Below are 72089 nucleotides of genomic sequence, written 5' to 3' on the forward strand. Positions count from 1 at the left end.
TATGCCTTATACACCCCTAAATGCAACTCTGCCTCCCTGATATTCCTTTTAACCACCTATATGCAACTCTGCCTCCAGAAAGCCCTTATACCCCCCATATGCCACTCTCCCCTCCCCCGACCAGTGCTCCTCTAGACTTGTCCCCAGTGCTTCAGATTCCTTGGCGTCTAGTGGGGGCAGCCAGTGGAATTCTACACGATGCGCGCAGACAACCTCCGCTGCTGCTGCTGCCGGTACTTCCTCCAGGGCTTCTATGACTGAAGCACTGCGGGGGATCTGGATCTTAGTCTTGCAGTCAGACCTCTATTTGAGGTCTGATTAGAAGACGACCTCAAATATAAGAAGATGGTTATTTTTCAGAGCATTTGCTGAAAAAACTTTGTCTTATAATCGAGCAAATACGGTATATATTTTTTTTATAGTAAATTAGATATCAACATAAGGGTATCTACAGAAAGCCCTTCTTGTCCTGAAAAAAACAAACCATTATATAATGTATGTGGGTACACTCTATGAGAGAGAAGAAAATTTCAGCTAAACACAAGCACTGCATAAATGCCATTGTCACGAAGGGTACAAATTAAAAAAAACATCTCTATCCTTAAGGGGTTAACCTTGCTCTGTGTCAGCCATTTCAAACGCATCCTCTTTTGTACTTGCAGCTTTTTACAACATGTATCTATTGTAGTTGCAAGACATTAAGTGCCTTTTTAAAGCACGGACACTTACTAAGCCTTACAGACTTAATTTTCGTCACAAGAAGCGGACTACAACAAAATGGCGCTTTTGACGGAGACGCGGGTACAACTGCATTTTTATCTCTAATGTTTAGCACGCACAGCAAAGCGGAAGTTGTACCTTTATGTATGATACAAGTTTGCAACCTGAAAGGAAAGCATGGCGGACGTAGTGAATTTGTCAGAAATATCAAACAAAAGCGAAAAAGAAACACCAGATACTCCTGCGGAGCATCGGGTGAAGAAGGAAGATGGGGGTGATGAAGATGTAAGTCATAGAGGATCAGGGAAATGCGTGCATATTTGCAGGCTTGTAAACTGTAGAGATGTGGAGCGAATAGCATATAGAACACCCACTCGATTGACTGAGAAAAGGGAAGGTAGATCGTGTTAGGGGCTAAATTTAGGGTGTTTAGAACGCTTCAGCTGGACTGGTTTCTTTGTATGATTCTGATTGGTCGTTAAAACAAATTGTTGCACTTTGTGGAGATGTATATGTGTTATGGTTGCTCTTAAATATTTATAGCTAGTGCCTGGGGTTTTTTTGTGTATACTTTAACATTCATCTCTGTAGTTATTTTCTCTCCAGGAACGTAAAATTGCCAGTTTGGCTTTTTAAATGATGGCATAACAATATCACTTATTGACTCCCTGCCCTGAAGTATGTTATTTTATAGATTGTCATTAGCACTGAGCCATTCCTACCATAGGCTATATAATGAATCAGCGTGCTTTTGGCTAATATGCCTGAAAACATTATATTATGCAAACGATAGAACTGTTTTTAAAAAGGAAAATAGCACAACATTGTTTGAAAACTTTTTTTTTATATCTGATACTAGTAAAATAATTCCTTAACAATAACACTTATTGATTGCTACCGGATTCATTGCATTAGTAGATAAACTAAAACTTTGCCTAAGTTAGCAAGTTACATAAATTAAGCTTGGAGTTTGCGTTCAACAAAGAGTTAAAACGAGGAAAAATAACAGGTTTTAGTAAAACTAAGCCATTATTTTAAACTACATATAACTTCTACTTTTTGCTTGTATATCATTGACTTTGTCAGAATAGGGATTTATACTGCAAAGTTCAATATATAGATTTATTGTACAGGTATATAATGTATCTGGGGGGGGCAGATTCAATTTAAGTACTTTTAATGTTGTGTTGAAATTATTTTGCTGAATTTAAAATTTAAAGAATTGTGCATAGTAAATTTAGTTAAAACGCTACACTACAGTGAATTTCATAATAAGTGGATTTGTTCTTGGAAATATTTAAATCACACCACTGAGCATACTTGTTGACAAAGCATTTGTTTTTTGAACTTAATGCAATTCTGTATAAACTTTTAAGCGTAATGCATTTCATACCCTCCAAAATGTATTTTCCACTTATTCGGTGGCTGTTCTGATAACGTTGCTTAAACATGGACAAAGACATAGGTCCTATGTAATCTCTTGAACAAAATGTTAGCTTCCATTCCATATTTGTATCGATTAATTTCCAGATGAAGGGAGCAGAAAGCCCATGTGCTCTAGGTGTCTCCGAAAGAGAGGAGAATTCTGATCTTGCCCTCAGCGCTAAGAAAGTAAAACTAGAAGTTAAGGAGCGCAGAGAAAAGAAGCAGAAGGTTGATGAGGATGAGATACAGAAGATGCAGTGAGTGGCTTGAAAGGAGCTTTGATAAGTAGTGTGTGGTTCCTTGGAATTGTGATGTACTAAACTTTTATGGTTTATTCACTCAAGGATTCTGGTTTCCTCCTTCTCAGAAGAACAGCTAAATCGCTATGAGATGTACAGGCGATCAGCATTTCCGAAGGCTGCTATTAAACGGGTATGTCAGACTTTAAATTGAACTGGTGTTCTAATTCTATAGGATTAATTACCATTGATTTGATGTTGCATTCCATAATTACTATTTTATGTACCTATTACAGCTGATTCAGTCCATAACAGGGTGCTCAGTATCCCAGAATGTTGTCATAGCGATGTCAGGTATTGCCAAAGTCTTTGTGGGTGAAGTTGTAGAGGAAGGTGAGTCTGGTGTATAAAATGTGGACCGTAAACTCTCAAACCACTTAATCTTATGTTTATACCAGTCTTTCATCCTCTCGTTTGCAGCTTTAGATGTTTGTGAAAAGTGGGGGGAAAACCCACCTCTACAGCCTCGGCATATGCGAGAAGCGCTCAGAAGGTTGAAATCTCGTGGACAGCTTCCAGATTCCAAACACAAAAAGATTTTGTTTAGCTGACGATGCATGTAAACGATTGTTTCTGGAATTGGGTTAAATGAGATACTCCTGCTACTGTAATGAAGCACAATGAGGCTTTTGTTACTACGTACACCGTATATTTGTAAACAGACTTTTTTGAATTGTATTTGCCCTGCAAGATAGGGTTTCCAGAAGTAGGCTGTAAAGCTCTCATATGTGGTATTCATTATAAGGTAGCCATAATTCCATGAATATATGTTCAAATTTTAATAGTCTTTATTTATTGTGTAAAGAGGGGAGGGGATTTGTTTATTTTAAAGAACCATTCCTTTATATTTAACCTTAATAAACAAAGAATAAGCAATTATAGATTTACTTCTTTATTGAACCTGAAACTCTGCATATATTTCCTTTCATTCTATTGCACGATACTGTTAAAAAACAAAGTAATGTATAACTTTGTCACACAAGGCTTGAAAGACTCACAGCAGGTGGTACTGGTTTTTGTGCCTATCCATTTCAAGGATCCCATTTTATCCATACAAAAAAATAAAACCCCCAGTACTTGTTGCCATTTTTGTGTACATCATTTACCGCCTCAATTGAATGATCCATAAATCTATACTTTGATACTTCTGTTAAGTACTTTGTGCACTAGTGAATCTCTGCCCTCCACTAATAAGGTTTCTTCATGGCTGGAAAAAATCTGGCATACGTTATGTATGTTGCTGATTTAACAGCTGCCATTAGCCATTTCTTAACATACAAATACAACTAGTGGGAACTCTGGGTTAATTGGTAGTAGTAACAGTTGAAGTATTTTACATGCTCCTCCGTAAGCATTAAAGATGGAAGTTAGGGTTATATTTCCAGAGTTCCTGAAGAAGACGATGCACTTGTTCCTCTTGCTGCTTTAACTTGGCTTGTGTGGCTAATAATTTTTTCTGTAATTCCTGTGCATGAGAGACCATAATACACCTCTTATGAATATACATCACTGGGAAGTATGTTTCTCATGGCAAAATATTTGATTAAAATAAAGGAAATTTTTTTTCCTGGTGGCCCATCATTTAAAGTGCATATCAAGGCTGTAAGACATATTTGGTTAGTGATTGCAACCAAGGTTCTCTTGAAAACATTTTCTATTGCTTATGGTTTCTAGACAGTAATGTTTCTCATTGCTAAACTTGGTGTTCTTATGCATGTTCTTTAACACCACATGCCTTTAGCTGATCAAAAAAGAGAACTTTACATGTACGTCGAAGTTCCATCTAAAAACTGTCTGCAGACCGTGGAGGGACTATTAGATAACCCAGGGTGTTCAACCTTAGCGACCCATATTTTGTTTGGTGGCAGAGGACCCAATCAAGATCTCAACAGACCTTGCAAGTCTCTGCTGCATGAAGGGGACCCCCTATTAAGTCACTGACAGGCAATGCCCAAACATCAGGTCTCCCTTACTTGATTTAGTGTATTGAATTGTACAATGAAAATGTTTTCTAACCTAGCTGATATTTTTTCACCATGTTATCTTGACTTCTCACCTCTTTACTTTCAGATGCAAGAGATGGATCTTCTTTATGTAGCTCCTTATCACCATCCCCTACAACAAGCATAGTTAAAAGCCAGGGTTACAAACAGATAACCTAAAGAGTTCTGAATGCAGTAGTTATAGGTTAGGAGACTTATAGGTTAGGAGAGGAGCAAATTTGCGCGATTATAAGAAGACCCCCCAAAATTTGAATATTAATTTAGGGGGGGGGGGAGAAAGCCTGAATATAAAAATACCCTATAAAGTTTTACTAGTAAATAATTCACATGTAAACTATTCATATTTAATAAAAACTATGATTGAGAAAAATGCCCTTTTTGTTTATTTCCTTTTATTTGCCAACCTTCCCTCTATATGCCACTCTGCCTCCATGATATTCCTTTTAACCCCCCTATATGCCACTCTGACTCTAGAAATCCCTTATTACCCCCCTTCCAAATATGCCACTCTTACCCTCCCCCGACTTACCCCTGCTTCCCTAGATTTCTCCCTGTGCTTCAGGATTCCTCGGTGTGTAGTGGTGGCAGCTAGTGAAGATCTGCGAGATGCACGCAGACAACCTCCGCTGCCGGCACTTCTGCCAGGGCTTCTATGAATGAGCACCGGAAGGTCATGTCACGGCGGTGCTCCGTCATAGAAGCCCCGGCAGAAGTGCCGGCAGCAGCGGAGGTTGTCTGTGCGCATCGCACAAACCTCCACCGGCTGCCGGAGAGGAGGCTCCAGGTCCCCTGCAGCGCTGCAGGAAATCTGGATCTAAGTCCTGTAGTCAGACCTCTATTTGAGATCTGATTACAAGACGACCTCGAATATAAGACGATGGTTATTTTTTTTTTCCCCAGAGTATTTGCTCTGAAAAATACCTTGTCTTATTATCGAACAAATACGGTGTGTGTATATCTATATCCTTAGCAAGTCTACAAATTAGGTAAATACCACCTCAGATGAACACATGATAATGACTTATTGAAGAAAAATAAAGCCCATATTAGAAAAACTAAGTACACCTTATGATTCAATAGCTTGTAGAACCACCTTTATCAGTCTCTTACCTCCTTGTGGGGGGGGGGGGGTTTGGCCCACCCCACTCTTCTTTACAGCATTGCTTTAGTTAATTGAAAACCAAACACAGCATAACAGCACAGACATCACACTGTACATTACCACTTACAAACCTAAGCCGTGCTGCCATGTTCTTTCTAGAGACACGGTTTTCTCCTGGAAACCCCTCCAAACAAAGCATACTTGTTCAGACTTTTTCTAATTGTACTGTCATGAACTTTAATGTTTACCATGAAATGCTTCTGGACAACTAATGAGGGAAGACAGTAGAGCGTGAACTTTGTCCACTGTGTTGGGGGGGGGGAGCAGAGAGAGGCAGTGGGGTTGATCGCGAAAGGAGGGGGGACGTTTTTCTGGAAGTAGTCTGCAAGATCTTGGGCACTAAATGCAGATGAGGGAGGTGGTGTGGGTGGGGTGAGGAGAAGGTGCAGAAAAGTCAGAGGAAAGCGATGATATGAGCGAGATTTCCTCCAGACACGCGCAGCAGTACGGGGACATTTTTGTAAATAGTGCGCCTGCCTTAAGTGCCAGGGCTGAAGCGGACGACGTGGAGCGTTGCAAAGTTGAGGGGGAGCAAGTGTGTCATGTGCAGTTGAAAGAGTGTTATAGTGTGCTCTGGCAAGGTCAGGGCAGGTTATAGTAGAAGTCTGGGAAATGCAAAGTTGAATTAGATTAGAAAAATGGAGAGGATCAGCATAGTGCAGATTTCTACAGGTGCAGAGGCGAGAAGGAAGGGAAGTAGGTTTAGGTGTTAGTGTCAGATTGACGGCATATGACAGCAAATCCAGATGCACAGCATCAGTTGCCGCCCACATCGCAAGGGAGGAGGCTCCCTTGATTGTCTTTAATCCAGTTGATCTCCCCAACCGAGCCTGCTCCTCTAGAGACGTACATTATTGTCCGTCTTTGGAGGGGTGGTGGCCCCCCTGATGAGCGGCACCCGGGGCGGACCGCTCCACCCCCCGCTAGGTACGCTATTGCCTTGGACCGACCAGCCCACCGGGAAATCTCCCGGTGGGCCAGTCCGGCCCTGGATGGGTGGTTCCAAATTTGGCGGGGGACAACAGGGGTTGCTCCCCCTTGGCCCCCTGTAGCGACGCCACTGTGAAGGAGCAAGATAGACAGTGTGAGCATATTGTACCAGTGTGATTAGTGAGGGTTACCTGTTAGTGTTTGCAGTTCCTACCTCCAGTTTCTAACTCCAGGTGTTAACTCCTGCTTGCTACTTAGGAACAGGGCCACTTGAAAAAAGGGCCCACAGAGCCAAGGCTCAGAGAGTCAGGCTGTGGATGTTTATAGCTAAGTAGCCCTGCAAGTCTGCAGCTCTATGAAAGCACTCTCATTTTGAAGAATTTTTTTTTTTTTTAATATCTTTTAAATAAATAATTATTTATTAACCCCTCTCTGCCTCCATTGAACACATTTCCACTTGAAGGAACTGGATCAGGGAAGAGAAGAATACAGCTACCCCAAGGGTCTCATTTCCACACGAAACATATGAGCAGTGGAATGCTCAACAAAGAGTGAGTTGCCATTGCCTACATTTAACTGAAATATTTTTTGTCAACTATATAACACTATACTGTGTTTTTTTCTCTCTGTTTTCTATATATACACATTCATATGGAGTTGTACATTTGGAATCTGTAAGGTTCCATTTTTTTATCCTAAATTGATTGAATTTAATTGTTAAATGATAACACCTTCCTTGATAGAGAAGTAAACACATTTCCACAGGGGATACTGTTTTGCCAATTCTGAGACAGAAATATTGGTGGCCAAATATGAGGGGAAAAAAACTGTGGCAAAAGAAATTGGGTGTTTTGGTAAATAGGCACAATCATGTATAGTGCCTTACGCTGAAAAAACTATTTCCAATGCTCCTTAAAAAATTATTGATAAAAAGGTTTTGTACCGTGTTAGCCATACATTAATGCCTGAGGAAGGGACCTAACAACTTGGTCCCGAAGGCTCGCAATTAAACTCTCAGTTAGCCAATAAATGGTATCATTTTAACTATACTTTTCTCCTAAGAAATGATTGTACGTTGATCAAATCACCCCTTTGCCACTTTAAAATGGTTATAAATATATATTGATTTATGTCAATGTTGGCACTAGAGTGACTAGTTTCTGTTCCAGGGAGATTAGAACAATTGGCTGTTTTACACAAAATTATAGAGTCTTTCTCCTACAGCCACTACCTACTCACGGTTGAAGAAACTGGTATAAAATGTTACCGCTTTGAATGCACATTTTGATTACAGAGAGCAAACGCGGCCAACAGAGAAAAGCGAACATGCTAATCTGAAATCCGGTTCATATTACACAGAAAATGGATGCAGAGGAATAAAACTACAATGTGGAACCCCTAACACTAGCAGAATGTGAATCTCTACAGAAAACAAACACCAGCTACAACTGAGGTCAGTAAACCAGATACCAAGACTGATGTTAAACCAGGGCTCGACAAATCCCAGGCGCCAGGTCGCCATGGCGACTCAGAATTTTGTCCTGGCGCCTAGGAGTTTGTCAGCCTCTTACATCCACAAAAAAATGCCCCCGTGTCACCACGCGGGGGCGCTGCTGTTGCTGTCTGCCTAGGAGTCTGGGCAGACAGCACAGCCACTCCGAGCCCGCCCCCGAGCCTGTGATCACTCCCACGGAGTGATCCTGTAGGCTGAAACCGCGATTGCAGAGAAACCTGCAATAGCGTTTTCAGCTGCCACAGGCAGCTTCAGGAAATGGGGTTCAGTGTTGATTGGGTCCCCACACAAGTGTGGGGACCTGACACAACATCCCCCTGCTGCCTGATCGCTCCATGAGAGCGACAGGGCAGCGTTAACCCCTTCAATGCCGCGATCGCGGCATTTAGGGGTTAATTCCCGTTTTTCAAGGGGCTCTGCTGCTGGTGGTCTGCCTGGAAGTCCAGGCAGACCAGCAACAGCAAAAACGAGCCCCCACAAGCCCTTTTGATCACTCCTGTAGGCATGGAAGCCTACAGCAGTCATCAGAGACTCCCCCCTGCAATGGCTGGTCTATAGACCAGCAATTGCTTCCCAGCTGCCAGAGGCAGCTTCAGTGACAGGGGAGAGGGTTCTTTGGTCTCCACATGAGTGTGGAGACGAGCCCCAACACCCCCCTGCTGCCTGATCGCTCCATGAGAGCGACAGGGCAGCGTTAACCCCTTCAATGCCGCGATCGCGGCATTTAGGGGTTAATTCCCGTTTTTCAAGGGGCTCTGCTGCTGGTGGTCTGCCTGGAAGTCCAGGCAGACCAGCAACAGCAAAAACGAGCCCCCACAAGCCCTTTGATCACTCCTGTAGGCATGGAAGCCTACAGCAGTCATCAGAGACTCCCCCCTGCAATGGCTGGTCTATAGACCAGCAATTGCTTCCCAGCTGCCAGAGGCAGCTTCAGTGACAGGGGGAGAGGGTTCTTTGGTCTTCACATGAGTGTGGAGACCAGCCCCAACCCTCCCCTGCTGCCTGATCGCTCCATGAGAGCGACAGTGCAGCGTTAACCCCTTCAATTCCACAATTGTTTATAACACATTCGTGGCATTGCAGGGGTTAACATTTGTCCCCCACAAGCTTGTGGGGACTAAATATCAATCAATGCTGTGCTCCAATGGAACATCAGCATTGAAAGTGTTAAAAAAAATATATATATCAAAAAAAATTATTTAAAAAAAAAAAAAAAACCAAAAAAACAGCACTGACCTGAAAGTCCAGGGTGCTTCCAGGTCAAATGCTGTGAGTTTAGTAAGTGGGCTGATGATGATCAGATCACTCCTAACCAACTGTTAGTTTAAAAAAAAATCCTGGCTCCTAACTTTTTTAGCTGGCGCCTAGATTCACAACAAATTTCTCAAGCCCTGTGTTAAACAACAATGATGAGTGTATTCACTTATCAGGTGATGACACTGAATTTATCACAGATTTAACTCCATCAGTGCCCCAGCCTCTGCTGCAGCGGTATGAGTCTTTCCCATCATCTATGGCATATCGGTAGATCTGTAGTGGGGTTAACTCGCTGCTTTCTAATTAGACCTTCTGGTTGGTGGGACTGATTTGTTTTCTACTTTTGCTTTCACCATGTATTAACCTGGTATTAAGCCTTCACTGGAACTATGTGAATATGCAGCCTGGTAAGATATACTTTATCAGACTATTCTAGGCAACCATCGTCACGGTAACCTCCTTAAGCTGAGGACACATGAGGGTAGGTTTGAGTTTGGGAGGGGGCACTTATGGATTCCTGGGGAGACTCCAGTCCAGTCCCCAGTTTTGTTTAAGTCATTAATGCCCGCTGACATTTGGAACCGAGGTGCTATGGACGTCTGTTACTCTACTCATTGCTCTTTTGGGGTTATACTGGGCTTGGGGTGGGTCACAATCGGAGGTGGTTACAGAGAGGGAGCTCATTTAGGAAACTGTTTTATTACCCATCCTTAGAACCGGGGTTTACCCAGTCGTGGCTTTGGAACTCTGGCTGGCTACTCTGTGGACTATTCACTACTCTGTCGCTCAGGGTTCCAATGACAGATCAAGTCGCTTTTTGGAACATAACATCCTTGGCCCAGAGTTCTCCATTGGTACCCCGGGATTGACGCCGCTCCCTCAAGATCATGAAAGCAATGTAACTATGTAAGGTATGGTGTAAAGTTTTATAAACTCTGGAAAAGCAGTACATTCCAAACAGTGCCCTTCAGGACATATTTGCAAAAGTACAGCTACTTAGATCACCCTGGCTGCCCTGACTCAGTTGGCACAAGTGGTAAAATAATGTGGAACTTTTTTTTTCCTTTTTGAATAAAGGCTACCACCTTCCCTGGGTAGGTAAATATTATGCCAGCCCAGAGTTATTAAAATGTTTTACATTTATTTGACACCCCAGCCTGTGGCACAGTCAGAAATAAAAAGGTTTCCCCAAACAATTAAATACGCTAAACAAAAACACAAAGCCTAACAAAGGAATTCTGGCCCTTAGGTACACAGACAGGAAGTATGTTCTCTCCACCATACATAATGTGCACGTGGTGTCTATAAATGTGAAAGGAGAGGGTGATGCACAGTGCATCATTAACTACAATGAATCATTAACTACAATGAAAACACAGGGAACATCTTTTCGATCAGTTTCTACAGCAGTACCTGGTGTTGCACATATATATCAACCTGGGTGAGGTAGATATGCAAGAACAAAATGTCATACATCTTACTGGCAGCATTTTCCTTGGACAATCCTCCCCATAAAAAATATGCAGTGCCTGCTACAAAAGCTATTATGAAGGCCTCTAGGTACCACTGCCCTATCCAAATACTCTGCATTCATAATTGCTTATTGTCATACCATACTTATGATAAGATAAGGTTTTTTCCAGAGCAAATGCTCTGAAAAATACCCCTCGTCTTATAATCAGACCTCAACTAGGTCTGACTTTTAGACTAAGATCCAGATCCCCTGCGATGCAGGGGACCTGGATCCTCCTGTCCCCCCCCCCACTTACTGGTACTTCTGAGTCCCCGTGCTTAGTCCAGGCAGCGTGTAGAGCTCTATGCGATTCACGTAGACAACTTCCGCTGCAGCCGGGAGGAGGTGCGGTTAGCGGCAGGGGTTGTCTGCGTCCATCGCGCAGACCAGCCGGGGAAGGTCTGCGCGATGGACGCAAACAAGCCCCGCCGGCTAACCGCACCTTCTCCCGGCTGCAGCGGAAGTTGTCTACGCGAATCGCGTAGAGCTCTACACGCTGCCTGGACTAAGCACGGGGACTCAGAAGTACCAGTAAGTGGGGGGGGGGACAGGAGGATCCAGGTCCCCTGCATCGCAGGGGATCTGGATCTTAGTCTAAAAGTCAGACCTAGTTGAGGTCTGATTATAAGACGAGGGGTATTTTTCAGAGCATTTGCTCTGGAAAAAACCTTATCTTATAATCGAGCAAATACGGTATATATCCGACAAGAACTTTGACCCAATTTGTAAACTTATTTCCAACGTTGGTTATGGAAAGTCGCAAAACTCACCTTATTTTGAATCCAACGATTTTGCTTACTAATGTTCCAAATATTGGACAGGACTATATTATTCAAGGCTTTCAAAACCAACAGTAAATCCAACAGAAATATTACAAGGCAAACCCTTGGCAGTAGTTGTGGTTTGGTATAGTGTAGGAGTCACCAAAATCCTGTGTGTGTCAGAGGTCTTACAGGTTGAACTGCATGCTGCATGCAATGTTTAGATAAAAACAAAATTAAGTAAATATCTTAACTAAACATATAATTTTGCTCCTTTTATAAATCAAAAGTAAGACCACACCTTGAATATGCTGTGCAATTTTGGGCACCAATTCTAAGAAGGATGTTATAGCACTGGAAAAGGTGCAGATGTAGGCTACAAAATTAATAAAAGAAATGGAACACTTTAGTTATGAAGAAAGGTTAATTCATTTAAATCTGTTTAGTTTAGAAAAACAGCGCCTCAGAGGGGATAAGATAGCATTATGTAAATATATTCGGGGCCAATAGAAGCCATTGTGTGGAAATAGGACACGTGGTTACGCATTTAGACTGGAAGAAAGGAGATTTAGTCTAAGGCAAAGGAAAGGGTACAATAAGGATGTGGAATTCTCTGCCTGCAGAGGTAGTTTTAATCAGAGTCTGTACAGACATTTAAACAACAATTGGATGAATACTTGCAAAAACACAGGGCCGGCCTTTGGGGTGTGCGACCTGTGCGACCACACAGGGCGCCACACTCCAGGGGGCGCCGCCGCGGAGTCCTCCTCCGCCGCCGCTGCCACGGGGTCCTCCTCCGCTGCCGCCGCCGCGGGGTCCGCTGCCGCCCCTTCTGTACCTAAATCCCGGGCAGGGACGCCCCTTACTCTCCGTGACTCCGTCGCGGTGCCGGGATCTCATGTTGAGCGCCGGACTATTCCGACACTCAACATGAAATGCCGGCAGGACTCCTCAAGGTAAGTTAGGATAAAGAGGGGGGGGGATATTTTGAAGGAAGGGGCAGAGGGGGGGGGGGAGTAGTTTGAAGGGGCAGAGGGGGGGGTAGTTTGAAGGGGCAGAGGGGGGGTAGTTTCAAGGGGCAGAGGGGGGGTAGTTTCAAGGGGCAGAGGGGGTAGTTTGAAGGGGCAGAGGGGGTAGTTTGAAGGGACAGGGGGGTAGTTTGAAGGGGCAGGGGGGGTAGTTTGAAGGGGCAGGGGGGGTAGTTTGAAGGGGCAGGGGGGGTAGTTTGAAGGGCTAGAGGGGGTAGTTTGAAGGGGCAGAGGGGGGTAGTTTGAAGGGGCAGAGGGGGGTTAGTGAGGGGGGGCGCCAGAGGAGTAGTTCGCACAGGGCGCTGGAACACCTAAGGCCGGCTCTGCAAAAACATAATATTCAGGGATATAGTTTTTAAATTATGGGGAAACAGCTTCTTGATCCAAGGAGAGATCGGACTACCATTCTGGGGTCAAGAAGGAAATTTTTTTCCCTAGTTTGTGCAAAATTGGAAAGAGCCAGAACTGAGTTTTTTTTTGCCTTCTTTTGGATCAACAGCAAGAAATAAACAGATATGGGAAAGACTGAACCTGATGGACACATGTCTTGTTTCAGCCTAACTATGTAATTATGTAAGTTGGTTTATCATGTTTCCATATTAATCTTTTTTTCCCCAGAAGATTCTTAGTAAATCTTGATAGTAAAATTAATACTTTAACCAGTAGTTAATGCGACTTACAAATAGTCTCTCTCTCCACATATTTATACAGGAAAAAAAAAATATATATTGTAATTGTATAATTGTAAGAGCTCTATTTGAAGTACTAGGTTCATACCTGTTATGCAAAAGATACCATCCTCATTCCGTTGCACCCTTAGATTCTCTATTGCAAGGGTGACTGGCTCAGGGATAAATGCAGAGGGGTATAGCCGTGGACCATCATCCTGTTAAAAATAACATGTTATCTTAAACTGTTGCAATGTTTTACACTAAATAATTGAGTGTACATATGAAAATAATTAATATGTGCATTAGCCCCACTGTATGCCTATACAATATGGAAAATGCCTTAATTTCCATTTCCCACATTCTTCTCCACAAGGAGATTTCAGCTTCTATGGAGGTATTGGTTTTACAATTATATCAATTAACCTTGGTTGTCTACTTTTTTGTGAGTTCATTAGCATTTCTTGGGAGCTTTAGTCCCAATAGAGTCCAAGCACACAAGATCTGAAAAACAACAGCATTCAAAAAGTACACTATGCAATATGTGACCGTTAAATATTAAAGAGTTTGGAAACATAACCATGTGCATGTATTTAACTTGCTCATATCTGCACCTTAACGACCGATGACGGGGAAAAAACGGTCTGAGAACGACCTCAGATTGTGTTGCTGTAATGCCTCAACATAGAGGCATTCTGCAACACAGAAAAAAACACCGGGGAGCAGTTAGATTTTATAACGTTTTTATTAGTTTAAAAAAAGTTATTTTTAAATATGGCGCCGCCATGCCGCTGGTAAAAGCGTTTAGGAAGCGATCGCCAATCACTTCCTTCACTCAGTTGGTGTTACTGAAATGCCTCGATATTGAAGAAAAAAAAAAAAAAACACAACCTTTCTCCTGGAAATAGCCTCAGAAGCGATTACAAATCGCTTTCATCACTCAGGGGGTGTTGCTGGATTCCATTAGCATTCAGTGATTGACACCCCAAGCCTAAAGATCAGGAGAGTGATCTTGATTTGCCCAGTCACAGGCAATGTTTTTAAACATTTGCCTTTGACTGGTAAAGATCTGTCTCCCTTCATCACTTGCTTTTAGTGAGGGAGAGAGACAGATCGTGTTCTAAAGCAGGTATTCTACTTTTAACAAAAATTGTAAACTATAAAATGTTTCACCACAAAGGCTCTTATAAGAGCCGCTCTTTTTATTTTAACCCCTTCATTACGGTTGATCACTGCATAGGCAGTGATATTTCACAACAGCACTTTTTTTTATGGTACCATTAACCCCTCCTTTGCTGTAGATCAGTCCTTAGGGATTGATCCCATAGCAGCAGCACCTTTGTGCTTACTTTTTTTTTTTTTTTTTTTTAACCAGCCAAACAATCTGACAAACCCATGCATGTGGGGTATCGCTGTACTCAGGAGATGTTCCTGAACACAATTTGGGGGGGGGGTTGGGTGTTTGACAGCGACACATAGCAGGACCTGTATATTTTAGGGCTATAATAACTAATCGATAAAATCGATAATAATCAATAATGAAAATTGTTGCCAACAAATTTCATTATGCTCTGAAAAATACCCCTCGTTTCATAATCCGGTTCAGTCAATATCACGTACAGCAGTTACTACTTTCCAGTCTCTCCCTGCAGCCACACTGATGATTAGACACGCCCCTTTCCTTATAGTGTCCGCACTGCTCAGCAACTCTTCTAACAATAAGTATAAAATTAATATTTGGGCTGCTGAAAGTTAGGGGAGGTGGGGGTTAATTTAGGGGCAGTTATGTTTTTTTTTTTTGTTTGTTTTTTTTCCTGTTTTATGTTTATTTTATACTGGTTTCAATAGACCTATATGGGTTTTACTAAATTAAAATTAACACTGCTTATTGAAAACATGCATTTCATTTAATATCTTTCTTTTTTACATGGACTGGGAGTGTAATCTCTAGAAGAGCTGTGGACTCTTTCTCTCCGACGCTTCTTGCTGCAATCTTCATGAGATGGTTTGGACTTGCTTGCTGCTGATGATGGTCGTGTAGCTTCAGGAAACGACACATTTCGCACATTTTCTTCTAGCAAGCCAACTGCCATTCTCAGAGATGAACTTATTTTGTTGTTAATATCGGCCATTTCGCTTTGGAAGTCTAACATACTTTTTGTAAAGAAATACATGGTGTGGGCACATGAATTTACAGCTTCAGCTAACTGGATTGTTGTTTGATTTAGTGTGTGGAGTTCATAATATATTGCTGAAAGACTTCTCTCCCACACTGAAGTTAAATGTTGCTGCTCTGAATGAAATGAGTCGCTTTGTAGGCCTCTGTTATGAAAAGGTTGGTTGATGTCATCACCATGCTCTTCATAACTCTTTGCTTGATCATTAGATTCAAACATAGGCTTTTTTTTCTCCCAGCCTAGGAAGGTCCTAACATACACTGAACATCTTTCCATTCTCATAACCAATTGTACTAGTTTCTGAATGGTGTTCCTCAAAATGTTCAGTTTCCATTTTGTTCAGTGGCATTTCCGGTGTATTACTATATACAAGGAGACAGTTGTGAGTCTAAATGTTGTGCTTGGGTCATGTACAGGAATCATCTGTGTCCAAAAATCTTGGTTGGCTCCTCACTCAAACTCAAATAAATGAGGATCCAAACATACATTTGGGCAGAGTAGGCTATTACACCGTTGCAGAATGCCTTCTGCAGTGAAGACAAGGGTAAACCACTGCCAGTTGATGTAAGTTAAAGATTCACGTACTTACATTAGTGGGTTAATTTAATTAATTTAATAAGGCTTTCTTAAGGTGCAGTTAAAGGTAAAGGGGGGGCAAACTAAAGGGAATCTAAATCCTGGGGGCAGTGAAGATTAATACTGTATTTATTTCTAAAAGTATTGTGTCAGTGTGCTGTGAAGGAGCCTGTGAATATATGAGGGCACTATGGCATATCTGGGAGGACGGAGTGGCATATCTGGGGGTATAAGGCATACTGGGGTATAAGGCATATCAGGGGGCACAGTGGCATATTGGGTATATAAGGTATATGTGCAGAGTGGCATATCTGGGAGGCGGTGTGGCAAGCCTGGGCTCAAATGTGCATAACTGGGGGAGGGGAATAAAAACAAGAAATGCATTTTATCAGTTTTATTCTGCTGTTTGTTTTTAACATCATGTTTGATTATTAACCCCTTGGCTGCTAAGCCATTTCACACCCTGGTGCTAAGCTAGTTTTCGGCATTTTGGTGCATCTCACATTTAAACGTGTTTCAAGTAAATTTCTTGGGAATAAACTATACAAACCATATATTGTTTTTTTTCAGCACACCCAGCAGATTCCAAATATACCATTTTTATATGTGTATGTCTCATTAGGTTTGCAAAATACAACCAAAAATGGGAAAAACATGTAATTTTTCACTTCCAACTCAATAAAAACTAGTTTGTAATGTTATTTTTCTAAACTCTAATATCAAAACCTGTGTTGCTAAATATTTGTAGTAGGTAACCGGTCTAAAATAAACAGACATTGAGAACAGTAGACTGTGTTTTTCTAATATTTTATTGCTAAAAGTTAAATTTATTAGACTATCACAAAATTCATCTTTAAATTTAATGCATGGCTGCGTCAATTAAACAGGTCTAGCTGCCCGGGATGTTAAAATATGCCAACAAAACTATATATTTTTAGAAACTACACCCCCAGCCGCAGCAAATGAGGTCTTATTTGTATTTGTATCACAAATCTAACTTGCACAACAAATAAGTGAATATCACACACATAAAAATATAAAAAAAATTAAATTAAAAGCGACAAGTTCATTTATGTCTTCCGCACTCCAGGTTTGTCCTAGAAACACATGCAGCCCCTCATTTGATGCGCCAAGGGGTGTAGTTTCTGAAAATATATACTTTATGTACCATAATTTAACTTCCCAGCTGTCTAGAGCTGTCTAAATGCAGCCATCACCCCTAAATGTTTTAAGACAATTTTTTAACAAGATTCTCCAATCTGCTATATCTGAAGTTAAGGTGGTCTAGACATCTGGGAAGTTAAATTAGGGTACATAAAGTACACATTTCAAGAAACTACACCCCTTGGAGCTTCAAATGAGGGGTTACATGTATTTCTAGGACAAAAGTTAAGTTCACAGATGATGGAATATGTCGCTTTGGCTAGAAAATATGTTTTTTCTAACCATAGCGACATGTTCATTTGTGTCTTGCGCACTCCAGGTTTGTCCTAGAAACACACGCAGCCCCTCATTTGATGCGCCGAGGGGTGTAGTTTTTGAAAATATGTACTTTTTGTGCCATAATTTAACTTCTTACGTGAGCAGTAATGCCACGTCAAGGCTTCAACCCTAATTACTGACCATTCACACGCTTTTCATATCTCCATTCACTCGCAGAAGCACACACCATTCTTTCCATACATTCACTCGCAGAAGCACACACCATTCTTTCCCCTTACAATCCCAAAGAGATGATCGTAAAGGGAGAAAAAAATCACTTTTACAGCAAAAAATAAGTTTTGCAGTAAAAATGCAAGGGGCTCCAGGGATGACATGGTTAACTTACGTACTACAGGCTATACGGCTGATTTTTGCAGTTCATCTGGATTTCAAAAATTGCCTTCCTCTACCATTGGCTAAATTTAACCCCATGATCAAAGGGATCATGGGGTTAAAATTTAGTATCGGCCATTTTTAAAAAGGGAATGTGACTTTTTATAGCTGTATGATCACTGTGGTAACATTGGCTACCACAGTTATCATTTAGCTAGAATACTTTTTTTTTTTTTTTAAAGTTAAACCAGTTTATGTTTAGATTAGGGCTGCAACAACTAATCGATAAAATCGATAATAATCGATAATGAAATTCGTTGGCAACGAATTTCATTATCGATTAGTTGAATCGATTATTATCGATTATAAAATGAGGGTTTTTTCAGAGCAAACGCTCTGAAAAATCCCCCTCATTATATAATCCGTTTAGTCTGACTCACCGTCTCACAGCAGCAGCTCCTACTTACTCCCCCTCCCTGTAATCACTGTGACAACTGGCCCCGCCCCTTCCTTCTCCAGGCCAGAACCACATGGCTGTGACACTCATCTAACTGTAAGTATATGTATATATGTATATAATGTGTATGTGTGTGTGTGTATATATATATATATATATATATATATATATATATATATATGTATGTAATATATATATATTTGGGCTACTGAAAGTTAGGGGAGGTGGGGGTTAATTTAGGGGCAGTTATGGTTAGTGGGGTGTTTAGGGTTAATTTAGGGGCAGTTATGGTTAATTGGGTGTTTAGGGTTAATTTAGGGGCAGTTATGTTAATAGGGTGTTTAGGGTTAATTTAGGAGCAGCTGTGGTTAATGGGGTGTTTGGGGTTAATTTGAGGCAGTTGTGGTTAATGGTGTGTTTAGGGTTAATTTAGGGGATGCTGTGGTTGATGGGGTCTTTAGGGTTAATTTAGGGGATGCTGTGGTTAAGGGGGTGTTAAGGGTTAATTTAGGGGCAGTTATGGTTAATGGGGAGTTTAGGGTTAATTTAGGGGAATCTAAATCCTGGGGGCAGTGAAGTGACATATCTGGGGGTATAAGGCATATACAGTATATAAGGCATATGTGGGGAGGGCAGTGTGGCATGTCTGGGGAGGACGGAGTGGTGTATCAGGGTGTATAAGGCATATCTGGGGGTAGAGTGGCATATCTGGGGGTAGAGAAGTGGCATGTCTGGGAGGCAGGGTGGCATGTCTGGGGAGGATGGAGTGGGGTATCAGGGGATATAAGGCGTATCAGGCACAGTGGCAGATGTGGGAGGCAGCGTGGAGTGGCAGATGTGGGAGGCAGCGTGGCATATGTGGGAGGCATTGTGGAGTGGCAGATGTGGGAGGCAGCATGGCGTGGCATATGTGGGGAGGGCAGGGTGGCATGTCTGGGGAGGATGGAGTGGTGTTTCAGGGGGTATAAGGCGTATCAGGCACAGTGGCATGTGGGGGGTAGAGTGGAGTGGCAGATGTGGGAGGCAGCGTGGAGTGGTATATGTGGGAGGCAGCGTGGTGTGGTATATGGGGGAGGCAGCGTGGAGTGGTATATGTGGGAGGCAGCGTGGAGTGCTGTGGTAGGCAGCGTGGCATATGTGGGGGGGCAGCATGGCATGTCTGGGAGGCAGCGTAGCAAGCCTGGGCTCAAATGTGCATATATTGGGGGGGCTGGTTGGGAAATAAAGACAAGAAATGTATTATCAAAGTTTTTTTATTCTGCTGTTTGTATTTAACATCATTTGTTAAGTAAATTTTTTTCAATAAATGAAAAATTTTCATTCATTTTTTTTATCCGATTAATCGATTAATCGAAAAAATAATCGGCCAACTAATCGATTATTAAAATAATCGTTAGTTGCAGCCCTAGTTTAGATAATTTAATTTGGGGGTCTCTAGGCAATTTTGATCTTTATTTATCTGCCTTTAGAGACCCCCAAATCATTTTTTTTTACTTTTTTTGTACATTTTTATTTTTTTAACATATTTTTTATTCTTTTTTTACAAGCATTATACCGTTGGAAAGGTGAGGCGATTACCTTTCCAACGGTATATGTTGGGGGTATGTAGCTGCTTAGATGCCTGAGATGCAGGCATCTAAGCAGCATGCCCCCATACCGTGAAAACTGACAATTGTCAGTTTTCAATAAAGTTGCGCGGTGACGTCATCGCGTCATTACGCGCGACATCACCGGCCGGATCGGGTGGTCCCAGTGATGCCCTTCAAAATGAGGGGCAGATCGCCGGGGTAGGTGGTGATGGGGGTCCACAGACCCCCATCAAGTTAGGAGAGTGCTAGCGACGGCATGGTGCCGTCGTTAGCACCTGACTGGGACTGCTAGCGACGGCACCATGCCGTCGTTAGCAGTCAAGGGGTTAAATTATTTTAAATAAATGAAAAATTTACATTTATTTTTTTATCCGGTTAATCGAAAAAATAATCGTTATGAAAATAATCGTTAGTTGCAGCCATAGTATATTTATAACTAAAGTACAATTTCTGGGGTTAAAATATCAGCATTTAAAATACCCTGGGGTGTCTAGTTTTCAAAAATATATGGTTTGATGGGGATAAATTGCGTTAACCAGCTTCAAAGATATTCCAAAGAGGAGATGGAGGCGGAATGACCAGATTTGGAAATCATAAAAAGCTACTTGTACTTATTGCCCTATAACGTAAAAAAACAGCAAAAAAACAAAAAAAAAAACATTGGGTATTTCTAAACTCAGGACAAATAGTAGAATCTATTTAGCTAGTTTTTTTACTTGCTTTTGTAGGCGAGTAAAAGAAGTCATAAAAGGTGTTTTTTTTCAAATTCTCACAATTTTTTTTTTTATAGTAAATAAGATGATATGATCAATGGTATCTGAAGAAAGCCCATCTTGTCCTGAAAAAACAATATATAAAACGTGTGTGGGTACACTAAATGGGTAAGGAGAAAATTACAGCTGAACAGAATAAATTGTGTTTACAATAAATAGTATTTTTGATTGATTATCGTTGTGATATATATCTAATTTGAATTATAATTTTCGGCGATCTGAAAGGATTTAGGGTCGGAGATAAAATATAGGGTATCTCCTTAAATTAATATTGTGGATGTGGTACTACAATATTTGGTAGCGTCGTTATTTTGCGTGTGTGATAAAATATTGGTTTTGCCTATTTTGTCTCATTAATATCCCTAACAATGTGGTACAGATAGAAAAGAGTAGAATTATTAGATGCACCATTTTTTGTTTTTATTTCCCAACCTGCCCCCCCAATTATAAACATTTGAGCCCAAGCTTGCCACGCTGCCTCTCAGACATGCCACGCTGCCTCTCAGGCATGCCACTCCACCCTCCTCACACATGTCTTATCCCTTATACCCCCAGATATGTCACTCCATCCTCCCAAGGTATGCCGTATACCCCCTTGATATGCCATAGTGCACTCATAGATTTGCAGACTCGTTCACAGACTTAATACTTTGTCTAGTATAAATAAATACAGGGTTAATCTTCATTGCCCCCAGGATTTAGATTCCCCCCCCCTTTACCTCTAACTGGACCTTAAGTTAACCTTATTAAATTAACCCTCAGTCCTCAGCATTAAATTAACCCCATCAACCACAACTGCCCCTAACTTAACCCCGAAGACCCCATCAACAACTGCCCCTAAATTTACCCTAAAGACCCCATCAACCACAACTGCCCCTAAATTAACCCTAAACACCCCATTAACCATAACTGCCCCTAAATTAACCCCCACCTCCCCTAACTTTCAGCAGCCCAAATATTAATTTTATACTTACTGTTAGATGAGTTGCTGTCTCAGCAGTGTGGACGCTATAAGGAAAGGGGCGGGGGCCAATTGTCAGTGAGTCAGAAAGCGCGGGGCCAATCAGCAGTGTGACTGCAGGGAGGTACTAGGAAGTAGTAACTTCAATCTACAACCACTGTATAAGACGCACCCAGTTTTTAAACCTCACATTTTGCGTCTTATACACGGGGAAATACGGTAAGTTATTTGTAAAATGCCAACATATTTGTTAGTGCTGTGCAACAGGCAGACAACATTACAGAGTAAAATATAATGAAATAGCATGTGACAAGGCCCTATAGAATGGATATTCTTAAATTAAAAATGAGAAAAATAAGAGAAAATTGCAGCTACATTATACAAGGGACAGTCGAGAGGTTTCCACAGTTTTTTGGTTTTTTTTTTAACTATTTCAAAAGAAATTACATCAAAAACAAATTACATAACTTTTCTACAGTTACCTTCATTTGCGATGCTGTTTTCCCAACGTCGTCCCAACTTTTTCCCAGAAGACAGTCAACATGAACCTTCCTGCTGAAGGTTGCGTCTTGAATTTCTTTGCTATAGGAGATGATGGATGCTTCCACTGCATATTTTGCCCCTTATTTTCGGCCCTGTAATGGTGAACCCACGTTTCATCACCAGTGACTATCTTCTGCAGAAAATCATCACCTTCTTCGCGGACCATGTGTCGGGAGCAAACATCTAAGCGCTTGCGCTTATGCTCCTCTATCAGATGCTTAGGCACCCTTTTGGCACACACTTTACTGAACTTGAAGGCTGTCATGAATCAGGGCATAGGCAGATCCAACACTTACATTCAGTTTCCTACAACCTCTTCAACTGTTATTCTTCTGTTTTGCAAATCGGTTCCAGGGTTTGTTCTTAATTCCACATGGTCATGGCTATAGCTTAACATCCAGAGCGCTCTGCATCCGTCACACCAGTACAGCCATTTTCAAACTTTTCAATCCACTCAGACGACTCTATGGGAGAGAACTTTATCCCCATACTGAGCACACATGCGAAGATGAATCTGTGCTCCGGCACTGTCTGCCCACAAAAAACGTATGGCAGCAAGTTTCGCAGCCATCTTCACCCCAGGGTGAGAACTCTTACACTAAACTGCAAGGGCTTGCCAGACAGAACTAGTCACATGACACGCTGAGACACAACCAATTACTACTACTCCTGCTGAAAGCAGGAGTAGTAGTAATTGGTTGTGTCTCAGCGTTTCCAACAAAAATATTAAACTGCAGAAACCTTTCGAATGTCCCTTTTATTATGAACAAAAAAGGGCAAAATGGCACGTTTATCACCAGCAAGTATAAATTTGTGTTACTAAACTCACAAAACTATATTCACTTACCCTGAGGACAATTCTGCTGTTGGTGATACGGATGGTCATGGGCAGAATGTCAGTAGGCTGCTCATCTTCCAGAAATGGACCAATGTGTGTTAAGGAAGAGATGGGAAGTTCAGAACAAAAGTTTTGAATCCTTAATTGCAAGAAGCCATTGTGAAGGGCAAGAGGGGAGAGGTAAGCTGCAGAAGGACCCAAGTCAAAATTCAGTGTGACACATGGTGGGGAAGTAGGAGATAGAGAGGCAGTTGCCATATAATCTGCAGGACAAGAAGAACAGATGAAACTCTGTATTAACTGTAACATTCACATATTGTTTTAATTGGGCAAAAGTTTATGGTTTTCAAATAACTCAAGTTGTATTAAACAGTTTATTTTTAGACACCGTAAATTACAAAGCACAATAAAAACATGCCCAGAGGTTCATTTTAATGATTTTTTCTATTATGATTTTGATGACATAATTGTCATTTGCCTTACTACGTATATCTCACCCATATTGTTTTCAAGCCTTGGTCCACAACTGACATGCATGGCTTCAAAAGAAACAGAAGTACCATCCCCCCGGAAATGGCATAGAGAAGTTAAATTGTTAAGAGTCACCAACAAAATCTGGAATGTAGAAACAACCTAGTTACAGACACTTTGCATTGGATAAATATTTTTTTATAAATCAAGTTTAAACAGTTTTGTTTTATATTAGGTTTTCTACTTTATACATTTAGTCATAGCAAAAATATTCAGCACTCATAGATAACAAATGTACATGAATAAGTAATAATGAAAATGATATGATATAAGCCCCTTTTTGATGACATAGCACCTGTAGAAAAAAAATACCATTTGAAATTAATGCAGCTCTAAACTGTCTTGTTAAAAAATCTGAAATTAATGTGGTTAAAGTGGGGTTCTATTCCACTTCAACAGTGAAGGCAAGACACAAAATTAACCCCTTAAGGACTGGGCTGTTTTATTTTTGTACCCTTTATGACCAAGACTTAATATTTATGAGGGTGTTTGTGTTTAGCTGTAATTTTCTTCTCTCTCTTTAGTGTAACCCACACATAAGTTAGAAGTAAGAAGGGCTTTGTTTAGACACACTTCAGCAGCAAGCAGTGCTCCCTCAGACCCCACATGCTCAGACACAACCAGTTTGGGAGGACTGTGACAGAGCAGAAGAGCTATAAGGTGTTAAAAAAAAAAAGTGCACGTGTGTATGTTTTAATTAGTTTGCTTTTGTGTTAGTATTATTGGGAAAAAACTGGCACCGACAGAAAAACAGAGGCAGGCAAAAAAAAAAAAAAAAAAAAAGTCATGCCTCATGGCGCTTTTACTAACTGGAATAAAAACAAAAGTTGTAGGGAATGAAGAAGTTCATCATTCAATAGGATTCAGTTCTCTGCTACTGTTGTGATCATGGTCTGTTTTATGCAAAATGATGCTAACATTTAATAATGAACCACAATTTTGACAAACATGTAACAGTACAACAATACATTTCTTTGATCTGAATAGTCCAATTAATTAGATAATGTGTACTTAACTTCAGAGAGGATCAGCATACAAAATGGCTCTTAAATCCAGGCATTTTTCAGTAGTTTTCCAATTTACAATACTGTAAAGAATTATATATCATAACTCTTGGCATTCATCTTTACTTAATTTAACTTAACTTACTTAAACTAAACTGTATTCTTGAATCAAATAAATTTGTAATATTGTTTGTTATTTTAAATTATTAAATGTTAGCATAATTTTGCATAAAACAGGCCATGACCACAACAATTGGTGTAGGATACAAAGATTATTAAAGAGAATACCGTGTATTTACTCTGCATTTATCACATACAGTTACAGGCGTATAAGGTTTTCCTTGATAATCTAGGGGTTTTTTTTTTTTAATCTACCCAAATACATTTCTCAATATTTATCTGAAATGTTTTAATCCAATCAGCAGGAAGTCTAATAGGAATCATTCTTAACAAATAGAGCCATTTAGGAATGATATAAAAAATTATGGTATTTATTCTGCCTAACCAGGATAAAATACACCCTTCCACTCCGAAATTTGTCTAATCATTTTGTCTCGTAGTCTAGCGTAATTGATTTCAATAATTTGAGAGATCTTAAAAGGGATATCAATTCCTAGGTAGTTAATCGTATTAGTCTCCCATGTAAAATCATATTTTTCTTCTAATTTAAGTCTAACCGGGCCTGCAATAACTATTATGGTGGCGTGTGTCTTTTTAATATTTCACTTATAATTCGAGAATTTACTAAATATGGAGATTTTATCCATCAACGAAATTAGCGAATTTTCAGGATCATAAAGGGATTGCAGATCATCTGCATATAGACCGATCTTATTTTCTGTCTCGCCAATCATAATACCCTTAATATTCCCATTGTTCCTGATCCTGGACGCTAATGGTTCTATAGTCAATACGTAATGTAGAGGTGCCAAAAGGCATCCCTGTCTAGTGCCATTGGCTATCCCAAACCAATTGAAACAGATCCCTTCACCTACTACTCTTGCAACTGGTGTGGTATATAATGACATAACAGAGCCGGTGAATCCCTCTCCGAAGCCATAACATCGTAGGGCTTCTTCAAGGAAAATCCAGCCGACCTTGTCAAATGCCTTTTCTGCGTCCAGGGCTAGGAACAATGAAGGGGTCCTATTGGTGGATACATATTCAACTATATCTATTATTTTCCACATGTTATCATTGGATTGGCGTACTCTGACAAAACCGGTTTGATCTTTATGAATTAAAAGCAGATTGACAGTTTTCAATCTGTCAGCCAGCATTGCTGAATATATCTTCGTATCAACGTTTATTAACCCCTTAATGACAACTGACTATCCGGGCACATCACCCGAAAAGAAGGGTTAACGACAATTGACGTGCCAGGACCGTCATGACTTTAAATGGGTTCGCTTTTTGCACCCAAATGGTGTTGCTGTAATGCCTCAACGTCAAGACCGTCGAAAGTGATTCAGCACCAACAATAAATCTTATGATTCCAATTGGAATCAGGTAAAAAGTGAAGTAATAACCATGGAAAGATCAAATATATTGAAAAAAACTAAACCCCAGTGTGATTCTACCAAAAAAAAAAAAAAAAAAAGCCTTATACTGGATTGTCGTTTCCATGCTTTTGCTACGGTGGTCAGGTTGAATTAATGTCTACCAACCCAAATGATGAGTTTAACTGGGAACCCCCATACATAACTAATTACAGTCTCTAAGAGATTTAGTCACCTCTTTGAATTCCCTTCTTTTTTGTCTAGTATCTAATGACAAATCCTGAAAGAACAATACTTTTTTAAAATTTTCTACTTCAGGGACATACACGCTTGAGGCCTTTAAAAATGTTTTACCCATAAGAAAGGTGGAGAAACGTACAATTTTATCTCTAGGTTTAGATTCTGAAATGTTTTTTGGCTTTAAAGTTCTATGCATGCGTTCTGTATTATCTTCTCTTTCTACTTCCAAAATGCCCATATTCTTGAATAAGTCAAGTAGGAATTTCATACAGTCTTGTTCTATTTTCTTGGGTATACCACAAATTCTTAGGTTTTTCCTGTGTATTCTATCTTCAGTGTTTTTTGTTCCAGGGTCCTTATCTTACTATGTTTCTGGATAAGTTCTTCTTTTATTGTTTTTATCTCTGGGTCTAGAAATAAATTTTTTTGCTCATTTAGTTTTATCCGTTCCCCTATATTCTTAAGTTCCACTTTCCATTCAGTGTGTAATTTCATTAGTTCCTCTTTAAAGATAAGCTGGTTTTCCATACATTGCTGTAGATACTCCTGTGTAATTGGGAAGATTGTGTACTAGGACTAGGATTGTCTTCCTGATTCATCCCATGTTGGCATCGGATAAACAGAGGGACTCCTCCATTTATTTGGGGCCCTGTGGCGAAAAAAAAATTGGTGTAATTTGTTTCTCTCTTTTTAAATCCAAGTCTCTCTTTTCTCTTTTTTATGTTTAGCCTCTTCTTTCTTTGATGCCATCTTATATTTCCCACTCTTATATTTCTCTATGGATTTGACAGATATTTATTCTATATATCTTATATATAAATTCTTTAATATGTGATATAACTGCACCTAACTTGATAACCCATTATTTGTCAGGAAATCAGAAGCAGTCCTGTTAAGACTTTCCATTTACTCACAAGCACCATGACATTTTCCTCTCAGCGTATTGGGCTCAAAGAAATTATCACTTATATTTGCAGCATTATAACCGGGTGCTCCCTGAGGATTTGTAAGACAATGCTTGTTTTGCGCTTATTTACGCGTGTTTTATACACATTGCTTGCTACCCACTTCACTCCAGACGTTCGCCGTTCCACCCGACGCTCCTTGCATCTTTCCAATCGGCAGAATTCTCCCACTAAGCTCCCTGCCTTGGCGTTCATCTCAGTATGAGAGGGAAAGTGAGGAAAGCAGCCACTTTCTCTCGGAGCGGCTCATCCACCTCTAACCCGCATGGACGCCTTTCTAGGGGAGCCTCCACTCAACACGCAAGTTCCTCCGGCGCTCCTCCTCTTGAACGCGCCTCACGTCATCACGCCCTCCCCCAGGTGTGAATTCCACTTTGAAGTCAAAGATTCCTTAGTTATGACTAAGGAATGTATACATAGTAATGCATGCCATGTGGCTGAACTAGAAGAGAAATGTACTTACCTAGTGGTACACAAGTTCAACCACAGGTGGTTGCAGGGAAGTAGAAAGCTAGTGCCTATAAGGTGCGAGCATTGGTTGAGGACCCCGCATGGGATCCTGCAGAGACTCTCTGGTCGTGATGCGTACGTGTCCTTTTCTGAAGATGATAATGAACTGGACAGGCGACAGGCCTGTCCCATCATTATACAACAGTGGAAAAGGAGACTATACTGTGACAAAGATAGGGAGCATGGTTTGAGAAATGATGCACGTGATAAGATGAATGAAGTGGTAAAGAGTTACACACAAACCAAGCTCAGCTGGCTAAGACACAAACACTAATGGGTGAAACGAGGGCGAGTGGTTACTACACATGTGGGATTGAAGAGCTGACAGTGTGCTGTTGAATGCAAGGGAAGCCATAAGCATGGGTATTACTTTTCATTAGTAGACATGGTCCGCCACGCTTTATTACAAGTTTATCCATCACACTTAGATATTGAGCAGAAGACTTCCTGGTTAACAATTAAAGATGCCATAAATCCTGCAAGGATTATTGGCTGTGTTGCAGGATTTAACAAGGGTAATATTGAATGTATTGAATGTTGAAATATACACCATGTAACCTCCTTATTAGCCGAGATAGAAGAGTTAAACAAGGAAACCAAAGAGACTAAGAGTGTTTGTACGGCAGGGAAGGCTAGAGTGGAGTTTACAGAACTAGAGTCGGATGGGAATCAGAGAAGGATGACTAGAAGGCAAAAGCGCGTGACTAGTTACAGGCGGGTGTACCCGAGATAAATGGCATTCCTACTGCAAATGTTTGTTAAAAAGTAGAAATCAGTAGTTAGAAGGCCTAGGCAAGTACATAAGGTTGCTTACAACTCTTGTAGTATTAGTGTGTCACTGACAAAGACTTCACCACATTTAAACATACATATAAATGTACCTATAGGTATTGATGGGAAACAGACTAACAGGACTATGACCTCCCAATTATTATAGTAGAACAGTATACAGTAGAAATTGGCACTAAAAGGTTGCTGGGAGGAGAAGACATGCTGGAAGGAGGGGGAGGAAGCAGCATGGCAGAGTCTAAGGGAGCTATAAAAGTTTTCCAGGGAAAAAGTATGAAATGGTAAGCTGTTCTTCCATCTTGGGCTAGTGAAGTGCGAAGAAGTTAGGGGTAGTTTAATGCCTAGTATTGTAATTTAAATTAGAAAACATCTATTGAACAATCCCTTTAACCCCTTCAGGACCTTTTCTTTTTAACCATGTTTGCACTAAAGGACCAGAGCAGTTTTTGTCCTTTTGCTATGAGTTTATCATTAAGTGCACCCCCACACATTTTTTCAGCACAAGTAGGGCTTTCTTTTGACATAATGATTCTATATATAAACCATCATTTAGTATGAAAAATATCTACAAATGTGGGGAAAATTGGGGGGGGGGATATTTTCATAGCTTCACCTATAAAAACTATACATGACCATTAATTAATAAAGTATATCATTATATATCATAAATTCTCTTGGTATACATCTTTACATAACTTAACTGAAGAATGGAATCAAAGAAATGTACTGTTGTACCGTTTGTCAAAATTGTAGTTCATTATGAAACGTTAGCATAATTTTGCATAAAACAGGGCATGACCACAATAGCTACCATTTTGTTATTTTTATCCAAAAGTCCCCTCCCCACAGAAACCTCCCTCTAAAGGAGCAATGTTTTCACTCAGAAATACAGTTCATTTACCTTACCCACATGTATTGTCTGTCTCTTCTGCTTGGTCTGCTGCTTTATATCAGCGTACAGACACTGGGATTCAACCATCTGTACCAATGGCATGATCAACCCTCCCCTCAAGGCACACCTAACAGTCCAGGATTTAGGTGTTACAAATTAAAAAAAAACACACCTTAGACACACCTGAGTAATACCTGGACTATTATGTGTGCCTTGAGGAGAGGGTTATCTAGCACTGTGCTAGACTAATAAGTCATCAAGTAGTATGGGAGAGAGAGATCTCAATGATATAACAACCAATCATAAAAAAACCCTGCCTAAAACTAACTTATAATTAAGCTGGATTAAAATGGCAAGAAAAAAAACACCATTAGCCACTGTGAGAGAAAAGTACAGACACAATATGCATAATATAAATTATTTTAAAACTACTAGACCAGTAACCACCACGCTGTGGCGGCAGCAAAATGTGTGTCAGGTTTAGAAGTACTACAGGGAAAGAGAAGAGCTTCAATACAGTATTTCTCACCTAAGGATAAATGGTACTATATTGGGTAGATGAGAATGCTACCTAAGTTAAGTTTTATTTTAGACAGGATTTTGGTTGTTTTTTTTGTTGGCAGGTTGTAATATGTCATCAACTCAACTGGAGCATTGCAAGTGGCTTACACATGAACACTCTTCAGAGCAAAAGAGAGGCAAGGAGTACTAGTAGATTTACAATAAAGGTACAGTTATGTACTATGTAGACAACCCCTCCTTTATATTAACCAAGAAATAAAATATACAAAACTAAACATGATCAGAATTTATTTTACTAACATGTTTTATTTGCCTTTACCTGATGTGGTTCAGGCCCTTTTGTGGTTTTTGATGCATCATCTGGCTCTGTTTCTACATTTCCCTCTGTTTCTCTAGAAGACAAGTGACTATCTGGGGAAAATAGAGGGAACAAACCAGTATCTTTAATACAAATAAATTCTTACTCATGCATATAGCAAATTAACTAAATTGTTTACCTGAATCAAGTAGAAAAATAAAGCTATCACTAGCTTCACTGTCAAGAGAAACTGCATCAAAACCCTCTACTGAGGCAGCATCAAGAGACTGTTGTGACTGCACTCGAGTAAGTGGAGCGTTGGGATGACACTCGGAATGTTCATTCTCTCTAAGAAATAAAATAAACAGAGTATGTGTGATTGTAAAAGAACATGGCTGAAGACATACTACAACAAAACATGATGTGAAAAAGTAGGATAATAAGAAAAAGGGTACAAAGGGAATAGATAAAGAGTGAAGGACAGTGAAAGCTGTTGTGGAGGATTTATCACACACTTATGTCTGGTATCTTTTAAAAAACGCTGTATTCTGTCCTTTCCCAAACTGATTGTCTCCCGTGACACACCAAGCGTGCTCAGTAAAGAGTCATACACCAGCTCTTTTCCCTGCAGACAATCTTGAGCCATTTTCTTCATTTGAGCCTGTTCCTCCACGTGCAGTATCTTGTGTAGATTATCTTGGTAAAAAAGTCTTTGCTGCATTGTATTATCCATAGATACACGGCATGCTTCCATCCCATGACTAGTATCAGGTCCTTTTTCGTCCTCAGTAGGACTTGCCCCCAGAGTCTCCTTATTTTCTATACCCACTTCTGCCATATCCAAACCAAGACTGCTTCTCTCTGAGTCTCTCAGCTTAGGAAGGGTTCCCAGTGAGGTATAATCGGGGAGTAAAAGAGACAAACTTACTTCTGAGATCAGTATGCCTACACAGACTAAAATCGGAGGAAGAGGGGGAATTGCCAGGTCAAAACTTTGCAAGTTGTCCACTAAATTTTGCAAATGGTCATGGGTACGGATCAAGGTGAGATATTGATAGTGATTAAGCTGCAATGTTACCTCATTGTCAACACTCACTAGTACATGTAGTTGATGCTCTGGGCGCAGAAAACAGGCCCAAGCAGTAAACTGGATAGGATTAAGGAAATCCTGATGCTTGGGATTAATCCCCTCGAAGTATACTGATAGGCCGGAACTATACAAGCTCCATAGAGTACTTGATAGAGAGGAAGAAGAAGGGTAAGCATGTGAAATAAATACAGGATGTAGGGGTCCTTGGGGCCAATGAAAGTTTGGTTGTGCAGCAAATGTCCTGAAGGTACATTGGAGGAGGTCCAAAGAGGAACCTGGAGCTTGTCGTGTATTTGTTAAGGTAACAGTAGAAAGCTGAGCACACACGGAAGAGGGGCGTTCCGGAGGGCTATATGGAGGTGATGGCACAGGTACGCTGAACTGTGAGGAACAAAGAAAAAGAAAAGTGAAACAAACATAGCAGGACTCGAGGGCCATTATAATATTAAATAGGAGAGAGAAGTGACAGAATATAGAAAAATGTATAGGAGAGCAGAAGAAAATGAACAGTAAAAATATAAGCTAGCTTTAGAAAAGCTAACTAGTAATATAGCAGTTTAGACACACCTTTAGGTTGAATCCGTCTAGACGTATGTCTCTATGCGCTTCCTCATTCTGGGCTGAACTTACAGAAGACAACTGCTGTAGGTGGTCATAGAGATCTACCATAAAGAGATTCAACCATAAGATGGAAGGCGTAGCAAGTGATAGCAACAAACCATGGAGCTGGATGTATAGAGCAGGGGATGGAACTGAAAAAGAAATAAGAAATTGGGGATTAGAGAAATACAAAGAAAGGAAGTTGAAGCAATGCCCGTTTCATTGTCTATGCATTTTTGATTACCTGGGAAGCTTTCCCCTGGTAGACAGTAATATTCTGTATACTGCAAATGTACTGCTGAGCAAGCAGTAGGAATATGACCACAAGAAAGAAGAGGTGGTTTCTGTGGAGTCTGACCAGAAGAGGATACCTAATGTCACAAGAAAAAAAAAAATACATAATAGCTGATGCTTGCATGTTTTCTTTGCACATTTCCACCCACTTTCTCCTGGTTCATTACAGCTGGAATTCATACCCATTCAGTAATTCCAATACAACTGCTTCAAAAAGCAGTTCAACTTATATCAAGCACAACAGTATTATGGACTGTACTATTACAACCCACATTTAGCAATCCTTGCATTCACCTAGAACAGGGGCGTCCAACATGCGGCCCGCGGGCCAAATGCGGCCCGCGTGACCTCGAGGTGCGGACCGCGTGAGATCGGCAGCCCAGATCACAAGCCCTGCTGCTTACTTGTGGGAGGGTCTATTCACTGCTCCAGTTCTGCTTCCTCTGTGGGGAGAACGAGGGAGGCCACGCCCCCTGCTGAAGGCTGTGAGCGGTATCGAGAGCTGTAGTGAAGGTAAGGTGGTGGGGGAGGTTGTTTGAATGAGTACGCCTGTGAGGGAATGAATCTGTGAATGAATGAATTTGTGTGTGTGATAGCATGGATGTGTAAGTGCTGGAACCTAGGCATGATGTGACTGTGATTGCTGTTAGCAATCACACTCCTATCATGCCAAGTCAGCCAGTATATGCTGAAACCTGGCTAGCTGCCCCCTTATGTATTGATGCTACCAGCAGTATGGGGTCTGCACTTACAGCCACCCTGTACCAGCATGTACTGGCTGACTTGGCATGATAGGAGTGTGATTGCTAACAGCTACCAGCAATCTAACAGCAATCACAGTCCCATCATGCCTAGGTTCCAGCATTTACTGGTTGTCTGGGTATAAAAAGAGTGTGTTTGCTGTTAGCAATCACACTCCTATCATGCCAAGTCAGCCAGTATATGCTGAAACCTGGCTAGCGTCCCCCTTGTGTATTTATGCTGCCAGGAGTATGGGGTCTGCACTTACAGCCACCCTGTACCAGCATGTACTGGCTGACTTGGGGTGACAGGAGTGTGATTGCTAACAGCAAACACACTCTTTTTATACCCAGACAACCAGTACATGCTGGAACCTAGGCATGATAGGACTGTGATTGCTGCTAGCAGATTGCTGTTAGCAATCACACTCCTATCATGTCAAGTCATATTGTTGATTTTTTTATCCAATTGTGGTGTGTTACTTTTAATAAAAGTGTGGTTAACCCTAAAATTGGACAAAAAATACAATGCCCAGCCAACCAGTACATGCTGGAATCTGGGTATGCCTGAGATTGCTGTTAACAATCATAATATATAATTTTTTTGTACAATTTTGGTGTGTGACTTACTTTTATTAAAAGTGTGTGTGTGGGGGGGTAATTTTCAGTTTTGGCTAAGTGAACCCTGAATTTTCAGTTTTGGTCCAGACTTTTTAATTTCGGTGTATCCCTAAAATAAATAAACTATTTCATTTTAACTTATCCAGAATCCTGAATTTGTAGTCACAAAACTTTCTAGGCCCAGAAATCAGTGAGAGGAAAAGTAAAGGTTTTGTGTTATTTACTTTATTTTAATCTGCATATCTTATTAAAGGCCATATTTTCTCACAGTGAAAAATGAGTGCGGCCCTCGCACGTATACAATTCTGATGAAGTGGCCCACTGCAGAAAAAACTTGGACGCCCCTGACCTAGAATGTAAACTCTGAGACAGTCTCCCTCCTGAATCATTTTACCTGATGTATATGCATATCATCTACCCGGACCAACACAGAGCGGTAATGCACTATTGGGTCAGAGGGGCCCCTGGTGCCTGGAAAAAAAATGAAGGGTGCATAAGATTAAATGAAGAAACAATGAGAAGGAGAATAGTATGTGAAAAAAGTATACAGAGAATATAATGTCTAAGAATAAAAAGATTGTATGTTAAAGAAGAAGTTAAAAGAATATTGTATTTGTGACAGGGACAGAAAATGAGATAAAACAAAGCTAATGCAAGAATAAGACCGGATGCCATCATACTATGTCCTTGTTTAAGAGGAGATGCGTGTCCCTGTGCAGTAACAGATATTTCTTCTCTGCCTTTTCTCTCCTCTGCTATTGCTTGTATCCACTGCTCACATGTCCCCATTGCGGAAGATACACGATGCCAGTGGCTACAGCTCTGCCCTGTCCAAGAAGGATTAACAGTTTCATTACATGTTTGTACACATAGTTGGAAACACATATTTTGCAAAACGTTTGATAAACAGGGGCTCACGAATACTACATTTTAGTAATATATCAAATAAAGCTGTAGTAATAAGGCTGTAATATATCAATCTACACAATAGCATTTACAGATGACAAAATAACCAGCAGTCGTATTAGTAACCGACCTGTGAATATACAGTGGAATCAGTAATCAAAATGTCAAGACTGCTGGATTTTAAAGTGGATCTGTCTTTTCTCCTTACTCCACCCACAAAGGCTACTCGAATCAATACAAAGAGTACAGGAAGGCTCAACAAAAGCTACCATAAGTATAAGAATAGGTGATGTAACCTTAAAAGTCTTGTCTCCTCAAACCGCAACCCAATAATACCTTAAATTTCAAAAACAACAGATCATCTATAATTATTGTCCACTCCATTTGGTAGCCTTTGTGAGGGTAGGATGAAAAGAAGGTGAGTTTAGGGCAGAAAATTAGCAGTTCAGGTTTTGACACTGAATTCAACTTCACTGAGGTAAAAAGTCCATTAGTTCTTAGCCAAAACTCTCAAAAAGTTAAAGTTGCTGAAAAACATTAAATCACACGCCACATGCAGCTGTAATCAATAAAACATATGATTCACACATAAAAATTGGAGGACTAACTAGCACAGCATGAGCCCTACTAGACTTGTAGAGCACATCGTAAACTCCCCTAGGACCCACCACAGGTAGGAGATGAACTGACTCAAACTATACTTTGGACACTAAGGAGTAGCACTTACTTGAGATAAATACCGTATTGGCTCGAATATAGGCCGCACCCTTAAAGTTTGGTGCTATTTTAAATAAAAAAAATAATTTTAAAGAAAAAATACACAGTGGAATGGTAAAGCACTATTTTATCTAATGAACAGGAATACATGTATTTTAAAATTTTTGGTATCTATTATACAGTTTCTCAGCATATGTTATATACAAACAGAAAACCAATAGCCCCTTAATACATAATGCACCTTACTTATAGATATGCCCCTCTGCCCCCGATATGCTTTATAACCCCCGATATGCCACTCTGTCCCCCCAGATATGCCACTCTGCCCCTAATATGCTTTATAACACCCCGATATGCTTCATGCCCCCCAGATATGCTTTATGCCCTCTAGAAATGCCCACCTGCTCCCCAGATATCCTTTATGCCCCTATAAGTGCCACTCTGCACCCCTGATGTGCCACTCTGCTTCCTAGAAGTGCCACTCCTCCCCCCAAACTTACCAATGCACCCCAAGACTCCCTGGTGTATAGCAGGGCCGTCTGCTGCGATGCGCGTAGACAACCTCCGCTGCGATGCGCGTAGACAACCTCCGCTGCGATGCGCGTAGACAACCTCCGCTGCGATGCGCGTAGACAACCTCCGCTGCTGGCACTTCCCTCAGGGCTTCTTTGATGGAGAAGCACCGGTGGAAGTTCCAGCAGCGGAGGTTGTCTACGCGCACCACCGCAGCCGATATGCGTAGACAACCTCTGCCGTTGGCACTTCCGCCGGGGCTTCTATGGTAGAGCACGGCAGCAGAGGTTGTCTACGTGCAGACATCCACGGCTGCCAGAGAGGAGGATCCAGGTGCCCTGCAGCGCTGCGGGGGATCTGGGTCCTAACCCCCAGATATGCCCTGTTGCCCCACAACAAGATAAAAAAGTATACTAAATAAAAAAGTGAAGATGTGTGCATAAAATATGTTCAATAAATTATGTCAAACAATAAAAAATAAATGTAAAGTAGACACTCCAAACCTATTTCAGCTTATGTGGCAAGATAGATTCTCCTTCATAACATATCAGAGAGAGAGAGAGAGAGAGAGAGAGAGAGAGACAGAGAGAGACAGACAGAGAGACAGGGAACACATTTTCTGGTTGGCAGTCAGCCTCCTTCTTCGGACTGTTAATGCCTTTGTTCAATAACTTTTTTTTAATACTGTAGCACTGCGTAATGTTCTTACCAGCTATGTGGGAGGGATAGTAGTCTAGTGTGATTCTGCATAGGGTTAGCTGGATAGCTCCTCCTGATACTGCAAATACAAAGGCACAACTGTGTGAAGCAGACTCTGTTCCGTCCTGTGATTCTCACTTTGTATCTTGTTGCTGCCTGTCTCTATAACAACTGTATACTTTCTATAGTCACTTAGCTCTCTGTACCTGTCCCTCTGGTTCGGCTCTCATCACATATGTGAAGGTCCAGCTTGGAGAGTAGTAGATGATATGATGTCTCCTTAACCTCAAACCTGTCAAAGTACTGACCTAAACTAGATGGGCGGAGAGGTTGAGGGGAGGTCAGCGACCGTACTGTGGAAACAGTAGGGGAGGAAGGAACCTGGGGGGGGGGGAGAGAAAAAAAAAAAAAAAAAAAAAAAAATCAGATAGTAAGAAGGAGAAAACAAAAGCCACAAGTTGTCACCATTCAAATGTAAATGCTTTATTTATTATTGCAGACATGTTAGTATTCCTAGATACTGGTTCAGCAGCTATCAATAGCATATTGGTGTTATCAGCACTTTAGTGCTTAGTAGACATGTGCAACGAAATGCCCACATTCACTGTCATTTAATCTCACTCACTTTCTAAATGTTTCCCTACCTTCAGAGAGAGAGCGCGGGCGCCCGAGAAGAAGGAGAGCGCGGGCGCCCGAGAAGAAGGAGAGCGCGGGCGCCCGAGAAGAAGGAGAGCGCGGGCGCCCGAGAAGAAGGAGAGCGCGGGCGCCCGAGAAGAAGAAGGAGAGCGCCCGAGAAGAAGAAGGAGAGCGCCCGAGAAGGAGAGCGCGATAGCAAGCGAGAATGAGAGCGCGATAGCAAGCGAGAATGAGAGCGCGATAGCAAGCGAGAATGAGAGCGTGAGAGAGCGGGCGAGAATGAGAGCGTGAGAGAGCGAGCGAGAATGAGAACGTGAGAGAGAGAGCGAGCGAGAACGAGAGCGTAAGAGAGAGAGCGAGCGAGAACGAGAGCGTAAGAGAGAGAGCGAGCGAGAACGAGAGCGTAAGAGAGAGAGCGAGCGAGAACGAGAGCGTGAGAGAGAGAGCGAGAACGAGAGCGTAAGAGAGAGCGACCGAGAACGAGAGCGTAAGAGAGAGAGCGACCGAGAACGAGAGCGTAAGAGAGAGAGCGACCGAGAACGAGAGCGTAAGAGAGAGAGCGACAGAGAACGAGAGCGTAGCGAGCGAGCGAGAATGACAGCGTGAGAGAGCGAGCGAGAATGACAGCGTGAGAGAGCGAGCGAGAATGACAGCGTGAGCGAGCGAGCGAGAATGACAGCGTGAGAGAGCGAGCGAGCGAGAATGACAGCGTGAGAGAGCGAGCGAGCGAGAATGACAGCGTGAGAGAGCGAGCGAGCGAGAATGACAGCGTGAGAGAGCGAGCGACCGAGAATGACAGCGTGAGAGAGCGAGCGAGCGAGAATGACAGTGTGAGAGAGAGAGAGAGAGACCGAAAAGGACAGCGTGAGAGAGAGACCGAAAAGGACAGCGTGAGAGAGAGAGCAAGCGAGAATGAGAGCGTAAGAGAGAGAGTGACCGAGAATGAGAGCGTAAGAGAGAGCGACCGAGAATGAGAGCGTGAGAAAGCAGGTGGGACCTGGATCCTCATTTCCGGCAGCCAGTGGACGTCTGTGCGATGCGTTTAGACAACTTCCACTGTTGGCACTTCCGCCAAGGCTTATATGGTGGAGCACCGGCGTTACATAACCTTTCCGGTGCTCCACCATAGAAGCCCCGGTAGCGGAGGTTGTCTACACACATCGTACAGACCTCCACCGGCCGGCCCTGCTAGACACCAGGGAGTCTGGGGGGTGCACTGGTAAGTCGGGGGGGGGGTGGCATTTCAAGGGAGCAGAGTGGCATATCAGGGGGGCAAAGATGGCATATCTATAAGTAAGATGTATTTTGAATTGAGGGGGGGGACCTTAAAATACGTGTATTCCTGTTTATTAGATAAAATACACAGTAGAATGGTAAAACAGTATTTTTTCTTTAAAAATATATTTTTCTTTAACATAGCATCAAACTTTTATGGTGCGGGCTATAATCGAACCAATACGGTATATATATTTTTTTAAATAGTACCAAACTATAAGAGTGCGGCCTATAATCGGGCCAATATACTATAACCGAGTAAAGCCTCTGATAAGAGAAATGTGGGGGGAAGCTTACCTGCCCCCCTCCAGCCTCTTTCCTCTGTCTTACAGATTTCTGGACAATTTCACTCAAAGACTTTGAATATGAAAGTAAGGCCCCGAGTTGAGAGTCCGTGAGGACCCATAGTAGATCATCAAGGATGAAGGATAACTTGGAGGACAACACCAGACAATCCTTTACCTGGACCAAGAGAAAGAAATCAGATGTAAGGTATTTGCTAGGGATAGAAAGCAGGAAAGACACTGGGGTAAATTTTGACAAGACAGAAGAATAGAAATATCACCCTTCTTTTTAAAGCAATGTGTAATCGTCCCCCATTGGTTAGTAAGCGCAGAGGTGTACTACGGTGATCCTCACAGCTCTCAGAGGCATCTGCTTCAATACGCAGAGTCTGCCATGTCACCTGTTTAAAGGTAAGGACCTGAGAAAGGGGGAAAAAAAGTTAGGTATTGCAACAGCATTTGTACCAGAGATGAGCAAGAAGTCATGTCAAAAAATTACCTCTCCCCGCTCTGGATGAGTAATACGAGTGAAGCGCAGATCACTTTTCTGCCAATTTGGGCTAACACTGTAACATTGAAGCTGCCAAAGCTGCAGCGATGCTTGGAATGTGTGGGACTCAATTTTGATAGTGACACAGCCTACATCAAGAAGTATGCCCTCTACAACCTTCTCTGCAAAGCCATATTCACTAAGGAGTAATAAATGAAAGAACAAGATAATTTTCAGAAATTGTGCACAGGTCATGCTCTAGATATGTTCTAGATTTCTGAAATAGTTGTCAAGACAAAACTATCAAAAAGCTGCTGGGAGCAGCCACTTTGTTTATCTACAAGACCTAACGGATGCAAATTTTTTAAAAGCCATTATGCTCTATCATATTGGAATGGAAAGATGGGTATACGTCACAATCATGCTTTTCATTATAAAGATACACAATGCAGCCATCCATATCACTGCTAGTATTCAGACATATTTCAGACAGGTAATGGTGGTTACCATGTGTGTTTTGGGGTTTAAGTTCGTTTTAAATTGGTAAGTAAACTAACAAACACAAAGGATCTCACTTTTGACCTGAAGCTAAAGCAATAGGTGAGGACCCATTGGGAGGTCTAGGATTCTCACAGGTCTTCATCTCAATTTCCACTTTATCAAGCATCTGTGAAAGGTGAAAGCAGTTTATGAAACAAAAGGTATTCACTGATGTCAGACACAGGGCAACACAAACATGACACAGCTACCCACCCAAAAAGAAATAAAAAAAAAAAAAAAAAATAAAAAAACTCTCACCAGACAGATCGGGTGGGTCTTTAACTTGGTCCACTGTACCTACCAGAAAGAAGACTGTTAACACGTTGGAGAACAGAAACAGACTGATATATTACAATTATTAAAATCATATAGTTATTAACTTCTCCCTCAATTCTATAATTCATTCCAGTTTCCCTCTACTTGTGCTAACCAGTGAATACCAACACTTACCTGGATTCTGGCATGGTTACAATACACCCTTTTAATTGCAAGCCATGTGGGCAAATCCAGCATGTTTTGTAGTGCTTCTTCATCCAGCTGCAGATCTGTCAGCTGTCCCTCACCACGCAGAGTACTCAAATGTATCTGCTCAGGGGATAAGTTCTTGGTGAACCTAATAGTAGTGAAAAACAAAAATATAAAATAGAGCCATTTTTTTTCTAGAACTCTGCAAATGGCTATTTCAGTCACATCCAATGAGCTTTTTATTTGGAAACAGGACACATAAAAACTTAAATTGTAAAATAAATGTGAAATATTTAAATCAAAAAGTTCCTACTAATTAAAAAAAAGTCCGACATGGTTATTTTATATCTGCTGTGTGTTTTTGAGGTCGTGACCAGACTTTTAGGTTAACCCTTTAAGGACCAAGGCTGTTGTAACACATTTGCAGTGCTCGTGTTCAGCTGTAATATTCTCCCATTTAGTGTACCCACACTAGTTATTTATTGTTTTTTTTCAGGACTAGAAGGGCTTTCTTCAGATACCATTTTTTATCATAAAATCTAATTTCTTTTAATTAAAAAAAAAAATATGGAATTTTATGGAAAACAAAAACACACTTTTTCTCACTTTTATTTTAAAAATATTTTACTGATCTACAAAAGCTAATAAAAAAGATCTTCTATTTTTCTTGCAAGTTATAGGGCAATAAGTACAAGTAGCGTTGTACTATTTGAAAACCATTTTTCCCCAAATGTGGTCATTCTGCCCACCTGTGCTATTTGGGACATCTTTGAAGCCGGCCAATGCAATTTACCCCACCAAACTATGTAGTTTTGAAAAGTAGACACCCTGACATATTTTAAATGTTTTAACCCTTTCCATGCACTAATTCTACCACCAGCCTTTGTCAAACTTTGTGGTAGTAATTTTTTTTCCCCCACACACACATTGTAATTCAGGTATAAATTTATAGCTCCTGGTATATATCACTGCCAAACAACAACATCTCCTAAGTACAGTAATACCACCATGCATGGGTTTGTCAGGTTATTTGGGGGCTAAAAGGCCACATTTGGGACATGCACAATTCAGGTTTTCAACTCGGAATTTTGACATATGGTCCTTCTGCCCCACGTCCTAAGTAGACGATTTTTGAAGCCGACCAATTCAATTTACCTCATCAAACCATATATTTTTGAACACTAGACACCCCAAATGCTGGTATTTTAACCCTTTCCGTGCACATAATTCTACCACCAACCTTTGTCAAAGTTTGTGGTAGTACTTTTTTTTCGCAACACACATTGTACTTTAGGTATTGTGACAGGCCTCTCTTTTCCTTGGGATTTTTGTCAAGGATCTTGGTTGTTACCACAGTCTTCTAAGGTAAACGAAGCCCAGGACACATCCAGCTCAGTTTCAATGTTTATTTTACAGGAATAAACAGCAGCAGTTATAAGCAGCACAGAATAACAGTCTTTGCTTGAGCACTTGCTTAGTACAAAACAGCTCCAAACATTCACCTTCTTACAAGTCACAAGTTACCACCAAAACGGCTTTTCAGAGAGAAACCACTCAGTTCATCAGCTCTCCCAGCTGGAATAACAATGGCCTCTCTCTCGCTCTCTGAATCAGACTCAGTTCCTTTTACCCTCTGCCTGCTAATTAATCAACCACAGGTGAGCTGCTACTTAGTCCACACCTGTGGAGCTCCTGTCCAGCAATACACCAATTAGTGCTGTTGGAGCACTGGCCCACCCTGCTCTTCCAGATGCTCCGCCCCAGGGACCCTTACCATGTTTTGCAAACTGCCAGTAGGCTAGATTTCGACTTGGTTTTTTTTTTGCTAAAAACGCCCATAAAAACGCCAATAGCGCCACCTGGCGTTTTTTAGTGAAAAACGGCTGCAGCCAGATGTTAGCTGTTCTTCAATAGGAAATCGCAAAATGCCATTTCCACTTGGCGTTTTTCTGTTTGGCGTTTTTTCAGTCCTCTTTGGCGTTTTTCTGCTTTTTTGGGCTCTGTGGCAGTTTTTCAAAATCGCAGCATGCTGACACTCTGGCGTTTTTTGCAAGAAATCTTGGCGTTTTTCTCCAATAGAAGTCTATGGGAGAGAAAAAACGCCATGAAAAAGCCATGTGGGTTTATTGTCTTGGCGTTTTTTATGGCGTTTTTCCACAGTTACAATGCAGAGGATGGACCCAGTATCTGTGTGTCCTACGAGAAATAGGCTGAAAACAAACAGTTTCACACAAAACAAAGTCCTGGACTGGTTCATATTGAATTTTACACCATTTGGAACAAACATGCCATTACAAACAAACATACCCGACGCATCAACGGGATCCTGCGTGCCAAAAGCAACAGCAAACAATTTGCACCATCATTTGGGGCCAATCTTCCCAGAGGAGCAGACATTCGAAATAAAGCATGCCTTACAAACCACAGAAAAGAGACAAAAGGGTCTACCAAGTAAATGACATCAGGAGAGGGCAGATACTTGCCATTTATCCTAATCCCTTTTAGCTGGGTGAAACTTCTAACTTGTAAAGGCTGGAAAAACTGCCTAAGGTCAAAAAAAGCAATTTCCACAGAAAGGCTAAAACGCCAGAAAAAACTGCAGAAAAACGCCAAAACGCAGGTAAATGCAGTGGCAGTTTTCTTGGCAGTTTTCCTGGCGTTTTTCATCAAGAAAAAAACACCGGACAAAAACCCAAGTGGAAACCTAGCCGTAGTGCAGTTTGTAAATAAACAACATCTTTCCCTGGGACATATTTTAACCCCTTCAATCCCCTATAGACGTACCGGGACGTCCAAAAAACGCCCACAAAGAAACCCCTATGGACGTCCCGGTACGTCCAGCCCTTCGTGCAGCGTCAGGGACACATCCCTGCCGCTGCACGGGAGACCAGGCTGTCGTTTGACAGCCTGGACTCCCCACTGACAGCAGAAGCCGGTTTTGCCGGCTTTCTGCTGTCCGATCGCCCGTAACAGCTTCCGGCATGAAAGCCGGTAAGCTGTTACCGGTAAACTGCCCGATCGCGCGATCGCGCAGTTGCAAACGCGCGATCGGGCATTCCCTTCCGGGTTACGTCACTGCTGACGTAACCCGGAAGGTCATCGGAGGACAGGATATCCCCTGCGGGGATATCCTGCCCTCCGATGAGGCACAGAGACGCTACGATCTCTATGCAGGTCTGTGAGGACCTGCATAGAGATCACAGTGTGATCGGTGCAGGGGGATCGCGGGGAGGGGAGTGAGAGACCATCTCTCTCACTCCCCCTCCCGTCCTGTAACAGAAAAGCTGAAAAAAAAAAAAACGTTAGGCATTTAAAAAATAATATTAAATAAATCATTAAAATAATAATATAAATAATACTAAAAAAATTCTAATGTGAGCTGTGATGTCACTGTGACATCACTGGTATGTTCAGGAGGTCCCTAGGAGGACCTCTAACCATTAATGTGTAAAAAAAAAAATTTAAAAAATACAAAAAATTTAAAAAAAATTAAAAAAAAAAATATTTTAAAAAAATATATAAAAAAAGATAATAAAAAAAATTCTTAAAAAAACCTTACATCCCATTGCCCTAGCATAACATCTAGCCAGTATAACCCTCCTGCCCCCGTTCACAACCCCCAAACCCGTTAAGCCATAGGCATAAAAATTATACAAAATTGTACACCTTATAGTATGCTCCCTGGAGCTGGCAAATTCTGGAAAATCTATATAAATTAGGTATTTCTGAAATCAAGACACCTGAACTGATAAACTTGGAGGGGATTTTCCATCACTTTACCTAATTTTGTGAGGATTCAGAGGGAAAATGTAAAAAAAAATTAGTTTATTTTTCTAATCTTCGCTAGTTTTTACTAAATTTCTCATTCTAAATTTTCAGCTAATCATCCAACTATGGTATCAAACGAAAGCTCTATCTCTCCTTGAAAAAACAATATATAGTTTACATGGGTACACTATTCACAGGAAAAGAGAATCATCGCTAAACCGACATACCCCAAAAATGGCAAAATTGCTCTGGGCTTTGAGGTACCAAAAACCCCTGGGATTGAAGGGGTTAAAGCAGGCTACTATTGACCAAGGCTAGTCTAATATACCTGCCATCTACCACGCATTTTGTCACAGTATAAGTTTACAGCCCTTGGTACATGTACCAAACAACACCCCCACATCCAACATCTGCACCTTTTCACCAGTACAGTGATACCACCCATGCATTGGTTTGCCTGGTTGTTTGGGGCAGGGGGGCTAAAGGGCCACATTTGGGAAGTACGCTTTTTCCCCATTTTTACATCTGGTCATACTGTGCCAATGCCCATTTTGAGGCGTCTGAACTTGTCCACTCTAATTTACCCATCAAACCATTTTTTTCTTTTAATGTAGACACCCCTTGGGTATTTGAAATGCTAGTATTTTAACTCTTTCCATGCCAGGACTTATGAGAAGATACAGCACACATTTTAGCACTTGCTCATAACGTTTTTGGACTTTTTATGTTTTTTTATTTTTACATTATGTTGGAACTGGATGGTTCCCTTAATGGAGACATCACTGCATAATTATTTTTATATGTTGCCACTTTTTTTTTTAACTATTAGAATTTTTTTTTTTAGTTTAGAAAGCTGAGCTCCATTGACTTGCATGGTTGAATGCAGTACCTGTATTCAACCTGCAGGGGGTCTGGAGAGACCCTCTTGGAAACGAGTTTATTTTTCTTTAAAGCACACCGCAATTTTGCGAGAAGCAAAATCTCTCGCAGTGGTGCTTGGGACTGCTCTCCTTAGCGGTCACAATGCATCCTGGATGGATTTTCAGTGTCACTCAAAGCCTTGCTATCCAGACATTTCACCTCCTAAGCTCTCTTAAATCAGGTGTCTGCCGCAGACGTTGAGGCCCCAGGGAGAGGCCACACGGTGCCCCTGCTGCTGATCTCTGTGTTGCTGAGTGCCTCGACATTGAGGCATTACAGCAACATTGTTTAAGCGAATAAAGTAATCTTAAGCTTGGTAATGCCATGACGTGCCAGGCACATCATTGGTCGTTAACTGATTTCATGTGATGTGCCTGGTCGTTAAGGGGCTAAGCACCTTTCCCACCACATAGTAATGTGTGGTAAGAAACACAGTTGTGTTGGGATTAGACAGGGCATACCAGGATTGAGGTACTTGGTAGTGGACGTACTGATGGGCTAAGCAGTATTTCTTAAAACACTTCGTAAACTATTTCCCATGAACAGCTAACTTCGGGCTAACACCCCTGACACTCTAGCACCAAATGCTGACATACGCACGTGTGTTAACACTAATATATACAAAACAGCCTAACACCATATGGTGACACACAAACTAAGCAAGCATGCTAACACGCACTCTAACATTACACAGTAACATACGCACACGCTAACACCATATACTAACACATGCATACTCTTACAATGTACAGTAAAAAAGACACGCTAACAGCATACTCTCACACACACATGCTAACCATACAGCATCGCACTTACGCTACAATACACTCACGCATACATACACTCTCCAATACCATACACACATACTCTCCTATCATCAGTGTAGCCTGCCAACTCTCCCTCTCCTCAGTATCTCTTTTACCCAGAGCACAGCCATGTCTTTACTGCAGCTAGCACACTCCATGCAGGCTGCCATTCTACTAATGTAACGAGCATCACGTGGACCCGCTGCACATATCAGTTAGCAGGTACCTGGGTCACATTGTGTGATGGAATTCCCAGTATTTACACTTGTGGTTTTTTTAACCGCATCTGCAGAATGTATTTACTGGGTGTGTACAGATTAATTTCTTTTTTCCATGTACGTATTGGTCATTTCAGTAGGCACCTTAACATCTCTAATTATATGCTTGTAAGGGTGCACTTCTCATGTATGTGTGTGTGTGTGTGTGTGTGTGTGTGTGTGTGTGTGTGTGTATATATTTTATTACTGTAGAAAGTCAAACACTAGGCATCCTCCCCTTATCCTGTTCCTTTTCATGGACCAGTTCCCTCTGTTTACCGGGGTAGAATTCTAAAGCATATGACTTTTACCAATATTGGTATGCTGACAAAGGCTACCATCTATCTAGCAGTAACAAATCCAATGCAGCAAATCATTATTGCTTCGTTTCTTAAACATATTCCTATTTCTATACATCAAAAATAAGAAACAAACGTATCTAGGTAATTTCGTTTAACGAATCCTACCTATTGCGAGAAGCAAGGGGGAAAACGCGATTGAATTATTTTAACAGTGTGCATCATGCTTCCAGAACTTTGATTCTCATATACAATACCGGAAATTAAGAAAGGCAACCAGATTATATAGGTGGTTTAGAACTGTTAAATGTCTGTCCATGAATAAACAAAACAAAAACAAAATCTATCAATATAGACTGCTGCGGAATACGATGGTGCTATATGAAACAAATAATAATAATAATAATAATACCCCCCTGAACACTATCTATTCCAATATGGAATTTCATAAATATAATTAGTTCCCACCATGAAGCTGTAGTGGCAGCATACTATTGTAACTTTTTCATACAAAGCAGCATCAAACCGCATAAAATCCCTTATTAACAAGAATAGCATTCTAGCGATTATTCGATGATATAAAAATAACATAACTACGCCTGATACCTGGATAAATGCTTTAAAATTTGCCTCTTGATGATGCCAGCCATTCCTTTCCGAGATCTTTTAGATTATATCGCTTTCCCCTTCTAGTCCTCCACCTCTGTCCCGGCAGCCCCGCGGTAGCTCGTTCTACCATAGAGAAGAGTTAAGAACGGCGTCGTGGTACCATAGCAACGAAAAAGGCCTGGTAACTGCTAACTATGTAGGTGCGCTCACTGGTATGTATGGAGAAGCTTCTTCTGTAGATCTACACTCAGTTGCATAATATGTATTTGGACATATGCTACAAAAATTTAAGTTGTCATTGGTTTCAAAAATGTCGCTGTTCTACAACGGTCCGTAGCTGCATACTGATAAGAAGAATTCGTTTTATAATATTAAATCTACACTCAAACAAATGTGACATTTTAGATTTCCTTTGCTAGTCTTCAAAGTTTTGCAGATAAACATGTTATGTCACTAAACAGGAAAGGAGATAGTTAGCTCTATGTAGACCAGCAAACAGGTGGTAAAGAAAGTTATGAGGTGCTTCTACTAGCTATACAAACACAAGTAAATACTGGTATTAATGTCCCGCATTCTGGCTGTTGCTCAACCTCAAGCCACCATTTCAAATGAACTGTAATGCCCTGCTACCTAAACAGTACAGGGCAGCATGTAGTTGTGGGGATAGGTTTTCACTTTTTTCACCAACGCGTCTTAGTATTTTGTAGTATTCTTAGGATCTTTTTGTACAGGATATGTGTTACGGCAGAGAAATCTAAATTGTTCAGCCGCCTCTCCTGATTACGGAAATACCCCACATGCCTAGTTTTTTTGTGGTTTTCTGGACTTTACAGGGCACAAACGGGACCATGCGCGTTATAGATTCCAAACGTGAAATTTTCACATTTTGCTTTAGTAGCCCTATGTTTCATTTGGGGCTGCTTAGCACCCCCCTAATTATAAATACCCCCATAAATGTTTTCTGGACATTACAGGGCATAAGTTGTAACGTGCCGGCAAACTGGATCACGGTGTGTGCTAAGCCAATGCTATCTATGAAGCAGCTTAGCAGTCCCCCAGGAGAACATGTTCCCATAAAAGTATAGATTTTTGGAAAGCGGTCTACCAGAGTCTTTCACCAGGAGCATTTGGACCATTTTCATGCAACCATTTGGCCACCAATCACCGCCAAAGTCAGCCGTTGCTCTAATTTTGCGCACTTTTTTCACCAACACTTCTGTGTTGCTGAGGATTTTTGGCACAGGGTATGTGTTACGGCAGAGAAATCCAGCCTAAAGTGTACAGCCGTCTCTCCTGATTACGGAAATACCCCACATGCCTAGTTTTTTGTGGTTTTCTGGACATTACAGGGCACCCACCAACTAAACCCAAGAGAGGCAGAGCATCTGCAGTAACGGTAACACGATCGCTGTGATAACTCATCACAGCGATCGTGTGACATTACTGCCGGATGTGTGGCACTGGGGGACTGCCCCGGGTGCCGGGTGTGGGGCAGTCCCCCAGGGCTAACAACAGACCGGAGGGAATGCCTGATCGCATGATCGGGCATAGATCTGTAACAGTTTACCGGCATTCGTTCATTTCTTTTAGTAAATGTCCTTGAAAGTCTAGGGCATCTGTTTTCTTAGTTTTGTCTGCTAAATCTCCAATTTGTTTTTTAATCTTTATCGTGATGGCATTCATCTGTTTCGTAATGTCTTCTAATTGTTTGTCAAGGAAGTTTTTCAAAAATTCAGCAGTAATGGGAGTCTCCTCTGGGCTTTTTTTGGCTCTCTGTAGAATCTTCCCAACTTGACACCATTGAGGAGGAATCTTCCATTATGTTGACTTTATTAGGTTTATTTAGTGGAGAGAAGAATTTAGAGGGAATGTCTTTCCTCTTCTCTTTTTTTTTTGTTAACAGCTTTTCTTGTCTTTTCTTTGAAGTCATTTTTGTTTTTGATAGACATAATATTGTAAAGTTGTAACCCTTTTTAATTATTAAGGTCACTTTAGGGAAAATCGAACCAGATATAACATGAACGTAGTTTGGGGTTTTTTTTGTCGTTTTTTTTTTCTTCCTTTCTTCTGTCTTTTTTTTTATTCTTTCTTTTTTACTTCTAATGTCCCAACACGTAGTTCAGAGTATTTAAAAGCTAGGGAGTAGTTGCGCCGATGTTAATTGTTAGCTTCAAGAGAATGCAAAGGGTATAGAGTTACGTATTTTTGTCAAATTAAAAGAAATGAGGCTTATGAGTGTTCTTTAAGTATCAGCAGACCAGGCTTTTTAATTGTTTTATTTAGTTTTTCTTTTAGGTGAAAGTCTTGAGTTCATGCATATGATGAGGAGCTCATTTTATAGATACCCCTTAAGGGTTAAATAAAACAGGCTGTGTATATCAGTATTTTTCCACTTTTTTTCCTTTTTTCCCCTTTTCTCTTAATTTTTCTATTATCGTTATTATTCTCTTTTTCCTGTTTTATCCTTATTTTCTCCCCCCCTCCACTTCAGTCCCAGCTCTTCCCTTTTTCTTTCTTTTTGATTATAATCCTTTTTAATTATTTGTAAATAAGAAAGGCAAAGGTCTTTATTTTTCTGTTATTTTAATATCCAGCATTCCTGAGGCTGCTTATTGCACATGAACCTCATTGGATCAGTCCCTGGATGCTCTATACCGCTCCTGCGTTTCCACACCTCACGGTAGGGTCATGTTCAGTAATATCTCCTGAGAACAGCGATACCGATATGTAGCTTATTTGCCGTCTGCGTATAAGCACACTACTATAAACAAAGTTGATAATGGTATGGTGCAGCAAAAATGTCTCACTGCTTGTGTTGTGAGTAATCTAAAGTATAATATGTGAAAAAAAACAGTATTGTCTGCACACACAAAATAAAGATGGGTGTTAAAATAAATATCAGTGTTGGTGTTAAAGATTCTCATTTTTGCGTTATAAAAAGAGATGTAAGGCCAAACTTACCTTTGGAGGCTCAATTTCTGCTTTCTCCTGTACTCACTTCATGGGCAGGGAAGCTCTTAAAAGAGATGTCAAATCTCATAGAATAGTACCGTATTAATAGTGATATTATTTATAAATGTAAATTTGGTTTGGCAATCACTTCCTAAGCATAATCAGTGTTGCTGACATGCCTCAATATTGAGGCATGTCAGTAACACAACCTCCTACCCCGATCGCCTTGTGATTACTCCAAAAAGCAACCACAAGGGCCATTAGTGAATGGAATTGCTGCATTCACAAGATGGCGGCTCCAACTGTCACAAGTCAGAGTTCACAGAGGGTCTTTCCAGACCCTCTTGAGAACTCTCGAGCTCCTCCTGCAGGTTTAATGCAAGTACTGCATTCAACCATGCAGGTCAATGGAGCCCAGCTCACTAATCACAATGTCACAAAAAGTCTATATATTATATATATATATATATATATATATATATAGATATGTCTAAAAAAAAATTTTTTATAAGAGCAAGTCCTAAAATTAGCGCTATAGCTTCACTAAACTTGCCGCATGGAAAGAGTTAAAATATTGCCATTTTAAATGCCCATGGGGTGCCTAGTTTAAAACAAATGTATGATTTGATGGGGTAAATCAAAATAGACAGCTTCAAAGATGTCCCAATTATGGGCTGCCTGGGATGAGTACTACCGTATTTGCTCGATTATAAGACGAGGTTTTTTTCAGAGCAAATGCTCTGAAAAATACCCCTCGTCTTATAATCGGGGTCGTCTTCTAATCAGACCTCAAATAGAGGTCTGATTATGAGACTAAGATCCAGATCCCCCGCACCGCTGCAGGGGACCTGGATCCTCCTGTCGTCGCCCCCCCCATCATACACACTTACCGGTGCTTCCGGAGGTGAAGTTGGCAGCGGGGGGTTTGTATGCGTCCGTCGCAAATACCTTCCCCGACTGTCAGGGATCAGAGTTCCCCGCACCGGCCGGGGAAGGTATTTGCGACGGACGCATACAAACCCCCGCTGCCAACTCCACCTCCTTCCGGCTGCCGCGGAATGAGACGTCAACCCGCTGCCCCGGCAATACAGCAGGAAATTGGAAGCACCGGTGTGTGTGTGTGTGTGTGTGTGTGTGTGTGTGTGTGTGTGTGTAGGGCATTTCTGGAATGCCTTATACCCCTATATGCCACTCTGGCACTTAGGGGGTTAAAAGGCATATTATGGGGCAGAGTGGTATATAGGGAGGTATAAGGCATTTCAGGAGGCAGAGTGGCGTTAAGGGGGCATTTAATAGTGCACTCTGCCTCCTGAAATGCCTTATACCTCCCTATATGCCACTCTGCCCCATAATATGCCTTTTAACCCCCTATATGGCAGAGTGGCATATAGGGGTATAAGGCATTTCTGGAGGCAGAGTGCTCTATACAATGCCTTTTAACTCCCTTAATGCCACTCTGCCTCCTGGAATGCCTTATACCTCCCTATATGCCACTCTGCCCCATAATATGCATTTTAACCCCCTAAATGCCAGAATGGGATATAGGGGTATAAGGCATTTCTGGAGGCAGAGTGGCATATAGAGGGTTAAAAGGCATATCATGGGCCACAGTGCCATATTGGTGTGGCAAGCCTGGGGGCAGATGTGCGTAACTGGGGGACAGGTTGGAAAATACAAGAAATAAAAACAAAAAAAAAATATTTTTCTCAATCATAGCTTTTATTAAAAAAAATAGTTTACATGAATTAACATTTACTGGTAAAACTTTTTTCCTTTAGGGTCGTCTTATATTCAGGCTTTTTCTTTTTTTCCTAAGTTAATATTCAGATTTTGGGGGGTCGTCTTATAATCAGGGTCGTCTTATAATCGAGCAAATACGGTATACTGCTACATTCTGTCCTATGCCTAGCGGTTTTATCCTGAAAGATTTGCGGACTATTTGGTATCGGAAGGCGACCCTAGCAACCTGATTGACTTTCGGCTTCTTCTCTCCCCCCCTACTTCTTTCTATTTCTCCCCCTCCCTTTTTTTTCCCCATCCCTCCCCCTTCCCAGTTATGAAAAAAAAAAACTGAGATCTTTATGGCATATTGTATGTACATTATACCGATGTGCTGATTACGGTTTTTGTCTTTACACACTGTACTGCGGTATATTTACTGTGATGTCCGATTGTAATACGCATTTATTTATTTATTTTTATTTTTTTTGTTTGTTTCTCCATATTACACGGATGTTATCTATGTTCTCTTTTATGTCTGATCTTAATAAATATTAAGTGACCAAAAAACTAAAATGCCAACATTTGAAATACCCTGGAATGTCTAGTTTTCACAAATATATGGTTTGATGGGGTAAATTGCATTGGCGGGCTTCAAAGGTACCCAAATAGCACATGGGGCAGAATGACTAGATTTCGTGATTTTTTTTTTTTAAATAGCAAAACTCTAAAAACATAAAAACATTGGGTATTTATAAACTCAGGACAAATAGTAGAATCTATTTAACGGGTATTTTCATTAGTTTTTGCAGATGAGTAAAAGATTTTTCAAATTAAAGTGAGAAAAAGTAATTTTTTAACAAAAAATCACCATATTTTATCATAGATGATATGATAATATCGAAAAAAAGGGTTAATGTTTTTTTAACAATAATACAGTAAATAAAAACCATACAGCACTGATAACAGTGTACGAAAAATACAAAAAGCAAAAATATAAAAAATAAATTAAAAAAAATAATAAAAAAGAAAAAATCCTTACATCCCATTGCCCTAGCACAACATCTAAAAGGTATAACCCCGGAGACTTCTGGGAGGCGGGCCCTTGAGATGGCTGCTTTTTAATCACGCTCCTCACCTTCAACTAACATCTATAGCCATCGAACCGTCTCGAAGCAGATTTCCAAACGTTACTCATCATCTCCTTGACGGCTAATCATCCATTACGAGACCTGGCTGTTATTTTTTTTACTTTTTTACTTTGGAGCTGCAAATTCCGCACATTGTGCTGCGGCCCGGGAGTTGAGGCCTCTTTTCAGGCTGTCGGACTGCTGTGAGGATTGCCCTATTTCGCCACAGTGTTTCCACTGACACACCTATCCACCGGGACCCACTTACCTGCCTGCTCCGGTCTGGTATAGCCTGGCAATGCCTGCTACTTACCCCACTTGATTTTGCTGTTCTGCTGCGGTGGCCTTGGCGGGCTGCCGTGCAGTCGGCGATATCTCTGGGGGATCGAGGTACACAATTGGTGGTCCTGGTTGGAGGTCAGCGATCGGGTGCCCGACCCCGCTCTCCCCTTTTTAGGGTGTAGTGTTGGGGATTACAAGGCTGGCAAAGACTCCTAATGGCTGGTTCTGCATGGAGGTGACCACGTGTGCCATACAGTGTCCGAAGCCTGTTCTGCTTGTGGAGTGCCGCGTGGGTGAGGCCATCGATTGCATCGACTGCATCGTCTCCATTCAACATACGCTACCTCAGCTTTCTACATCTGGCTGCCACCGAGACATGCTGTGAACCACTTCGGTACTTCAACCCTGAACATATCTACCGGGCGGTGAGGTAGGGCCCACCAGCGTGTTTGGCGGGCTTTCTTTATTAACCTTTTTTATTTAGTTTTCTGCCCGGTATTCTTTTTTTTTTTTTATTATTATTATTTTTCTTTTTTGTGTGGTACAGACCGACTTCCAACATTAGTTAGATAAAAGGGTGCGAGGGGGTTTTAGTTAGGTTGGGCGGGGGGGTTTGGGGTTCGAGCCTTATCATCCACGGATTGCTCATTTCTCCATACTTTCTTGGCAACAAGATTCTATACCAGCTATACTTTGTTGGACCTTGGGAGGTAAGGGTGGGTTATAGTTAGGTAGGGTAGGTTTTAGCTAGGTTGGGTGGAGGGACTGGGACCAGGAGTTTTTTTTTGTTTCTCGATATCTATAACATTGCTTCTTTAATTTGCTGTAACCGCTTGGGACATTAATTTTTCACTGTGCTGTGGTCGCCTGTGGAATTATTTCTTCACTTGACTATATTTGCCTGCAGCATTGTTATCCACTCTGCTATGTCTGCCTGAGGAATTGTTATCCACGCTGCTAAAGTTGCCTTAAGTGTTGCTTTTCCAACTTGATATATTTGCCTAATCCATTGTTTATCCAATCCATAGTTTTTGTCCTAGGCATTATTTTTCCACTCTTCTGTATTCAATTGAGTCGCGGTTATCTAAATTGCTATATCTACCTGCGGCATTGTTCATCTGTTTTGCAGTATTTGCTAGTAGCAGTGTTCTTCATTTTGCTTTATTGCCTAAGGCATTGTTATCCACGTTACCATATTTCCCTAAGGTGTGATTTCTTCCGTCAGCACTATTTGCCACACTTGCCTAGGGCATCATTTCTCCATTTTGCCATATCTGCCTGGGCGTTGTTTATCTAAATTGCTGTATTGCCTGCGGCACTGTTTATCAACTTTGCTGTATCTGCCTATCGTTTTGTTTATTCTACTTACTATATTTACCTGAGACGTTGTTTATCCGATTCAGTGTTATCACCTGACTTTTCAAGTATTTTCCTGCAGTGTCCCCTTCTCTAAGTGGTCGGGGAGGTTTCATCTTCTCCTCTTCCTCATGGATAAATTCATGGACCCTCCGTCCAAGTCATCCACCAAACAAGGCAAGGCTAGAGATAAATCTACCACGAGTACAAAGACTGTTGCTCCGCCAGTAGTGTCAGATATCGGCCCTGCTTCGGATCTTCCATCCAAAGATCCCTTAACAGCTCAGGATCTCATTACCATAATCCAGAATAATCTGGATTCCAAATTGGATAAATTGTCGTCGTCCATCTGTTCGGTTTTGGCGGAACTGGTTTCTCAGAGTCACAGCTCTGGAGGCACGGGTCTCCGATATTGAAGATGAAAGACATTCAATAACCACTACAATTCGGTCTCAGGAAGCTTTGATTACCAGGATCGATTGGATGATCTAGAAAACCACAGTCGTCGTAACATCCTTCAGCTCATAGGGCTACCGGAGGAGGTCAAAACCCCAGCGCTGCATGATTTGGTTGCGCATTGGCTCCCCAAGACCTTGGGAGTTGTTTGCCCTCAAGGCCAACTGATTATTGAGCGAGTCCATCGTGTGGGGCAAGAACCGGTCTCTTCCACTGTACGTCCCAGAGCTGTGATTTTTGGTGTGTTAAATTATGCCGACAAGGTGAAGACTTTTCGTGTCGGCCAAAAGGCACCAATTCTCTGGGATCTGCTCTGAGCTGCATAAAAAGAAAGTGAACTTTGCTCTTCTTTATCCCGCAAGGCTTAAGATTTTCCATGACGGCAAACCTAATTTCTTTGACAAGTGGGAAAATGGGAAAAGTGTCACTTTCTATTACACTATGTACTTAGTATGTGCATTGGTTTTTGGTCACCATGGGGGGCTCGCTGGGACTCCCCTGGGTCAATTGTTCTAGGCTGGTTGCTGGCTTCTCGTGTGTCACGAGGTATCGGTTGAGGGCCCATCCTAACTCACTTTGTACCTATGACACAATCTAGTTCTAGTACTAACAGTTCGTTATCCTCCTTACGCCTATTGTCCTGGAATGTTGAAGGCTTAAATACCCCAATTTAAGAAGGAAGAAGGTTCTTAGTCATTTAAACCTTTTGCATCCAGACATTATATATCTTCAGGAGACACACTGGTGTGACCCTGCTCATAATGCGTTGAGGGTGCCCTGGCTCGGGGAGTGCTATTCCTTCATGTATGTTAAAAAATCTAGGGGGGTTTCCATTTTATTTTCCAAAAGGCTGCCTTTTGTGGTTGAGTCCGTGTCTAGGGACCCAGATGGAAGGTACATTATCCTCACTGTTAAATTATATACCGAAACATTTTAATGTTAATGTTTATGCCCCCTCTTTCGGATATACTACCTTTTTGAATAAAATCTATGAGCTATACTCTAGTTTCTCTTCAGACCGAATAAATCTTTCGCCTTTTACTAAAGATTTCCGTGGGGAGGAACGACCATGAGTCTTAATCAATTTTTTGATGCCTGGTGTTTGCTGGGCTTAAAAAAAAAATAAAAAAAAAATCTATGAGCTCCTACTGGGAATGTCCGCTCCTAATGTTATCCTGGGGGGTGACTTTAATTCTGTGGCAAACTCTACCTTAGATGTTTCAGGGAGATCTGAGCGCTCAGCAGCATTATCCTCCCTGCCCATGCTGGAACACTTCTTGTGACAGAATGACCTGTCATACAGGAGCCCATGGTACTCAGAGATGGCTGCCCTGCTGCAAACAGGCAGGAACTCCATTGTGTAAAGTAATCCCATTAACAGGATGGCTACCAGGGGGATATTCAGTAGCTAAAGGGGATTAAAGGTTGGGTTGTCTACATGTACCTGTTTATCAATGTTGATTTATGTTAATGAAGTTCTGTGGCTATATCAGTCTATGTTTTACAACAATAAACTGTTCATTCCTGCTGTACTCAGTTCAAGGTAGTTGTGTGTCTACTTATTGGGTACACATAGCAGGGTTCCAAGGTGTGCATGCTGGCTGGTGCTGGAAGTGATTCCTGGGACAACAGGAGGATACATGTGGGTGAATTCTGGGAGTTACTACAGCTATCTTGGTGAACCTGTTACACTTCTCTTTGAGGGATGGTTGGAGATACCTTAACCCAATTGACAGAGCGTATACTTTTTACTCCCACCCACATGACTCGTTCTCCAGAATTGACTACCTGTTTATTCCAGACATGCTCTTACATCGTTTGTTGGATGCAACAGTGGGCCAAATAGTGGTTTCAGACCACACTCCCTTTTGGTTGGATGTTCGACTGAACGTCTCCCTTTGCACTTCTCGTAACCGGCGGTTTCCCTCATATCTCTATCACTCTGACGCATTCAAAGCCTTTTTGATTGCAAAGTGGAATGACTATGTACACGGCAATCATGTCCACCTGGACAATCTGGATTTATTCTGGGGGTCCTCTAAACCCGTAATGAGGGGGCACATTATTGCCTATGTAGCAGGACGCAGGAGGGAGGCTGAGTTGCGGTTCACTCAACTAACCAATGATTTTTCCCGAGCTTATGTTGTCCATAAAATATTCAATACGCCTCATGCGGCGAAGGTTTACAAAGAGACCAAATCGCTATTTGAGGTTTGGGCTAATGAAAAGGCTCAACTTTCCCATAATTATGCTAGAAATGCCTTCTTCCGGTGGGGTAATAGATCCGGGAAACTTCTGGCGAACCTGATTCGGTATTCAAAATTGGCTCATGGCCCTGTTGTACAAATCTCCAACACTGTCCGGGAGACGGTATCAGACCCTAATGATATCACACAATTGTTTGCAGACTATTTTGAGAACTTCTGTAAAGAAGATCCGGCTGACCCGGATATGGTTTCTCACATTTTTCATAGAGCTAATATTCCTAAATTATTGCCGGTGGATAGGGAGCAGCTTGCTGAACCAATTACACTCCTAGAAATTTCAACTATAATTAAAACTCCCCCCAACAGTAAAACCCCATGTCCTGACGGTCTTAGTGCAGAATATTATAAGCTCTTAACTACATAAGTACCTGTGCATCTTGCCAAGATCTATAATCGTTTTCTAGCTGGTGCTACCCCTCCCAAAGAGTTTACAGCGTCCAGGATTATTGTCCTTCCGAAACCTCATAGAGACCCTGCGATACTATCCTCTTACAGACCTATCTCCTTATTAAATCAGGACCTAAAATTTTTTGCTAAAATCATGGCTGCTCGTTTACAGCCTATCTTAATGAAAATCATCTCTCCTTCTCAAACAGGTTTTGTGAAAGGCCGCCATTCTACCCAAAATGTCAGGAATGTGATCGCAGCTATTATGGCCTCTAAACTCACTAAAGACACAAACTTATTATCATAAGTTGTGACGCGGATAAGGCCTTTGATAGGATTTCCTGGTCTTATCTTATCCATTTTTTTAAATTTCATCATTTTGGTCTCCCATTTATTCAGGCCTTCAGAGCTCTATATCACTCCCCCATGGCTCAAGTAACAGTAAATATTATCAAAAGTTCTGCAGATTTTCAGGGTGTCTCGGTTGGGTCGGCCGACCTGAAAGTTGCTGCCTTTGCCGATGATCTCTTGTTGTTCCTATCTGATCCCAATGCAACGATGCCTCACCTCCTCCAACTGAGCATATGGCCTCTGGGTTTCTGTTTAAGGAATAGAAAACAGAAGCGCTTCCCATTTTTCCGCAGGCTAGGCAGAACTGGGGAAGTAACTTCCCATTTAAGTGGACTCCCTACCCTAATATTTGGGGATTAATATCCCGACTAATTTATCACACCTTTATCAATTAAATTTTGTTCCATTGCTACGTCACATGGAGCGCTCCCTTAAAACTTGGTCTAAATTTCATCTTTCCTTCCTGGGGCGCTGCCACTTATATAAAATGATTATCTTCCCGAAACTGCTCTATCTACTTCAAATGTTGCCAATTACCTTGAAAGGATGTTTTGTTCCATAATAAGATTCTGCTACAATTTTTATGGCACAACAAAAAGGCTAGAATTGCAATGATCAAACTTCAACAAACAGTCCATAATTGGTGGAGTGAACTTGCCAAACCTCTGATTATAACTGAGAAGCTAATTAGCACTTTGCAGTAGATTGGATTCAAACTCCTTCTAGATTTGTTAACTTTACCCAGGAACAACAGCTGCCTCCAGACATTTCCTTGGCCTCCCTCCTGCATCTCCCGAGGTCTTCATGGCCTGCTGAACTGGTGTTTAACCCCCTGATTTATCACACGTCACGGACATGGGAGTGTGTTCGACGCCGCATGGGTTTGGATCCTAGTTGCTCCAGATTTCTCTCCCTGGTACATAACCCTGGGTTCCAGCATGGCAGAGAGGATGTTATCTTTAGGCGCCTAGCTAGGTGTGGTGGTCGTTTGGTAAATTATTTCTTAGATCAAAACTCGGGTAAATTACTCACTTATACGCAATTACAGACAAAGTTCTCCCATATGGCGATCCATCCTATCCATTACTTACAGCTCCGTAATTATGTCCATACCATCTCTCCCAGTCTCACGGGTAGAAACTACAACAATGTTCTGGATTCTTTCACGTTATTATCTCCTCTCCAGCAGCTTCGTATGGCAACAATTTATAATATCTTTAGATCCACAATGGAGTGGGATACGCAGGGGGCAGGTGTCGCCTCTTGGAATAACGAATTCCCAGATTTAGATTTGGATTTAATTTTTCGAGCAAATATTAGAAATTCAAAAATTTTAGTAGGGCTGCAACTAACGATTATTTTCATAATCCATTAGTTGGCCGATAATTTTTTCGATTAATCGATTAATCATATAAAAAAAATGTATTTTTTCATTTATTTAAAATAATTTAATAAAGTAACGTAGAATGTTAAAAACCAAACGGCAGAATAAAGAAACTTTGATAAAAATGCATTTCTTGTTTTTTTTACTTCCCAGCCTGCCCCCCAGTTATGCACATTTGAGCCCAGGCTTGCCACACTGCCTCCCAGATATGCCACATACCCCCAGATATGCCACACTGCCTCCCAGACATGCCACTCCACCCTCCCCACATTTGCCTTATATACCCTATATGCCTTATACCCCCAGATATGTCACTTCGTCCTCCCCAGGTATGCCGTAAACCCCACTGATATGCCATAGTGCACTCATAGATTTGCAGACTCGTTCACAGACACAATACTTTTATAAATAAATAAAGGGTTAATCTTCACTGCCCCCAGGATTTAGATTCCCCTCAGTTTGCCCCCCTTTACCTCTAACTGCACCTTAACCTTATTAAATTAATTAAATTAACCCTCAGTCCTCAGCATTAAATTAATCCTGAAGAGAAGACCCCATCAACCACAACTGCCCCTAAATTAACCCTAAACACCCAGTCAACCACAACTGCCCCAAAATTAACCCTAAACACCCCATCAACCACAACTGCCCCTAAATTAACCCTGAAGACCCCATCAATCACAACTGCCCTTAAATTAACCCTAAACACCCCATCAACCACAACTGCCCCTAAATTAACCCTGAAGACCCCATCAACCACAACTGCCCCCCCTTAATTAACCCTAAACACCCCATTAAGTATAACTGCCCCTAAATTAACCCTAAACACCCCATTAACTATAACTGCCCCTAAATTAACCCCACCTCCCCTAACTTTCAGCAGCCCAAATATTAATTTTACACCCACAGGCAGATGAGTTCCTGAGCCACGTGGACGCTATAGGAAATGTTTTTAAAAATACTAATGCAGATCTCATTCATGGCCTATGGTCGCGCGGACCTATTGTCCTCTTCTGGAAGGAGTTGCAGGCATATATAACTGGAGTTCTGGGTATCTCTTTCCAAACTACGGTGGAATGGGCGGTCTTCGGACTATTTCCACACCGCAGTGCTTTCCGAACCAGGCCCCTTCTTAGCATCATTTCGGCTGTAGGCAAACAAGCCATTCTATCCCAATGGATATCTCCTCAGCCACCTTCTTTGGAAATGGTCAACCCCCCCTCAAAAAAAAAGGTATAACCCCCTGCCCCCATTTACAACCCCTAAATTCGTTAAGCTATAAGTATGAAAAATACTACCCTATATGTAAGGTATGGATATATAGTTACATACTTACATAGGCTGAAAAAAGACATGCGTCTCTCAAGTTCAGCCTTTCCCATATCTGTTAATTTCTTGCTGTTGATCCAAAAGAAGGCATAAAATCCCTTCTTGACCTCAGAATGGCAGTCAGATCTCTCCTTGGATCAAGAAGCTATTCACCCATAATTAAAAATGATATCACTGAATATTATGGTTTTTTTTTTGCAAGTATTCATCCAGTTTAATTGTCTGTACAGACTCTGATAAAACTACCTCTGCAGGCCACATCCTTATTGTCCTTACTGTAAAAAAACCCTTTCCTTTGTCTTAGACCAAATCTCCATTCTTCCAGTCTAAATGCGTGACCATGTGTCCTATGTAGGGCTGAAACAACTAATCGATAAAATCGATAATAATCGATAATGAAATTCGTTGTTAATCGGATCGATTTTTATCGATTATAAAAAGAGTTTTTTTTCAGAGCAAATGCTCTGAAAAACTCCTCTCCTTATATAATCCGACCTCAAACAGAGATCGGATTATAACACCGGAATCCAGATCCCCCGCAACGCTGCAGGGGATCTGGATTCCCCTCACTGTCGGCCGGTCTCTCACTTCCGTCTCTCTCCCCCTCCCATCTGCCTCCTCCCCCCTCCCATACATCACTCTGCCTCTCTACCCGGCCCCGTTACTGACAGGCACTTTCCCTGCAGCTTCATAGAAGCCTCAGTGTAAGTGAAGGTGAGTAACGGAGTCTGTCTGTGCGATGCAGAGAATCATCCTCTCTGATAGCCGGTGAGGGTCTGCATCGCACAGACAGACTCCGTTACTTACCTTCGCTTACACTGAGGCTTCTATGAAGCTGCAGGGAAAGTGCCTTCAGTAACGGAGCCGGGTAGAGAGGCAGAGCGGTGTATGGGAGGGGGGGAGGAGTCAGAGGGGTGTATGGGAGCCACCCTCCAATACACCACTCTGGCTCCTCCCCCTCTCATACGCCACTCTGCCTCTCTACCCGGCTCCCTGGTGTCTTGTCAGAAACGGAGGTTCACAGGAGGCAGAGTGGAGTATGGGAGGGGGGAGGAGGCAAAGTGATGTATGGGAGGGGGAGGAGCCAACGTGATGTATGGGAGGAGCCAGAGTGGAGTATGGGAGGGGAGGAGCCAGAGTGGTGTATGGGAGGAGGCAGAGTGGAGTATGGGAGGGGGAGGAGCCAAAGTGATGTATGGGAGGGGAGGAGGCAGAGTGGTATATGGGAGGGGGAGGAGGCAAAGTGATGTATGGGAGGGGAGGAGCCAAAGTGATGTATGGGCGGGGGAGGAGGCAGAGTGGTGTATGGGAGGGGGGAGGAGGCAGAGTGGAGTATGAGAGGGGGGAGGAGCCAGAGTGGTGTTTGGGAGGGGGAGGAGCCAGAGTGGTGTATGGGAGGGGAGGAGCCAGAGTGGTGTATGGGAGGGGGAGGAGCCAGAGTGGTGTATGGGTGAGTTATAGTGGTGTATGGGGGGTATTATTAATTTTTAGGGCATATAGGGGGTATAAGGCATATGGATATTAGGCATATCAGGGGGGCATAAACATATCTGGGGGTAAAAGGTATATCAGGGGGCTCAGTGGCATATAGGGGGTATAAGACATCGATATTAGGCATATCAGGGGGGCATAAAACAAATCTGGGGGTAAAAGGTATATCAGGGGGCTCAGTTGCATATCACTGGCATATAAGGAGTATAAGGCATATCAGTGGCACAGTGGCATATCAGGGGGCACAGTGGAATCTGGCATATAAGAGGTATAAGGCATATATGGGGGCAGAGTGGCAAGCTGGGGGTCAGATGTGCATAACTGCGGGCAGTTTGGTAAATAAAAAAATTTAAACAAGGCTTTTTTCTCAGTTTTTATTAAATATGAAAAATAGTTAACATATGAATTAATATTTACTAATAACTTTGTATTAAAACCTAGTTTGAGAAGCACTGTGTTTGGGTTCTTGTAGCTTTTATTATTATGTCAGTAAAATAAGAAGGTGAATAGAGAGAGGCCATTGCAATAAAGAGATGAAAGTGTAAATTGTACGTTTTTTATTGCAATTTTTCTTCAATTTAAAATAATGTATTTTTTTATCCGATTGTATTGTATTGGCCCCGAATATATTTATATAATGCTATCATATGGCCATTTTTCTAAACTAAACAGATTTAAATTAGTTAACCTTTCTTTATAACTAAAGTGGTCCATTCCTTTTATTAATTTTGTAGCCCGCCTCTGCACCTTTTCCAGTGCTATAATATCCTTCTTTAGAATAGGTGCCCAAAATTGCACAGCATATTCAAGGTGTGGTTTTACCATTGATTTGTGAAGAGGCAAAATTATATTTTTATCCCACAAATTGATGCCCCTTTTTATACATGACAATACCTTAGTGGCCTTAGCAACTCCTGACTGACATTGCACAGTTTCCTAGTTTGTTGTCTATAACAATTCCCAAATCCTTCTCATTTGTTGTTATCACTAATTCACTACCATTTAGGGTGTAGGTTGCTTGTGCATTCTTACATGAGAGCCCCTATTGAAATTGAACCTATACTTTACAACACCTGGAGAGAGGTGTTTTTTAAGGTGGCAGCTGTGAGAAAACAAAAGGGAAGTATTTTTAAGAGATTTATTTATAGCACACGCTATTTTGGGGGCACACCGGTTCTCCTCACAATCTTTTTGCTTTAAGGGCACAGTGGCATGTCAGGGGGTTATAAGGCATATCAGGGGCAAAGTGGCATATAAGGGGTATAAGGCATATTTGGGGGGCAGAGGGGCATAGGGCTATATCTGGGGTATAAGACATATCGGGGGAGCAGAGTGGCATATCAGGGGTGCACAGTGGCATATAGGGGGTATAAGGCATATTTGGGGAGAGAGTGGCATATCTGGGCTATAAGGCATAGCAGAGGGCACTATGGCATATCTGGGGGTATAAGGCATATCTGGGGGTATAATGCATACTGGGGGTATAAGACATACCAGGGGTATAAGGCATATCAGAAGGTACTGTGGCATATAGGGGGTACAAGGCATATCTGGGGAGGCAGAGGGGTATATCTGGGGGTATAAGGCATATCTGGGGAGGGTAGAGTGGCATATAAGGGGTATAAGGATATCAGAGGGCACAGTGGCATATCAGGGGGGTATAAGGCATATAAGGGATATAAGGCATATCTGGGGAGGGCATGTCTGGGAGTATAAGGCATACAGGGGGTATAAGATATGCATAACTGGGGGGGGCAAGTTGGAAAATAAAAACAATAGGGTGTCCTGTATTATGCATGTCTTGTCTGGTTATGTTTCTTGCTTGGTCTCTCTGTATCTTGCTCACTCTGTCCCCCTTGCTTGTTATCTTTCTGCTATATCCTTTGCTTAGCTTCCATACTCCCAGCCTGCTGCATCCTGCACGTAATTCTAGTGATATGCTTCATGCTTTCTCCAGGGTGCCAGCAGGATATCACTTAGTTTCATTTTGGACTACATCTGCTGCTATGTCAGGGTGGTGGTATGTGGCTGCACAACCCTAGGTGCTCAACAGCCGCTTTAGTGCGGTCGCCCTGCACCAGGCCCTGTCCAACTCCGCTACTGCACCGTAACTCCTGCACACAATCTTTGGCCGCGCTGGGTCAATGCAGTCATCTTTATGGACCCGGTTCCGTGACACTGGGAAAGCTTTGATCCTGCTAGTCATGTGGCTGAAACATGTACCACCTAAGCATTGTCGCAGACACAATATTCCGATGCCATTAGAATCTTTCAGCACAATAATGCTCCCTGCCACAAAGCTAGAATTATTCAGGAATGGTTTGAGGAACACAACCATGAGTTCAAGGTGTTGACTTGGCCTCCAAATTCCTCAGATCCCAATCTAAATCGAGCATCTGTGGGATATGCTGGACAAACAAGTCCGATCCACTGAGGCTCTACCTTGCAACTTACAGGACTTGAAAGATCTGCTGCTGAAGTCTTGGTGCCAGATACCACAACACAACATTATAGAGGTCTACTGGAGTCCATGCCTGATTGGTGTATATGTACCTTCCTACACACAGTCCAGATCAGTCAAGGTTAGGGCATATGAGCATAGAAGTAACTGAATTCTTGTTTTTGTTTTATGTACTTTTATTATTTTATCAATATTCTAGCACTAACCCGGGAATTTATTTTTTGTGCCTTTTTTGCATTTTAAGTTGGGTGCTCCTGTATGTTTGATAAAAGTATAATTTGCCTTATTAGGGAACATTGGAGTTGAAAACTCAGTTACAAAGCATTTCAAGGAAGCTGGTCATCAAGTACACCAATTACTTTTCCAAGTTAACTTCTTCATAACAATGGCTTATTTCATTTTTTTGTACCCTTCGCGACAATGGGTGTTTTAACATTTCTGCTGTGCTCGTGTTTAGCTGTACTTTTATTCCCTTTGATTTACTGAACACAAGTTTTATATTGTTTTTTTCAGGATAAGAAGGGCTTTCTTTAGATACCATTATTTTGACCATATCATCAAATTTACTATAAAAAATGTATATAAAATATGTAGAACAAATTAAAAAAAGCACTTTTTCTAACTTTTATTTTAAAAATCTTTTACTCACCTACAAAAGCTAATGAAACAAAACACTAAATAGATTATTATTTTTGTCCTGAGTTTAGAAATAACCCAATGTTTTAATGTTGCTTTTTTGCAAGTTATAGGGCAATGAGTACAAGTAGCATATTGCTATTTTTTCATATTTAATAAAAACTATGATTGAAAAAAAGATTTTGTTTTTATTTCCTTTTATTTGCCACTCTGCCCCAGTTATGCATATCTGCCCCCCCCAAAATGCCTTATACCCCATATTTGCCATTCTGCCTCCCTGGCATTCATTTTAATCCCCTATTTGCCACCCCCCCAGGTATGCCTTATACCGCCTATATGCCACTCTGCCTCCTTGATATGCCTTTTAACCCCCTATATACTTTTAACCCCCTACTCTGCCTCCAGATCCCACGCTTAACCCCCCTGACTTACCAGTGCATCCCTTTACTTGTGACCCGTGCTTCAGACTTCCTGGTGTCTAGTGGGGCAGCAGGTAGAGGTCTGTGCGATGCAGACGTCCGCTGCTGGCCAGTACTTCTGCGGAATGCGCACAGACAACCTCAGCTGCAGAGGCTGCCGGGGAGGAGGATCCAGGTAGCCAAGACTAAGGAAAGAAAAACGCTAAAAAACTGTTCCTGTTAGATTTGTGTCTGTAAGTTTTACTTCTAAAATCATGAAGTGCTCCTTCTTGGTTCAACTGTAAAATGTTGTTTACAATTTTAATTTGGTGGTATACTTTGTGAAATCCAGGAAAGGCCATGCAAGTTCACAATTAATTTGCAAGCTCTCTCACCTGTAACTCAAAATGTAACTTTCTAAGGATGTAATATTGCATCCCTCTGGAGAGGTCTTTCACGCTTATTAAATAGCATGCCCTCTGCTACTGTAACCAATGGCATGAATCAGTGGTACATGTAGGATTCAATAATTATACCAAATATGTGCTAATGATCATCAATAAATAGGTTGAAACAAAACCATTAACAGAAACACCTGTGTAGGAGGAATAAAACTGGGTGAGGAATGGCTAACCACGCTAACAAGGTGAGGTCGCTGTAGACAGTTTAACCCCTTAATGACACTTTTCAGTGTTACTGTTTAGCTGTAATTTTCTTCTTTCTCATTTTGTGCACTCACACATTTTTTTTCAGGACAAATAGGGCTTTCTTTACATTATTTTTATCATATCTAATTTACTATATAAAAATTATGACATGGTGATTTTTTTTAAAAAAAAAAATATTTTACTGGAAACTAGATTCTACTATTTGTCCTGAGTTTAGAAATACCCAATGATTTTGGGCTTTTTTCTGCACGTTATGGGGCAATAAGTAGCGTTTTGCAATTTCAAAACTATTTTTTCCTGAAAGCTGGTCATTCTGCCCCATGTGCTATTTCAGGTATCTTTGAAGCTGGCCAATGTAATTTACCCCATCAAACCCTATATTTTTAAAAACTAGACACCCCAAGATATTTCAGATGCTGGTATTTTAACCTTTTATATGCACTAATTCTACTACCACCCTTTGTCAAACTTTGTGGTAGTAATTTATTTTGTTTTTTGTATCAATAAAATTGCGCTTCAGGTATGGATTTACAGCACCTGGTATATGTCACTTTCAAACAAGACCCTAATACGTTTAGCAACATCTCCCGCATACAGTGCATGGGTTTGTTTGGGAGGTAAAACATCACATTTAGGGATGTGCGCATTTTTTAGTCAATTCTCCGTTTATTGAAATATGCACACAGACAATTTACAAAGATGAAATGACAGTGCAATCCGGTATGCATAGCGATGTACAAAGCAGACAGGATCAGAAGTAAAGTCCCTTCGAGGAATACATTGTAGCGAGTGGAAACAAGAAACATCAGGGACACCACATCATAGCAAAACAGAGTCGTCAATGCATGCATATAACACCCCTTCACTATCTTGGAAGAGTAAGACCACTGGAGAAGAATGACCGTGTTTCGTCAAATAATAATAAAGGAACGTATACGTACAAACCGAATGGAACAGAAAATCAACACAATCTGCCAAACCGTGTTACCATAAATTAGCAGTCACTTGGTACATCACAGTACATGAGGAGAAACAGGTAAAAGAACCCGCATATGACATAGCTAATCAAAATCAAAAAACCCCAGGAAAACGCGAACCCCAAGAGAGGTTAAATTCACAAACATCAGGAAGAGTGAGTATGGCGCTCACACAGAACATAGATTGAGAAATCGCGGCGACGAGAGAAAAACCTGCCAGGGCAGCCATTTAAGACCATTCTGATACGCTCTACCATTTGCAGAGGCCACTAAGTCTTCCATATGAAAAATAAAATTAACCCTATCGACCCAAGCGCCAATGGGAGGGGGACCAGGTGCCTTCCAAAAACGGGGGATAACAGCCTTCGCCGCCTGAATCAGGTGCAGTGTTAAGGAGAGCTTATACACTCCATAAGGAGTACGCGTGTGGTGCAATAATAAAGCTTCAGGGGAGGCCACAAAGTCAGGGTCAGACACCTCCCGAATTACGGCCACCACAACCCCCCAGAAAGGACGAATATCACCGCACTCCCACCATAAGTGCATATATGAACCCTCGGCAAGACTACATCGCCAACAGAGAGGTGACACGCTGGGAAGGAAACGGTGCAGTTCCAAAGGAACCTTATACCACCTTGACAACAATTTGAAGGAGCATTCCTGAACCTTACTGGACACTGTACTTTTGTGTGTAATAAGAAAAATTTTCCCCCATTCAGAATCACTAAGCTGGAGATTAAGGTCCCTCTCCCAGAGGCTGAGAAAAAACGGTTTCGTGTCGCCCAGCTCCTCAATCAGCAAAACATAAAGTTGGGATAAAAGATGGGCAGGTTCCTTTCGTAACGTACATAATTTTTCAAAGGGGGACAAACCACGCGCGAACTGCGGACACGGTAACATTGACCGAAGGTAATGGGTGATTTGGTGGAACATGAAAGTAGCCTGAAATGAGGGGGAAGCCTGACCAGAGAGTTCCGTAAGGGATCGAAAGGAAGAGCCCCGCATGACGTGACAAACCCGCACCTGTGCAATATGTGACGGCGCCAGCAGGGCCCAAAGTCGCTGGAGAGTATCAGCATTCAGCTCGGGATTATGTGTTAACGGCCACATAGGGCCGGGGATAGTTAGTAAGGTCCCCCGGGCGGCTACCTTTTTTAAAACCCGAAAAGTAGCGGAGATCGTGGGATGATATCGCAACGTAAGGGCCCTATACCGATCGGGCAACCACGGAGCTGCGGAGATGTTGTGAACCAAAAAAGAATTTTCCAAAGACACCCACAATTTGGGAGCCTCCAATGACCATTCCACCACCCGTCGAAGGTGCGATGCCATCCAATATCGTTCTATGTTGGGGATCCCCAGGCCCCCCCTACCCTTAGGCCTAGTTAAATGATGGAAAGCCAGACGCGGTCTACGGTCATTCCAAACATATTTGATAAAAGCCCTATGACAAGCCCTAAAGTAAGCCCTGGGCAGGAATATCGGCAGGCATTGCAGGAGGTATAAAAATCTGGGAAGAACGTTCATTTTTATAACACCGACACGTCCAAACCATGAAATATGAGGGATCGCCCATCGACGAAGATCAGCGACCACCGAGGAGAGAAGGGCGGAAAAATTTAAGTGCATCAGTTGAGAGAGATCAGCCGGAAGCCAAATACCCAGGTACTTGATGGCCGAGTCAGCCCATTTGAACGGCAAGGAGCGAACAAGTTGCGTTTTACAGGTATCAGTGATATTAAACCCCAAGATCTCCGACTTCTGCAAATTTATTTTATAATTCGACAGGTTCCTAAAAATGTCTAATTCTTGAACGACATGAGGGAGGGAGTCTGCAGGTTGGGTGACCATACAGAGCATGTCGTCTGCATAAATTGCTAGTTTGTGCGTGCAGCCATCTATAGTGAGCCCCGAGATATGATCGTTCGCCCTCAAGGCGCGAGCCAGGGGTTCTATTACTAAAACAAATAGCAACGGGGAAAGAGGGCAACCCTGCCTCGTGCCATTTTCTATATCCAGGCGGTCAGAGAGCGTGCCATTGACCCTAATTTGAGCGGAGGGGTTCGCATATAATGCCCTCACCTGGTGCAAAAAATTCCCCTGGATGCCAATGTGCTCCAACAGGCGGAACAGAAAGGGCCAAGCGACCCTATCAAACGCCTTTTCGGCGTCCATCGAGACCAGGGCGTATGAAAGATTGTGTTCCGTGGCATAAGTTAGCAAATTCAGGACCCTAATGGTGTTATCCCTGGCCTCCCTCCCAGAAACGAAACCCACCTGATCCCTATGTATCAATAAAGGAATGTGTGTTTGCAATCTCATGGCCATGACTTTAGCTAAAAGCTTGAGGTCAGTATTGATTAGGGAGATGGGGCGATAACTAGCGCAATGATCAGCATCTTTTCCGGGTTTAGGTATTACCGTTATGTGTGCCAAATTAGTCTGTGGGTCAGGAAAGTGGCCCTTAGCAAAGGAGTTGAACAAAGTTGCTAAATGAGCGCCCAAAACCGGAAAGAAACGGTCATAGTATAGACTAGTGAAACCGTCCGGACCGGGGCTCTTGCCCTTAGGGGTCAGTTTTAACGCGGCTTTCACTTCCTCACATGATATCGGGGCATTCAAAAGACCCCTCTCAACCTCCCCCAGGGGCTGCGGGGCATACTTATTTAAGTATGATTCCAGAGCCTCAGAATAGCGTGGGTTAGAGTCCACTAAGGACGGCAAACTATAGAGGGATTGGTAGTATGCATGGAAACATTTGGCAATCTCCCCTGATTCATAATGGAGAGAGCCGGAGGGGCTTCGGATCCTTGATATAAAGGTAGCCGCTCTTTTGGCCGAAGCGCCCTAGCCAGCAATTTCCCCGGCTTGTCCCCCATTTCGTAAAAGAGTTTTTTGGTCATGAGAAAGGAGCGTCTCGTTCTGTCGTCTAGGAGGGAGGCCAGTTGTGTCCTAAGAGCCTGCAATTGCAGCAGCGCCGCAGGGTCTAGCGTATCCTTATGACAACGTTCAAGACGATAAATCTGCGTAGTAAGGGAAAGCATGCTCGCCAACCTCAATTTCAAGGGAGGAACCCAACCTTATGAAGTGTCCCCTAATGACTGTCTTGTGCGCCTCCCATATAACAGGAAAGGGGAGCTCATCGGAAATATTTTCAGCAAAATAATTTGAAAGGTGTTCGGAAAGATCCGCGAGATAGACGGGGTTGTCTAAAAGACTCTCATTCAATCGCCACGTCCAAGGTCTGCTAACAGGGCGCTGCAACTGAATGGAAAAGTGAATAGGGGCATGATCACTTAGCGAGCGAATGCCTATACTAGAGGAGTGCAGGTGCAACAAATGATGGTGGGAAAGGAAGAACGCATCTATTCTCGAGCACTTGTCATGTAGAGAGGAGTAATAAGTATAATCCCTATCAGTCGGATGTTGTGACCGCCACACATCCACAAGCTGATGAAGGTGTAGCGCTCTCCTAACCTTCTTGATATGACTAAAGGGAATAGAGGAGGACCTGGAAGAGGAGTCTCTATAAGGGTCTAACATCATATTCAGGTCCCCGCCGAAGACCGTGAGGCCCTCTCGAAAGTCACCCAATTTGGACAATATGCGAGTCAGAAAAATCGATTGATTACGGTTGGGAGCATAGGCATTCGCCAGCGTAATCTTCTGAGTCCCTAAAAACCCCTTCACAAAGATAGATCTGCCCTCCAGGTCCCTCCAGACATCTAAGAGGCGAAAGGGGAGCATTTTGTGGAGTAGGATGGCCACACCCTTCGTTTTAGAGTCTGGCGAGCTTGAAAGAAACGAGTGGGAGAAATGGCGATTGGTAAGAGTAAATTCCCTTGATGCTTTAAAATGCGTCTCCTGGAGGAACGCTATATGCGTCTTAAAGGAGTTTAGGAGATAAAGCACTTTGGACCGCTGTTGGGGTTGATTTAAACCTCTCACATTGAGAGAGGTGAAGGTAACTATATCAGGTGCCATAATCTGTCTGGAGGAACCAAGTGATACAGGTAACAAGGCAGCATAACAATGCAAACGAAACAAAACCAAAAAAAGAAATAAACAAAACAACTGGAATCCCCAGTACACTCAGGGAGCAGAACCGAGAACTCTGGATGCCATAGCATCAGGTAGTGGGCTAAGAGACCGATCGGACGGTCAAATTCCCATGTCTCGTCCTCCATAAGAGAGGCAAGACAGCCCCGGGGCACGTGGGTTAGGCAGCAGCCACCGCGAGACGGCGTCTGCAGGAACAGCGCACCATGCGTGCACTGCAACAAGAACAAGACAAACATACAGCAAAGTAAAACAACCCGGTGTAAAGAAGCCAGGCGGCACACCCGGCTCTTCAACGACACCACAATGAAAAACCGAGACCCCCTACTGACAAAATAGGCACATAACAAAATGGAGACACAAAAGACATAGCATACCCCCGTCCCCTGTAGCTACATACGGGGAACGCGAGGAGAGGAGTTACCCCATGAACCCCCGAACAGAGGGCCAAATGAAAAATAATACAATGCGAAAAGTAATGCATGAGGAGAGGTAAATAAACAACAAATAAGAGGAAGGGTGAAAATTGTAATCATAAATGTGTGCGTGCGATGAGAGCAGAAAAATCGGACAACGACAGGGTACCGGTGAGCCACACCGTAAAATACAGACTAATAATAACACCTCCCTCCCCCACGAAGAAGGTACGGTAACATCCACACGACAGTCCACTAGCAGCCATAGCGGCTTCGTGTCGACAAGTATGGTCCCTCGCCCCGTCGCAGGTAGAAGCATGAGCGCAGCATAGCCTCCGGTATCGTGTACGGTGAGTATGATGTGAAGAAAGGAGGTACGCCATTAACAGCAGGATGTCCATATGCGAGCCGAACGGAAAAAGGGCGAGAGGGGGGTAGAGAGGCAAAAATCAAAAAAAACGAGGCCGTCACTCTCGGGGTCCGTCTTGTCTCCTTTGGCGTTTTGGTCGTCGTGGTCTCGGCGACCAGTCCTTCGCGGGGTCCGATAAACTCACAGGAGGTTGAAAGGAGTTCTCCCAATCC

The 72089-nt window shown here is 42.0% G+C and overlaps 2 protein-coding genes and 1 non-coding gene across 3 annotated transcripts; 2 read left to right on the top strand and 1 right to left on the bottom strand.

The window, feature by feature from the left end:
• Positions 1–799: 799 nt before the first annotated feature.
• Positions 800–3320, top strand: TAF11 (TATA-box binding protein associated factor 11). Its single transcript, XM_053457865.1, has 5 exons — positions 800–1005; positions 2251–2402; positions 2490–2577; positions 2681–2777; positions 2865–3320. The coding sequence occupies exons 1-5, from the start codon at positions 898–900 to the stop codon at positions 2993–2995; spliced, it is 576 nt and encodes a 191-aa protein (XP_053313840.1). The 5' UTR covers positions 800–897; the 3' UTR covers positions 2996–3320.
• Positions 3321–3456: 136 nt separating this feature from the next.
• On the bottom strand, positions 3457–46861 carry BLTP3A (bridge-like lipid transfer protein family member 3A). The gene is made up of 21 exons (XM_053457862.1): positions 46786–46861; positions 40114–40276; positions 39922–39960; positions 39699–39790; positions 39133–39322; positions 38915–39052; positions 38647–38811; positions 36645–36819; positions 36449–36517; positions 34284–34430; positions 33998–34074; positions 32193–32319; positions 31916–32100; positions 30774–31729; positions 30458–30606; positions 30280–30371; positions 23506–23623; positions 23018–23271; positions 13389–13497; positions 4501–4559; positions 3457–3909 (listed from the first exon to the last, which is right to left on the bottom strand). Exons 1-21 carry the CDS (start codon positions 46827–46829, stop codon positions 3799–3801), a joined length of 3459 nt encoding a protein of 1152 aa, XP_053313837.1. The 5' UTR covers positions 46830–46861; the 3' UTR covers positions 3457–3798.
• An 8819-nt stretch (positions 46862–55680) lies between these two features.
• Positions 55681–55795, top strand: LOC128475678 (U5 spliceosomal RNA). The gene has a single exon (XR_008346726.1). It is a non-coding gene; the product is annotated as a U5 spliceosomal RNA (small nuclear RNA).
• Positions 55796–72089: the final 16294 nt, after the last annotated feature.

The sequence above is a fragment of the Spea bombifrons genome, chromosome 2 (genome assembly GCF_027358695.1).
Source record: "Spea bombifrons isolate aSpeBom1 chromosome 2, aSpeBom1.2.pri, whole genome shotgun sequence".
NCBI classification, from domain to species: Eukaryota; Metazoa; Chordata; class Amphibia; order Anura; family Pelobatidae; genus Spea; species Spea bombifrons.

Bases quoted from the DNA above. Each gene is read 5' to 3' on its own strand.
- TAF11 (XM_053457865.1), top strand. From the start codon at position 898: ATGGCGGACGTAGTGAATTTGTCAGAAATATCAAACAAAAGCGAAAAA. The intron at 1,006-2,250 runs GTAAGTCATAGA...ATTAATTTCCAG, and splicing joins AAGATGGGGGTGATGAAGAT to ATGAAGGGAGCAGAAAGCCC. The intron at 2,403-2,489 runs GTGAGTGGCTTG...TATTCACTCAAG, and splicing joins GATGAGATACAGAAGATGCA to GATTCTGGTTTCCTCCTTCT.
- BLTP3A (XM_053457862.1), bottom strand. From the start codon at position 46,829: ATGGCTGGCATCATCAAGAGGCAAATTTTAAAGCATTTATCCAG. The intron at 32,320-33,997 runs GTAAAATGATTC...TTGTGACATTAG, and splicing joins ATGATATGCATATACATCAG to GTATCCTCTTCTGGTCAGAC. The intron at 30,607-30,773 runs GTGTGTGATAAA...TTTATTTCTTAG, and splicing joins TTAAAAGATACCAGACATAA to AGAGAATGAACATTCCGAGT.